Source organism: Triticum urartu, chromosome 5A (assembly GCF_056163025.1).
Source record: "Triticum urartu cultivar PI428250 chromosome 5A, HENAU_Tu73, whole genome shotgun sequence".
In the NCBI taxonomy this organism is placed as follows: Eukaryota; Viridiplantae; Streptophyta; class Magnoliopsida; order Poales; family Poaceae; genus Triticum; species Triticum urartu.
In genome coordinates this window covers 527758020-527830108 of record NC_141877.1, presented here as the reverse complement: position 1 = coordinate 527830108, position 72089 = coordinate 527758020, and the positions used below count along the sequence as shown (strand labels likewise).

Below are 72089 nucleotides of genomic sequence, written 5' to 3'. Positions count from 1 at the left end.
CCTGGCGTCTAGCCTCTGGTCTCCGCAAAACTTCCTTTTGCACTTTCCAAAAGCCTCGTGGGCTTTCCCCTTTGGCCCAGATAAAGTGTTCTCGTGCCCAAATATTTCGGGAAACATCCGGAACCCCTTCCGGTGAATTCCGGAACCCTTCCGGAGATCAAACACTACTATCCCATATATCAAATTTTGTCTACGGACCATTCCGGAGTTCCTCGTCATGTCCGTGATCTCATCCCGGACTCCGAACAACATTCGGTCATCAACATACATAACTCATATAGTACTATATCGTCAACGAATGTTAAGCGTGCGGACCCTACGGGTTCGAGAACTATGTAGACATGACCGAGACATCTCTATGGTCAATAACCAATAGCGGGACCTGGATTCCCATATTGGCTCCTACATATTCTATGAAGATCTTTATCGGTCAGACCGCATAACAACATACGTTGTTCCCTTTGTCATCGGTATGTTACTTACCCGAGATTCGATCGTCGATATCTCAATACCTAGTACAATCTCGTCACCGGCAAGTCTCTTTACTCGTTCCGTAATACATCATCCCGCAACTAACTCATTAGTTGCAATGCTTGCAAGGCTTATAGTGATGTGCATTACCGAGTGGGCCCAGAGATACCTCTCCGACAATCCGAGTGACAAATCCTAATCTCGAAATACGCCAACCCAACAAGTACCTTTGGAGACACCTGTAGAGCACCTTTATAATCACCCAATTACATTGTGACGTTTGGTGGCACACAAAGTGTTCCTCCGGTAAACGGGAGTTGCATAATCTCATAGTCATAGGAACATGTATAAGTCATGAAGAAAGGAATAGCAACAAACTAAACGATCAAGTGCTAAGCTAACGGAATGGGTCAAGTCAATCACATCATTCTCCTAATGATGTTATCCCGTTAATCAAATGACAACTCATGTCTATGGTTCGGAAACATAACCATCTTTGATCAACGAGCTAGTCAAGTAGAGGCATACTAGTGACACTCTGTTTGTCTATGTATTCACACATGTATTATGTTTCCGGTTAATACAATTCTAGCATGAATAAGAAACATTTATCATGATATAAGGAAATAAATAATAACTTTATTATTGCCTCTTGGGCATATTTCCTTCAAATTTCAGCACACTATATAAATTTTTCCTTACCAAATTTCACCTACCAAAGGCGCTTCACTCCCCGGCAACGGCGCCAGAAAAGAGTCTTGATGACCCACAAGTATAGGGGATCTATCTAGTCCTTTCGATAAGTAAGAGTGTCGAACCCAATGAGGAGCAGAAGGAAATGATAAGCGGTTTTCAGCAAGGTATTCTCTGCAAGCACTGAAATTATAGGTAACAGATAGTTTTGTGATAAGATAATTGGTAACGAGCAACAAGTAACAAAAGTAAAAAAAGTGCAGCAAGGTGGCCCAATCCCTTTTGTAGCAAAGGACAAGCCTGGGCAAACTCTTATATAGAGAAAAGCGCTCCCGAGGACACATGGGAATTATCGTCAAGCTAGTTTTCATCACGTTCATATGATTCGCGTTCTGTACTTTGATAATATGGTAAGTGGGTGGACCGGTGCTTGGGTGCTGCCCTTACTTGGACAAGCATCCCACTTATGATTAACCTCTATTGCAAGCATCCGCAACTACAACAAAAGTATTAAGGTAAACCTAACCATAGCATGAAACATATGGATCCAAATCAGCCCCTTATGAAGCAACGCATAAACTAGGGTTTAAACTTCTGTCACTCTAGCAACCCATCATCTACTTATTACTTCCCAATGCCTTCCTCTAGGCCCAAATAATGGTGAAGTGTCATGTAGTCGACGTTCACATAACACCACTAGAGGATAGACAACATACATCTCATCAAAATATCAAACGAATACCAAATTCACATGACTACTAATACCAAGACTTCTCCCATGTCCTCGGCAACAAACGTAACTACTCACAAAGCATATTCATGTTCATAATCAGAGGGGTATTAATATGCATATAGGATCTGAACATATGATCTTCCACCAAATAAACCAACTAGCATCAACTACAAGGAGCAATTAACACTACTAGCAACCCACAGGTACCAATCCCAGACTTAGAGACAAGAATTGGATACAAGAGATGACCTAGGGTTTGAGAGGAGATGGTGCTGGTGAAGATTTTGATGGAGATTGACCCCCTCCCGATGATAGGATCGTTGGTGATGACGATGGCGATGATTTCCCCCTCTCGGAGGGAAGTCTCCCCGGCAGAACAGCTCCGCCGGAGCCCTAAATTGCTTCCGCCAAGGTTCCGCCTCGTGGCGGCGGAGTTTTGCCTCGAAATCTGGCTTATGATTTTTTCCTCATCGAAAGACTCCATATAGCAGAAGATGGGCATCGGAGGGCCACCAGGGGGGCCACGAGGTAGGGGGCGCGCCCCCACCCTCGTGGGCAGGGTTTGCCCCCCTCTGGAACTTCTTGCACTCAGTATTTTTTATATATTCTGAAAATGGCTTCCGTGAAGTTTCAGGACTTTTAGAGCTGTGCAGAATAGGTCTCTAATATTTGCTCCTTTTCCAGCCCTAACTGCCCTACCCAAGGACATCTCTAGAAGAAATCGCCTTTCAATCGACTTGAAGGTGTCCCACTCGACAGACTCGAAGACACTCGACCAAGAAGCAATCACTCGACCAAGACCCAACCACTCGACGGCCAGGAGACCTAAAGGCGCCCCGCACGCTAACGGTCGGTCATTAAGTAGCTTTTATGGTCATCATAGCACTTTATTACTAGCGTTACCAGAAACGCCCTGCCTTAATGTACATTGAACCCTTCGTAACGTGGGCTAGCCGGGGTCCTGGCGCACTCTATATAAGCCACCCCCTCCTCCGAGACAAGGGTTCGCACCTCTGTAACTCATACACGCATAATCCAGTCGACCGCCTCCGGGCTCCGAGACGTAGGGCTTTTACTTCCTCCAAGAAGGGCCTGAACTCGTAAACCCTGCGTCCTTACAACCTCTCCATAGCTAAGACCTCGCCTCTCCATACTTACCCCCTACATTACTGTCAGACTTAGAACCACGACAGTTGGTGCCCACCTTGGGGCAAGTGTTTTAGCGTTTTGTTGGAGGAGTTGCGATCTTTTCCGACCCGAATCATCATGGTTTTCGACGGAGTTTTGGTGGAGGGCCACGAGATCCGTCTCGGCGCACTCACGTTCATCGCCGACGACTCCGCCTGGCTTCAGGAGGCTCCGCTCGACATGGACGCACTCCCTGTCCGTGGGGCGACGCACTTTAGCCCATTCGTCCGCGACGTTCTCCTGCGGCAACCGTCGACCCCCTACCGGTCGGCTTCTGTGTTGTCCTCCCTCCCTGTTTCCCGCCGGCGCAAGCGCTCCGGTTGGTCGAGACTTCAGCGGTGGGTGAGACACGCGGTGGCCCGTCAGTCGGCCATCCCTCAAGTCGCGGCGATCGAGCCCGACGAATCCCTCTACGGCCTGTTCGACTGGCTCCGAAGAGACTGCGTCCGAGTGCGACAGCAGCGATCCGGCGGCAGAGGTTCTGATGGTCGACGGACCGCCCAGTCCCCCCGGTTTTACCCGCACCGACGGAGGCGCGGAAGGAGGCGACCCGTCGCGTCCCCATGAGGAGTATCTTCCCGAGCCTCTGACGTCGCTGCAGAGAGAAGAACTTCGCCGCCGGAATGTGGACGCGCTGGACACTCCTATCGTTGGAGAAACCCCAGAGGCTCGCGCCTTGGAGGACGCGCGCCTGGCAAACTTGGCCAAGCGCACTCGACTGGAGAACCTCCAGCGAGCACTCGACGAGCGGGCGCGACAACGGGTTCCCGAATCTAGTCGACGTCAGCTCTTCCCGCCCCCGCAGGTATATCGGACTCCGATTCAGAATTTAGCAGTTGCGGCCCGTATAGCGAAGTCGATTCAGCCTTCCCAGTCGGAGGCTGGCAGAGGCTTGCTGCAGATCAGAGCGTTACTTCGGGCAGCAGGAGATCAGAATTCCGTTGTTTCTCTGTCGCGGAACAGAATTCACAGCAGATCCGTTGCTGCGGACACAGTCCAGTCGGCTCACAGCCCGAGATCGCCCCCGAGGCGTGAGGGACGTGGAGATCGGCATGACCAGGATGGGAACCATGAGCAATATGATCACCTAGTCGATCATGACGGTCGACGTCGAGTGCCCACGCCTCCCCCGAGGAGCGGGTCGTATGTGCCTCGCCAGCAGGATGACAGGCGCCCTCATAGTGGTGGGCGAAGGATTCCAGTCGACCCCAGAGGGCCAGGCTTTGACGCAAGATCCATCCTCGTCCAAGGTCTGGTCGACAGGAACAAGGCTCACAGAAAAGGCCATGACAGAGACGCGTCAGCCAGCAGCAGAGTACATGTTTCGGGGCCAGAATGCTTTAGTAGAGCCATCAGGGCAGCTATGATTCCTCCCAACTTCAGGTTGGCGACTGGAGTCAGTAAGTTTAGTGGCGAATCCAAGCCTGATACTTGGCTTGAAGATTACCGAGTGGCCGTCCAGATCGGCGGCGGCAATGATGAAGTGGCCATGAAGCACCTGCCTCTCATGTTGGAGGGCTCGGCCAGAGCGTGGCTGAACCAGTTAGCGCCTAGCAGCATTTACACTTGGGAGGATCTCTCCCGAGTGTTCGTCACCACATTTGAAGGTATGTGCAAGCGACCGGTAAGGCTGACGGAACTGCGGTCTTGTGTACAGAAGCCGAATGAAACTTTGAGGGATTACATCCAGAGATGGATCACGTTACATCACTCGGTGGAGAATGTGCCTGACCACCAAGCAGTTTGTGCCTTCAAGGAAGGCGTCAAATACAGAGAACTGAATTTGAAATTCGGTCGAACTAGAGATATGTCCCTGAATCGGATGATGGAGATTGCCACCAAGTACGCTAACGACGAAGATGAGGATCGACTCAGGAGTGGCAAACTCAAGTCAGTCGCCCAAGAAACCAGAGGCAATTCCAGTCGGAAACAGAAGCGGAAAGCCGAGCCAGCGGCTCCCGGGGAAGCCTTAGCTTTGGCCCAAGGAAAGTCTAAAGGGAAACCTAAAGAGCCTTGGAACCCCAAAAAGGTTAAAGACCAGGAGGGAAATAACGTGTTGGACTTACCGTGTCTCGTCCACACGAAGAAAGATGAAGATGGTAATTTTATTTACCCGAAACATACCACTCGGCAGTGTCGACTCTTGATCCAACAGTTCCAGGGCAAGAAGCCCAAGGGTAAGGAAAAGGAGTCAGACAAGGTCGAAGACAAAGAGGACAGTGATGACGGATACCCTCAAGTCAATTCCACCCTGATGATTTTTGCTGATGTTGAGAGCAAAAGTCGACTGAAAGTTATTAACCGAGAGGTGAATATGGTCGCTCCAGCAACACCTAGTTACCTGAAATGGTCTCAGACTGCCATAACATTCGACCAGTCCGACCACCCAACGCACATCGCCACCCCTGGGAGGCAAGCTTTGGTGGTTGACCCAGTCGTTGAAGGCACTCGACTGACCAAAGTCCTGATGGATGGTGGCAGTGGTTTGAACATATTATACGCTGAGACGTTGAAGGGGATGGGCATTCCGATGTCCAGACTCAGTGCCAGCAACATGAGTTTCCATGGAGTCATTCCTGGGAAGAAGGCTGAATCACTCGGCCAGATTGCTCTTGATGTGGTTTTCGGTGATTCCAAGAATTACCGCAAAGAAAAATTGACATTTGAAGTTGTAGACTTCCAGAGTGCCTATCACACTATTTTGGGCAGGCCGGCTTATGCACGCTTCATGGCCCAACCATGTTACGTGTATCTCAAATTGAAGATGCCTGGCCCCAAAGGTGTGATCACCATTGCGGGCAATCGGAAGAAAGCGGAAGAATGTTTTCAGAAGGGTTCGAAGATCGCCGACGCACAGATGGCAGTGGTGGAGTTGCAGGAATACCAGAAGATTGTAGACCCGAGTGATCTGTTGCGAGCCAAGAAGCCCGCTACAGAATCAGCTTTCCAGTCGACTGGCGACACGAAGACAGCTCACATCCACCCGACCGACCCCAGCGCCGCCCCGACTCATATCTCGACAACACTCGACTCCAAATAGGAAGAAGCGCTCATCCAGTTCCTCCGTGAGAACTGGGACATCTTCGCATGGAAACCTTCTGACATGCCAGGTGTTCCCAGGGAGCTGGCTGAGCATCGCCTGAGAGTCGACTCAAAAGTAAAACCTGTCAAGGAACATCTTCGACGGTCCACCGTCCAAAAAAGAAAGGCTATTGGCGAAGAGGTGGCTCGGCTCTTAGCAGCGGAGTTCATCCGAGAGATCTACCACTCCGAGTGGCTCGCCAACGTTGTCATGGTCCCCAAGAAGGACAAGTCACTTCGCATGTGCATTGACTTTAAACATATCAATCGGGCCTGCCCGAAATATCATTTTCCTCTCCCCCGCATCAACCAGATAGTCGATTCGACTGGGGGATGTGAGCGACTGTCTTTCTTAGACGCCTATTCCGGGTACCATCGGATCCGTCTGTATGGACCGGACGAGATCAAGACAGCTTTCATCACTCCATTCGGGTGCTTCTGTTATGTTACCATGCCGTTCGGCCTCAAGAATGCCGGAGCCACATTCATGAGGATGATTCAGAAGTGTTTACTCACTCAAATCAGTCGGAATGTCAAAGCATACATGGATGATATTGTGGTCAAGTCACGGAAGGGTTCTGACCTGCTGACTGACCTTGCTGAAACCTTTGCCAACCTCAGGAGGTATGATATCAAGCTTAATCCATCAAAGTGTACATTCGGAGTCCCTGGCGGAAAGTTACTCGGTTTTCTCGTTTCCGAACGGGGAATCGACGCCAATCCAGAAAAAGTTGGCACTATACTCTGAATGAAAAGCCCTGTGCGAGTGCACGACGTCCAGAAGCTTACTGGTTGTTTGGACGCCCTAAGTCGATTCATATCTCGTCTCGGTGAAAAGGCATTACCTCTTTACCGATTGATGAAGAAGTCCGACAAGTTCGAGTGGACTCCTGAAGCTGATGCAGCGTTTGCAGAGCTCAAAGCTCTGCTCTCCACCCAGCCGGTGCTTGCTGCCCCAATCAGCAAAGAGCCTTTGATGCTTTACATTGCAGCCACAGGACAAGTCGTCAGTACGGTACTTACGATCGAGCGGGAAGAAGAAGGGAAAACCTTCAAAGTTCAGCGCCCAGTATATTCTATTTCTGAAGTCTTGACCCCATCGAAGCAAAGATATCCTCACTATCAGAAGCTTGTATATGGGATTTATATGACCACCAAGAAAGTTGCTCACTACTTCTCTGATCATTCCATTACAGTTGTCAACGACGCTCCATTATCAGAGATCCTGCATAACAGGGATGCAACTGGTCGAGTGGCAAAATGGGCGATTGAACTCCTTCCCCTTGATATCAAGTTTGAGGCAAAGAAAGCTATCAAGTCCCAAGCAATCGCAGATTTCGTCGCCAAGTGGATTGAACAGCAGCTGCCGACTCAGATTCACTCGGAGCATTGGACTATGTTTTTCGACGGCTCCAAGATGGTGAGTGGTTCCGGTGCCGGAGTGGTGTTGGTCTCCCCCAGAGGAGATAAACTCAGATATGTTCTTCAAATCCATTTTGACTCCTCCAATAACGAGGAAGAATATGAAGCACTTTTATATGGGTTGCGCATGGCCATCTCACTCGGCGTCCGTCGCCTTGGTCTATGGCGACTCAGATTTGGTGGTTAATCAGGTGATGAAGGAGTGGGATGTCAGAAGTCCAGCCATGACTGGTTATTGCAATGCAGTGAGAAAGCTGGAGAAGAAATTCGAGGGGTTAGAGCTTCATCACATACCCCAACTGAAAAATCAAGCAGCTGATGATTTGGCAAAAATAGGTTCCAAAAGAGAAGCCATTCCCAGCAACGTGTTTTTGGAACACATCCACACACCATCAGTCCAGGAGGATCCCTTCACAAAAGAGGCCCCGCAGCCAAAAAGCGCCACGGATCCGACTGGAGTTGAAGTTCCAGCTGTGGTCGATCTGATAATGGAAGTGTTGGTTATCACTCCCGTCTGGACAGAACTGTACATCGCGTACATCCTAAGGAAAGAACTCCCAGAAGACGAGGAAGAGGCTCGACAGATCATCCGTCGATCCAAGGCCTTTACAGTCATAAAGGGACAGTTATATAGGGAAAGCGCGACTGGGGTCGGCCAGAAGTGTATCACACCAGAAGAAGGCCAGATGATCCTTAACGATATCCACTCAGGGACCTATGGTCATCATGCGTCCTCTCGGACCATTGTGGCTAAAGCATACCGAACGGGGTTCTACTGGCCAAGGGCCAATGAGATGGCTAAAGAGATAGTCGACAAATGTGAAGGGTGTCAGTATTACTCCAATATGCCGCACAAGCCCGCGTCACCCTTGAAAACCATTCCATTCGTCTGGCCCTTCGCTGTTTGGGGGCTGGACATGGTTGGGCCACTGAGAACAGGCAGGAGCGGCTTCACTCATGTGCTGGTAGCAGTCGACAAGTTCACCAAATGGATTGAAGCCAAGCCTATCAAGAATCTCGATGCTTCCACCGCTATCAGTTTCATCAGAGAGTTGATATTCAGATATGGAGTTCCGCACAGTATCATCACGGACAATGGATCAAACTTCGATTCCGACAAGTTCAGGGCCTTTTGCGCCTCTCAGGGCACTCGGGTCGACTATGCTTCGGTCGCTCACCCCCAGTCGAATGGACAAGCAGAAAGGGCAAATGGCCTAATTCTCAAAGGGCTGAAACCCCGATTGATGCACGATCTCAAGCACGCAGCAGGTGCATGGGTCGACGAGCTCCCATCAGTCCTTTGGGGATTGAGGACAACTCCGAATCGATCGATCGGAAGAACCCCATTCTTTCTGGTCTATGGAGCCGAGGCAGTCTTATCGAGCGACCTGCTTCACAACGCTCCCAGAGTCGAGCTCTACTCAGAAGATGAAGCAGAACAAGCCTGGCAGGACGCAGTCGACCTCCTAGAAGAAGAAAGAGAAATGGCCCTGATCTGATCGACCATCTATCAGCAAGACTTGCGTTGATTCCATGTCAGAAACATGAAGAGCCGAGCCTTCCAAGAAGGAGACTTAGTCCTTCGAGTGGATCAGCAGAAACCACACAAGCTTGCTCCTACTTGGGAAGGCCCCTTCATAGTCACCAGAGTCCTCCACAATGGGGCATACCACCTCTACAATGTCGATCGCCAGATTGATGAGCCACGAGCCTGGAATGCGGAGCTACTCCGCCCCTTTTATACTTGAATTCTCACTCGGACGAGATGTAATAAGAAAAACTCCTGTAGTTTATTTATCAAGGACAAGAGCGTTATAATTTTCCCAGTAATTATTATTGTTTTTGTTTGCGTAAGAAATCCCCCAGCGGGTGGCTTAGCTGCGAATCTGCTTCGCCTAAGTTTGAAAAATCCTACCGAGTGGAGAGCAATCCTCCCACTCGGGGGCTTAGCTGCAGTCCAGTACTCGCCTAAGTTCTCCAACTCAGAGACTTAGCTGCAGTCAGGCACTCGCCTAAGTTTGAAAAATCCTACTGAGTGGAGAGCAATCCTCCCACTCGGGGGCTTAGCTGCAGTCCAGTACTCGCCTAAGTTCTCCCACTCAGAGACTTAGCTGCAGTCAGGCACTCGCCTAAGTTTGAAAAATCCTACCGAGTGGAGAGCAATCCTCCCACTCGGGGGCTTAGCTGCAGTCTAGTACTCGCCTAAGTTCTCCCACTCAGAGACTTAGCTGCAGTCAGGCACTCGCCTAAGTTTGAAAAATCCTACCGAGTGGAGAGCAACCCTCCCACTCGGGGGCTTAGCTGCAGTCCAGTACTCGCCTAAGTTCTCCCACTCAGAGACTTAGCTGCAGTCAGGCACTCGCCTAAGTTCGAAAAATCCTACCGAGTGGAGAGCAACCCTCCCACTCGGGGGCTTAGCTGCAGTCCAGTACTCGCCTAAGTTCTCCCACTCAGAGACTTAGCTGCAGTCAGGCACTCGCCTAAGTTCGAAAAATCCTACCGAGTGGAGAGCAACCCTCCCACTCGGGGGCTTAGCTGCAGTCCAGTACTCGCCTAAGTTCTCCCACTCAGAGACTTAGCTGCAGTCAGGCACTCGCCTAAGTTCGAAAAATCCTATCGAGTGGAGAGCAACCCTCCCACTCGGGGGCTTAGCTGCAGTCCAGTACTCGCCTAAGTTCTCCCACTCAGAGACTTAGCTGCAGTCAGGCACTCGCCTAAGTTCGAAAAAATCCTACCGAGTGGAGAGCAACCCTCCCACTCGGGGGCTTAGCTGCAGTCCAGTACTCGCCTAAGTTCTCCCACTCAGACACTTAGCTGCAGTCAGGCACTCGCCTAAGTTTGAAAAAATCCTACCGAGTGGAGAGCAACCCTCCCACTCAGGGGCTTAGCTGCAGTCCAGTACTCACCTAAGTTCTCCCACTCAGAGACTTAGCTGCAGTCAGGCACTCGCCTAAGTTTGAAAAAATCCTACCGAGTGGAGAGCAACCCTCCCACTCGGGGGCTTAGCTGCAGTCCAGTACTTGCCTAAGTTCTCCCAAACACATCTCAATCCTCAAGGACGACGAGGGGCAGGTCGACTGCCACCTTCTCCTAGAGAGCTTCGCCACAAATACAATGCGCGATTCATCCCGCTCTACAGTAACGAAGTACGAGTCGACTGCCACCTTCTCCTGGAGAGCTTCGCCACAAATACAATGCGTGATTCATCCCACTCTACAGTAACGAAGTACGGGTCGACTGCCCCCCCCTTCTCCTGGAGAGCTTCGCCGCAAATACAATGTGCGCTCCGTCCCACTCTGCAGTAACAGGGTGTGGGTCGACTGCCGCCCGCCCCTGGGGAGCTTCTCCACAAATACAAGGCATGGGTCGACTACTTCCCCCTCCTTCGGAGCTGTGCTGCGAATACAGAAAGTTGTCTCGAATAAAGATTGGGTTCACTCGGTAGGAGATTCATAAAGATATTCAACGGTAAACCAAGTTCAGATAAAATCCTAAAGGTTCTGGATCACGGATCGAGGTACTTGGGCATGCGGCCCGAAAAAGTTTAACGGTTACAAAAACCACTCGGCATTCCGAGGCAAATTTAAGGTGGGACATAAGAGTTTGTTCACTCCGCGGGAGGAGGGCTAGCAGGCTCGACGAACTCATCCAGGTCGACGCTGTCGGCTATCCGAGTGGCTGCAGCGATGAAAGTCTCCATAAAGGTTTGGAAGTCATGCTTCTGGGTGTTGGCGACCTTGATTGCTGCCAGCTTGTCTTGTCGCACCTCCTTGCAGTGGACACGAACCAAGGACAGAGCCACATCAGCGCCACATCAAGCAGAAGACTTCTTCCACTCCTGCACTCGGTCAGGGATTCCGTTAAGTCGAGTCATCAGAGACTCGAGATCGTTTTGGAGCGTAGCCTCTGGCCAAAGTGCCGGGTCGATCCATGACATGGCGGCCTTCAGTCGAGCCAAGTAGTCCACAGCACCGTCAATGCGAGATTCCAGTCGGAGCAAATTCATGGCAGCTTCATCTTTCACGGGAGAGTTGATTGGATCCAAACCTGGTTCGATCCGCCCAGTCTCCTCTTCAAAGTTTTGGCAAAACTATGCATTCACGACCCAAAGATAAGTCAATTTTTGTACACTGAGTCGACACAAAAAAATCAGTCGGAACTAAATGTGCACCTTCAAGCTTGATATACAACTTCTTGGCAAGGCTCCTCGGGTAGCTCTCCAGATCGTCCCTCCTACGAGCGACGCCTTCCATCTTTTCGGTCAGGTTGAGGTTCTCCTTCTTCCAACGTGTGCACTCCCTGTTGGCTTCATTCAGAGCAGTCTTCAGCCTGGTATTCTCTTCTTCCAACTGGCCGACTGAAGCCAGCTTCTGTTCGGCCAGAGCGGTCCTGTCGTCAGCCTCCTTCTGAGCAGCAGACAAATCCTGATCCTTTTTCGCCAAAGCCTCTCTCAGTTTTTCTGCAAAGAAATGATGATTGGTTCAGAAATAGCAGAAGGGTGCTCGGGCCTAAAACTGACCAGTCGACAGACTTGTCTTACCGGCGGCGCCGTCTCTGACCGTCTGCAGTTCTGTCCTGGCCAGCTCCAAGTCAAGTTTCAGTTGAATCTGCTGACTTTCCAAATCAGCGAAGCGAACTCCAAGATCACAAGATTTCTGAAATCAAAGGGGAGAAATTATTCCACAGCAAAAAACGACAAATACTAAGACTATGGTCGACTGCCCGCAGTCCACCATAGTATCGGGAACTACATCCAGTGGGTGCACTTTGCGTGCCCCCACCGGTTCTGATTCCACTCGACCGACCCGCCGGAGTCGAGTTCAAAAAAAAAGAGAGAGACAAAGTAGAACTCAGACCACAGTCGACTGCCCGCAGTCGACCGCGGTCTCGGGGACTACACCCAGTGGGTGCACTTTGTGTGCCCCCACCGGTTCTGATCCCACTCGACCGGATCGAGCGGAAGAAATAAACTACCAGTTTGGTTTTACTCGACAAAATACAAAGACTACGGTCGACTGCCAGCAGTCCACCGTAGCCTCGGGGACTACACCCAGTAGGTGCACTCAGCGTGCCCCCACTAGTCCAAAAAATTCAATCAACACACCCACTGGGTGTACAGGTGAAAAGATTTTCGGAAAGAATCTTCAGATAGCATATCCTAACAGAACAAGCGGCGACCAACTAACCTGAACATTGCTCTGGAGAGCTGAGCTGGCATCATAGGCGGCTTGGCTGGCATCCCGCACCATCTTCATCTTCTCCATCATAATGCCCACCTGGCGTATGGCTTCCCTAGCAGCATTCACCTCGTCCTCCGGGACATGATGGGTTGCAAAAAGTGAAGGCGGGTCGACAGGGGCCTGAGCGGTCGAAGAAGAAGGCAAAGCACTCGACAAGGGCTCCGCGAAGGTAACAGAACCCCGATTGACGTCACCAGTGTCCTGAACGACTGGTTCCGCCCTCGGCGTCGACTGTAGCGCCTCACTTACAGGAGCTCGCCTACTCTTCCTCGTCAAAGACCTCTCGGGCTCTTCATCATCGTCAGGAAGGTCAATAATGTTGGGAGCTGTACAAAGTTCAAATTGCCCAAATCATGTCACCCAGTGGTGCACGATGCAGTTGAATCGACCAAAGAAAGATAGTATGGCAGAAATCATACCCGGATTAGAAGTGACCGCATCCTCCATCACCTCGTCATCATCCCTGTAAGCTGAGGTCCCGGAAGTGGCAGCGCTAACAATTCCAAAGTTCGTCCAGTTAAAACAAGAAGAACAAACAGCGCGGGGCGTCGAGTGAATACAAGGAGAGACACTCACGCGGAGGCGACAGGGATATCAATCTTGATCTTCGGCAGCGCCTTCCGAGTCTTCGGTTCTACAACTTTGGGATGCTTTGGCGCCTTCTCAGTCGTGGTTGGTGAAGAGATCCGAGGACGCTTCAAAGACTGGCCAGCCTGAGCAGTCGCCTTGTCGCGGGCACTCGGCCGATCCTGGTCAAGCTTAGATCGTCTCTCTATGCGAGGAGGCGGCTCGACTTCTTCCTCATCACTCGAGTCGTCGCTTCCTCCATCCCCTTCACCATCGGAAGTCCACTCGCCACTTTCGCCACCACTCGCCTCGCCTTCCAGAGCTTGCTCTTGCTCCCCGTTGGGCATCGAATACATTTCAATAATGGCCTAAAAGAAAGCAGGGAGAACAAAGTCAGTCGACGCAATACAGACAGCTACGCGAGTGAATTCAGATTACAAGCAAAAACTCAGAATCAGACCTGCTCTGGTGCGCGCGACTGGTCGAATGGGGGAACTCTCCTGGCTCCTCTGGGGTTGTCCTTGTTCCCGGTAATGCTCGACAGCCATTTCTCCAGCGTGTCGTCATCGACCTCCTCCGGGTGGATCCGAGTGGAGTCTTCTAGACCTGAATACATCCACATCGGGTGGTCTCGGGCTTGGAGAGGCTGGATGCGCCGCCGAAGGAAGACCTCCAAGAGATCCATACCAGTGACCCCGTCACGAATGAGCTGGACCACTCGGTTGACCAACACCTTCACGTGTGCCTTCTCCTCCGGGAGCACCTTCAAAGGGGAGGGATTTTCCACTCGGTCCATGGTGAAGGGAGGGAGGCCAGTCGATTGCCCTGGCATCGACTGGTCTTTGCAGTAGAACCAGGTCGACTGCCACCCACGAACTGAATCGGGAAGAATCATGGCCGGAAAGGAGCTTTTTCCCCTCGTCTGGATGCCAAGACCCCCACACATCTGGATCACTTGGGTCCTCTCGTCACCCGGGTTAGCCTTTTTCACTGTCTGGGAGCGGCAAGTGAAAATATGCTTGAAAAGACCCTAGTGAGGTCGACAACCCAAGAAGTTCTCACACAAGGAAATGAACGCGGCAAGATAAACGATTGCGTTGGGGTTAAAGTGGTGGAGTTGAGCCCCGAAGAAGTTCAGAAACCCTCGGAAGAAAGGATGAGGAGGCAAGGAAAACCCACGGTCGACGTGGGTGGCAAGAAGAACGCGCTCACCCTCCTGGGGCTGCGGCTCGGATTCCTTCCCCGGAAGACGCGCCGAGTCGTAAGGGATCAGCCCTCCCTCGGCCAGGTCGTCGAGGTCTTCTTGGGAGATCCACGAGTGGATCCAGTCGCCCTGGATCCAACCCCTCGGCAGGCCAGTCCGCGAGGAAGATCCGCCCCGGCTCGTCGCCTTCCCCTTCGATTTCGTCGTCGCCTTCTTCGCCCGCTCCAGAGCCGCTGTCCTCTCCTTCACCATTGTCGCCGACGAGACGCGTGTGGTGCGGTGGCGCTGGGGCGAGAGCGAGCGCAGCAGAGAGGCGTGAGGAGGAGAAGAAGTAATGGGGCGCACTGTTCGGGGGACTCCGGTCCAACGCCTTATATGAGGCCACTTCCGAGTGGCTGACAGGTAGGCCCAGATGGCTCCGTCAGATCCCGCAATGACCGCGCGAGCGATACGTGGCGAAAAAGGTGGCGCGGGGATCGAGGCGGCTCCGCTCTATCCCATCCGATTACTGCGGCATCCCCCATCCCGCACGCTTCCCGAAATTCGGATCCCACTAAATCCGCGGGCAACAAACAAACTTGTCAGACTAAAAGATCTCCTCCGCACCGTCACTCGGAACCTTACAGGTAAAGAAACTCACTCGATGAAGAATTAAGAATGGATCAAGGCGACTGAAAAAGAAGTTGCTATCATCACTCAGGTCCATTGATCTGAAGCAAGATATGCTCACGGCATGAAAAACGAGTCGGAGAGGTCCTCAACTCCTTCCCCACTCAAACCTCGATCCATTCGGGGGCTAATGATGAAGCTATGAACCTAGGGTAGGGTCATAGACCTGCCCTAACTGCCCTACCCAAGGACATCTCTAGAAGAAATCGCCTTTCAATCGACTTGAAGGTGTCCCACTCGACAGACTCGAAGACACTCGACCAAGAAGCAATCACTCGACCAAGACCCAACCACTCGACGGCCAGGAGACCTAAAGGCGCCCCGCACGCTAACGGTCGGTCATTAAGTAGCATTTATGGTCATCATAGCACTTTATTACTAGCGTTACCAGAAATGCCTTGCCTTAATGTACATTGAACCCTTCGTAACGTGGGCTGGCCGGGGTCCTGGCGCACTCTATATAAGCCACCCCCCTCCTCCGAGACAAGGGTTCGCACCTCTGTAACTCATACACACATAATCCAGTCGACCGCCTCCGGGCTCCAAGACGTAGGGCTTTTACTTCCTCCGAGAAGGGCCTGAACTCGTAAACCCTGCATCCTTACAACCTCTCCATAGCTAAGACCTCGCCTCTCCATACTTACCCCCTACATTACTGTCAGACTTAGAACCACGACAGTCAAGTCAATCACATCATTCTCCTAATGATGTTATCCCGTTAATCAAATGACAACTCATGTCTATGGTTAGGAAACATAACCATCTTTGATCAACGAGCTAGTCAAGTAGAGGCATACTAGTGACACTCTGTTTGTCTATGTATTCACACATGTATTATGTTTCCGGTTTATACAATTCTAGCATGAATAATAAACATTTATCATGATATAAGGAAATAAATAATAACATTATTATTGCCTCTAGGGCATATTTCCTTCAAATTTCAGCACACTATATAAATTTTTCCTTACCAAATTTCACCTACCAAAGGTGCTTCACTCCCCGGCAACGGCGCCAGAAAAGAGTCTTGATGACCCACAAGTATAGGGGATCTATCGTAATCCTTTCGATAAGTAAGAGTGTCGAACCCAATGAGGAGCAGAAGGAAATGATAAGCGGTTTTCAGCAAGGTATTCTCTGCAAGCACTGAAATTATAGGTAACAGATAGTTTTGTGATAAGATAATTGGTAACGAGCAACAAGTAACAAAAGTAAATAAAGTGCAGCAAGGTGGCCCAATCCCTTTTGTAGCAAAGGACAAGCCTAGGCAAATTCTTATATAGAGAAAAGCGCTCCCGAGGACACATGGGAATTATCGTCAAGCTAGTTTTCATCACGTTCATATGATTCGCGTTCAGTACTTTGATAATATGGTAAGTGGGTGGACCGGTGCTTGGGTGCTGCCCTTACTTGGACAAGCATCCCACTTATGATTAACCTCTATTGCAAGCATCCGCAACTACAACAAAAGTATTAAGGTAAACCTAACCATAGCATGAAACATATGGATCCAAATCAGCCCCTTACGAAGCAACGCATAAACTAGGGTTTAAACTTCTGTCACTCTAGCAACCCATCATCTACTTATTACTTCCCAATATCTTCCTCTAGGCCCAAATAATGGTGAAGTGTCATGTAGTCGACGTTCACATAACACCACTAGAGGATAGACAACATACATCTCATCAAAATATCAAACGAATACCAAATTCACATGACTACTAATACCAAGACTTCTCCCATGTCCTCGGCAACAAACGTAACTACTCACAAAGCATATTCATGTTCATAATCAGAGGGGTATTAATATGCATATAGGATCTGAACATATGATCTTCCACCAAATAAACCAACTAGCATCAACTACAAGGAGCAATTAACACTACTAGCAACCCACAGGTACCAATCCCAGACTTAGAGACAAGAATTGGATACAAGAGTTGACCTATGGTTTGAGAGAAGATGGTGCTGGTGAAGATTTTGATGGAGATTGACCCCCTCCCGGTGAGAGGATCGTTGGTGATGACGATGGCGATGATTTCCCCCTCTCGGAGGGAAGTTTCCCCGGCAGAACAGCTCCGTCGGAGCCCTAAATTGCTTCCGTCAAGGTTCCGCCTCGTGGCGGCGGAGTTTTGTCTCGAAAGCTGGCTTATGATTTTTTCCTCATCGAAAGACTCCATATAGCAGAAGATGGGCATCGGAGGGCCACCAGGGGGGCCACGAGGTAGGGGGCGCGCCCCCACCCTCGTGGGCAGGGTGTGCCCCCCCTCTGGAACTTCTTACGCTCAGTATTTTTTATATATTCTGAAAATGGCTTCCGTGAAGTTTCAGGACTTTTAGAGCTGTGCAGAATAGGTCTCTAATATTTGTTCCTTTTCCAGCCCAGAATCCCAGCTGCCGGCATTCTCCCTCTTTATGTAAACCTTGTAAAATAAGAGAGAATAGGCATAAGTATTGTGACATAATGTGTAATAACAGCCCATAATGCAATAAATATCGATATAAAAGCATGATGCAAAATGGACGTATCAATGGTCCTACCAGTGACAAAACCCCCTTTTTTGCGGGGTGAACCATACTAGTTTTTGTGAACGAGGTTAATGAACCCCTGCAATCTGCTGGCAAGGAGTTTAGTGAAAAGTTTAAGGCTAGAATTTAGGAGGGAAATGAACATCTAATCATTGGTTGCCCTAAAAAACATCTAATCATTGGTGATTTCTAGGGAGAACCTTAGGGATTTCGGCATTGTAGGTTGATTAAGACCTGATGGAAGTCGTCACAAACAAGTCCCATTTTATCCTGTTTCGGCCCTGCTTTAGGAATAGGCAGTTGAAGCCATCATGCCCAGGATACGATCAATGGGGATATTATGGACACTTTGAAAAAAACATCTCTGGTGAAAAGGCGCAGGTAAAACAGAAAGACTCTCATGGGCCATGGCGATTGAGGTTAAAATGCATCGTATGTTTTTCTAGGAACTTGCTGTGCTTTATTGAGCAAACGAAATGTTCATCGGAATATAACGGTGGAAGGTGTTCCAGGTGACCATTTCACGGTCATACTTTACGGCCTAGAAGATGCCTTCAATATAATCCACACCAAAAATAATATGCACATCCATTTCACGGGCATACTTTACGGCCCAGAAGATGCCTTCGATATAATCCCTTCCTTCTCATTCCATCTACCCCCACCACCCAACTCATTGTACTTATTTTTACTCCTGCTTAATATATATATGTGGCATTGCTGCGAATCAACTCATTGTATCCCCAACCCACCAGGGTTCAAATCCTGGTGATTGCATTATTCCTGAATTTATTTCAGGATTTTCGGCGATGCGCTTTCAGTGGGAGGAGACGTTCCCGTCGACGGCGAGGCGCCTACGGTGACTTCGTAAATCTCAAGATGATATGCCGGCTCAGTCTCTCGGAGGTGCTCATAGGGGTAGGGTGTGCGTGTGTGCGTTCATAGGGGTGAGTGTATGCGCGTGTATATGAGCGCTTGTGTCTGTACTGATGCTCAAAAAAAAATATGTGGCATTGCTGCCCTTCCCTCGAAAAATAATCCACACCAAAAATAAAAAATAGTCCACACCATGGCCCATGAGAGTCTCTCTGTTTATTTTATTTGATATAGGCAATAAATATCGTCCAAATGCCATCTTCGGAAACACCTTCAAATGTGCATATTATTTTTAAGGGAAAATGGCAATAATTATGCACGAATTTGCATTAAGAGATCACAAATGACTGTATACCTTCTTCTTCTTCTTCTTCTTCTTCTTCTTCTTCTTCTTCTTCTTCTTCTTCTTCTTCTTCTTCTTCTTCTTCAGTTTATCATTTATGCCACTATTTGTGTCCCACTATTCAGTTTTGCCACTAGAAATTTCAAATGCTAAAAAATGCCATCGCTTCGTTAGGTGCATGCTCAAAAATTCCACCATACACCATTACTGCTAGCTCAAATCTCGTTTACCCTATTATAATGACATAAATATCTATGGACCAACATGTCAGCTTTCCCTTTATCTCACTACAATAAAGTATGGGTCTCACTTGATCCCAACAACGTTTTTATTTTCCTGTAAAATTGCTCGCTTGCTTACTCTTACAAATGGGGCCCATACATATGATTGTGAGATAGAAAGAACAGAAATGTGGGTCTATGGATATTTTTGTCATATAACATGGCCAACGGGTTTGACCTGACAATAACAATGTCCAATGGCATTTTTGAGCAAACATCTAACGGAACGGTGATTTTTTTAGATATCTAATGCATTTTCGAGCAAGCATCTCACGGTACAATGACATTTTTAAGCAGTTGTAACTTTTAGTGGCAAAATTGAGCAGTGGGACACAACTAGTGGCATAAGTGATAAAAACCCTAGAATATAAACATATATGAAAAAAGCTATTTTTTTATTCACATCACAGGCATGCACACCGCCACTTGTTTATCTTTTTGAAGAACCAGCAGTTTCAGAGAATACAAGCATTGGCAATGCATGAAAATACATGATTTTATTTATCCCGGCTTAAGAGATTATTATGTATGTACACATAGACAATGGCTGAATTATTACATCTTGGTACCAGTTACCAGAAGTACCTCCCTAAAAAGAATGCATCCCAAAACTATCTCTAAAAGGAATGAGCCCCAAACTATCAAAAAAGGAAAGAAAAATGGCAAAAAAACTGAGAAAGGGGCTAAAGGTGTGTATTTGTGTGCTGTGGAGAACAGTGGTCTACCTAGGCATGACTGACTGTAATGTGTTGAGACATGATTTTTGTGTATATGCACTGTCTATATGCACAAGGAATGTAATATGCAAAAAAGGGAAAAGAAAGAAAAAGGATCGATCTGATCTAATCAATCGTGAATTTATGCTGCATCTGGGTGTAGTATGTGTTGGTGTTCATTGGTAGCCTTGGCGAATCTGCCCTTGACTCGCTTTCGTGTGTCCGCCCTTGCTTTTCGGGACGCGTACATGATCTGCTTGCAGAACCTGCAAAATTGTTTCAAATTCGAATTCAAACTCGCATCAATTGCCTTTTTTGTCTGTAAGAAGAGTTGTCAAATGAAAAATTAATTCAGACTTACTTCCTGTTCTTCTTCTTCTCGTTGTAACTTTGCTTGGCCCTGTCCCGTTCCTCTCTCTTCTTACTAACGGTGCTCGGATCTTGCTGATGATGAGCCACCGCTCCTTGCTCATCCGCGGCCAGCATCTGTGATAGCTGGATGGCATCATGACAGTCAGTGCCATTCTCCGGTGGTGGTGGCGGCGATATTAGGGGCAAGGCAGGGCAGAAAGTAGGGAAGCCATCAAGGAGCAGCGATGGATGATGATCGTTGCTCATGGATTGCAGAACCATGGCCGGCTGGCACGACAATGTCGATGGGTTATAAGATGAGTATGATGATGAGATGTGGCAGATTGACGGTGGCAGCTGCTGCTGTTGCTGCCAAGAAATTAAACCAAGCAATGTAATTTGTCATTGCCAAATAACTGGGATGCAAATTAGTTGTGTTAATTAGCAGTGTGAGTGAGCGAATGAGTGGTGTGTATGTATGTACCTCAAAAGTGAGTGAAGGCCCAGCTAAGTGATGACCAACAAGTACTCCATTGGTATTCTCAAGCACAGAACATTGTGGAGCACAGGTAGTTGAGCAGCCATTGTTCCAATCATCACAGACGAAGCTACTGCTGCTGGGGCCTCTTTGATCTCCTACTATTGTTGTCGTGCCACTCGCATCACAGATCTGAGATCCATCCTCCATGAATGTAGTGAGAGCACCACAAATTAACACAATGAGTACTCATGCGCCATCCTAGTTAAGAGGTAAGAGAGATATTCAATCGTAATTAGCCGTCGATTCATCGAGGCGGCGGAAGCCATCTTGGCACTTGTAGCTAGCATTGTTGGCTTTGTGTGCTAAAAATGAAGTTTTTTAGACGATTCATTTATAATTACCTCTGTACAATTCGCTCGACTAGAGAAAGACATCCTTTCTTTTACCATATACTCCATTACTAAATGAAAGTTATTTTTCAGATTTTTAACTTGGAAGATCGATACTTAGCCTCGATCCATATTTAGCAGTCCCCTGTTTTCCTTGAAAAAGCAAGATTGCAATTGCACATTTTTCATACTCAAGTTAGTACATTTTGTTAAGAAAAAACCCCTTCAGGTGTGCCTTTTGTTTCTTGAGGCTTCACTCGTTCTGTAGTATCTGTGTAATTTTTCTAGAACTCATTTTTGCTTTTTATGTGATGTATACAGTCAAACTAACTAACATGCGTTCAATAGTGATTAGAAGGTACTGTCAGTCAGTTAGTCAGTTAGTTGGATAAAGATCAAGCTTGGCACCACAAAAATTGAGAGGAGAACAGAACATTCATGGTAACCTTCATTAATCATTCATATGATCCCATATCCTTCATTATCCATTCATATGATCCATAGATCATCGATCCACCATTAAATGTATCAGGGAAGAAATCCACCTTTTTTACATCACAGATAGCACACTCCCCACTTCCTTTTGTTACAGTATATACAATGTAGGTAGTAGCACCAAGCCTATATCATTCCCTTGATCATTAATCACTCACACTCTCTCACTCACTTTGTATTGTCATCAGTCTCTCTTCTATATACCGTTCCGTTGATCGATACATAGCAGCACTACCCACTGAATTTAGTCGCTGGATCACACACAATGTATCACACAATCAAACTGTCCAAGGAAGATATGGCACACAAGAAACAAGACGATCAAGAAGAGTCTCTCTCAATTGCACATAGTGGCGCAAAAAAGAAGTGAAATTTGGAAATAAACCCAGTAGATGTGTACCTGAACATCCTGTAGGATTTGGGGGAGGTTGTCGGCGAGCCAGGCGTCGAAGTCCTCCTGCGACGACGACGACGACGGCGCGTCGACGGAGAGGGTGCGGAGGACCTCGGCGGGCGCGGGGCAGCCGGTGTAAACCTCCACGAGGGAGGCGCCGCCGCGGCCGTCGGCGCAGCCGGTGCAGAGCGTGGCCCGGTGGGCGCCGAATTGGTAGCGGAGCGCGGCGGGCGCGGCGCAGCAGCCGTCGCAGAGCGGGGCGCGCGAGTGGAGGCCCGCGAGCTCGCTGGCGCCGTGCACGGCGCCGTCGCACTCGAGGCAGAGCCTGGCGCCGTCGGCGATGCAGAAGATGACGGCGCGCTCGGTGACGCAGTTGCTGCACCTGCACGTCAACGTCGGGAGCAGCTGCTGGTGGTCCGCCATTATGATGGCGCGCGTGCAGAGTGATGGCACTCCTCATTCATCTACCAGCGCATCCGCAATGCACGTGACAAAGGCCGCGATGGCGGGTGGACGACGGACGGATGGGGCGGCGGCGCCGGCGAGGTGGGGGCCTACGGGTGAAGAAATAGGCGGCGGGGGCTGGGGGAGGAGAGGCCGGGAGGGGTCTTGGCGGTTGGTTTGCGGTTGACGGGCGCGCCAAGTCCCCACGTAATGCGGGCCACGGCGGTTAGTTTGCGGGCCCCGGCTCGCGTGGGGGTCCTCGGCTGGCGGCGGATCTGGCGAGGCCCTCTGCTGGTTGGCGTCAGCGCGGTCTCTGGCAGCGGCGTGAGGCCACGGCTGTGCCCCTCCCATTTCTGCACGCATATTGGACTCGAGCATGCGGCAAGGCGGCTGTCCACGGCGACCGTCGGCTGGGGCTAGCATGTAACGGGGCTTTGAAGGTGGTCATGGCCGGTACTGTGGAGGGAGGTTGTGTGCGGCTGGAGTTAATGGTGCCTCTCTCAAAAAAAATAAGATCACCCATGACTAACCCTTTAAGGTACTCCTTCCGTTCCGAATTACTTGTCGCTTATATGGATGTATCTAGATGTATTTTAGTTTTAGATACATCCATTTCTATGACGAGTAATTTGGAACGGAGAAAGTATCTGCATGGCAGTAGATATTTGTTCATCCATGCATGTATTATAGTGCAGCAAACGGCTGGATTACCATCGTGCAGCTATCGTGGACAGTCGTCGTCCGCACAACAGTTCCATATTTTTATAGAAGAAACTCTAAACACCACGGGTCACTCAAGTCTCGAACCTGGATGAGCTAGCATGCTCCTTGCGGGCCTAGCCAACAGGGTGACATCATGTTTTCGTGCCTTCGTTGAGAGCTCGAGGACCAGATCTGACGGGGCGCTAGATGTTGCTCCATAGGAGTGGGTGCAGGGTGGGGCGTTGCACCTCTGACAGTGGCGGACTCTCCCCGTATGTCGCCCAATATGTATTCTTTGGACAGTCGTGGCAGTTCTGTCTTGGTCGATGGAGCTGTCCGGCTAATCGCTATGGCCTTTCTAAGTCCATGCCTCGTGGTGGTCACAGTGGCGGGGCAGTTAATTTTCCTTCAGTGGGTGGCGTATGTGAGAGGTTCAAAGATCAATGTCGGAGTGGCTACCTCAGTTGACACTTCGATGGGCCTCGTGGTTGCGGTTGTGGCTACGCTTCTTCCTGATGTGTAGTGGTGGGTGACCCAGGCTTATCCTTTGTTGGAGGCAGTGGCGGCACCCAAATATAGTTATGGAGATCTCTACTTGGCGTGGTGAGCCTTTTTTGGGTTGGGCATGCTGACCTACATACCTCGCCGTGGCGTGGGTGTCTACCGAGTGAAAACTCTACTCTTTGGTGTCTCCCGCAGTGTTGTTTTTCTCTTGAGGACGCCTACGCAATCCTCTCCATGTCAGGGCTCGAGATGAATACCCGTTCCTTCAGACTCGATGGAAGCGATGCTATGCATCGTTATCCTCTTAAAGGGCGCTATCGTGGAGCTCAGATGCCTTAGGTCATATGGAGTGGCACTGACTTCAGGCCCTTATGTATGCTCGGCTGCTTAGTCATATTATTTTGTGCACTTAAGCGTTGTTTTTGGGTTATATTTATTGTCTATTTATTCATTGATCTGCTCTGTAAAGGGACGGTGGGGCAAAAACATGTTTATAGTTTTTAGAATCTATAAAGTAGAAAAAGTGAAGTTAAAGTAGAAAACAAGTTGGATACTTTGCAGGGTAAATATATTTCTTAGTTGGTAGATTAGTTTTATTAAGGTCCAGCTTAAGCAACATCCATAATATATGATTTCTTTGTTTGTTATATGATTTCTTTGTTTGTGATTTCTAAAGAACCTTTTAATGCTAAAATACATTGAACAAGGCTAACACTCATAGATATCATCTTGCTAATTGGCTGCCAGCCCATATACAATGGTGGCCTGGGGTCTATAGATTTGGAGGTCACTTATTTATGCTTGCTCAGTACCAGATGGATGGGTATGGAAAATTGAAAATTAAGATGGTTTGTGCAAAGGATGATAGTATTAGATCTGCGGGCCTATGTTGTTCCATCCTATTTTGGTGGTGATGGGGGTGGGGGTGGGGGGAGGGGGAACGAAGAACTGTGCATTTATCTTTTGAATTGAGAAGGATACCTGGTTCGTGGCTTATTCAGACCAAGAGGGAGGCAATCTATGTAAAGGGGAAACTACCCACCGCCAGACAAAAAGATTAGTAAGATTAAGTGTTTTTCATAAAAGACGTTGATGGAAAGGAGGCATGACTTTTGAAACTTGACTCTGAGAACAGTGGGTTGACCATAGTAGGATTCTGGAATGTCTTTGAGGAAAAATAATGGCCAGGGGGCAAGCTTTCAACATGAGCAGACTATCATCAATGTACCAGATCATGGGGAATTCAATGTTTGGGATTGTGAAAGGGAGCTTGAGCAAGTTCCATTGATAGGCCTTATTAGCGATGGGTTGGAGGTCAGTCGGTGACAAAGAGGGGATGTGAGAGGGTTTTACCTTGTATGATCGCACGATGACAATGAAATTTCTTTTCAAGGACACTATTAAGAAGCGGAAAAGATGTATACCCATGGAAAGGATGGAGTTATGCCCACCAAAGCCCAGATGTTCCAAAACCCCGACGATAGTGTTATGCTCAATGTGTCACGAGGCCTTTCCGAAATTAAGTTTAAGCACGATAGTTTCCTTTTTTTGCTGGATACAAACGAGGGATGGTCCTGCCGTCAGTCAGCAAGGAGTGTAGTGACCAGCTTAAGGCTGGAATTATCGGAAAAAGACTTTTGCCCCGCTTTATATATAAAGCAAACCACCGAGCACAAGGTCCAACAAGGTTCCAATAAGCAAACACACATACCGCGCCACCGCGCACATAGTCTCATAACACAACAAAACACCATCACAGGGAGGGGTTCTGCTGAGGGCACACCACAACAAGCCCAAAGGACATAATAAAAACACACAAACACAGGCGGCGGCAGCGAGGACAGAGAAGATCTAGTCCGGCTCCGGTGGTGCAGTGTTATCATTGGTGACTTCTGGGGAGAGAACACTAGGGATTTCGTGATATGGCCAATTTTTTATAGCAAAAGATAAACCCATAATGTTCGGGTTTTACCCATGGCAAATCGAATGTTTTCGATGGCAATTTTAGTTGACGCAAGGATAACAAGTTTAGCTGGCTTGCATGACAATTTTCTGGAAAAGCCAGCTAAACTTGTCATCCTCGCGTCAACTAAAATTGCCTTAAAAAGCGTTCGATTTGCCATGGGCAAAATCTGAACGTTTGGGACTTATCGCGCTCCCTTTTTATTTGGTATATGCCATAAATATCGTCCAAATGTCATCTTCAGAAACACCTTTAAATATTCATATTATTTTGAGGGAAAAAGGGGAATAATTATGCATGAATTTGCTTTTTTTTAACAGATCACAAATGAGCGTATCTTGTCTCTATTTTTCTTCTTATTTAGAGCTCTTACATGTTTACAATATAAACATTTGGGAGGGGGGAGGGGGGGGGGGGCAGTTGTTTTGTTGACATCGTAGGCACACACACCGTCGCTTGTTTATATTTTTGAAGAACCAGTAGTATCAGAGAATACAAGCATTGGTAATACATGAAAATCCATGATTTTATTTATCCGGGCCAAAAAATATTATTACATCTTGGTACCAGCTACCATAAGTACCTCCCTAAATACAATGTGTCCCAAAACTATCTCTCTAAAAAGAGTGAGCCACAAACTATCAAAAAGGTTAAGAAAAAATAACAGAAAAATGAGAAAAGGATTAAGAGGTATGTATTTGTGTGCTGTATACAAGAGTGTTCTACCTAGGCATGACCCACTGTAATGTGTTGAGGCATTATTTACAGCGAAAAAATGATGATGTAACTAAAAAATGTTTGATTTTTGTCTATATGCACTGTCTATATGCAAAAGGAATATATATAAAAAAGAGAAAAAATAAGAAAAGGATCAATCTGATCTATTCAATCGTGAATTTATGCTGCATCTGAGTGTAGTATGTGTTGGTGTTCATTGGTAGCCTTGGCGAATCTGCCCTTAATTCGCTTTCGCGTGTCCGCACTCGCTTTTCGGGATGCGTACATGATCTGCTTGCAGAACCTGCAACATTGTTTCAAATTCAAATTCAAACTCGCATACTTTTATGTCTGTATAATAATCGTTGCCCATGGATTGTAGAAGAGTAGTCGATGTCATGACCGGCTGGCACGACGATGTGGATGGGTTATAAGATGAGTATGAATGTATGATGATGATAAGATGTGGAAGATCGATGGTGGCAGCTGCTGTTGCCGCCAAGCAATGTTACTGTCTTTGTCAAATAACTGGGATGCAAATTAATTGTGTTAATTAGCAGTGCGAGTGAGCGGTATGTACTCCCTCCGTTTCGAATTACTTGTCGCAGGTATGGATGTATCTAGATGTATTTTAGTTCTAGATACATCCATCTGCGACGAGTAATTTGGAACGGAGGAAGTAAGTATGTATGTACCTCAAAAGTAAGTGAAGGCCCAGCTGAGTGATGACCAACAAATACTCCATTATAGTATTCTCAAGCCCAGAACATTGTGGAGCACAGGTAGTTGAGCAGGCATTGTTCCAACCATCACAGCTGAAGTTGCTGGTGCTGGTGCCTCTTTGATCTCCTACTATTGTTGTTGTCCCATTCGCAACGCAGATTTGAGATCCATCCTCCATGAATGTATTGAGAGCACCACAAATCAACTGAATGAGTACTCATGCGCCATCCTAGTTAAGAGGTAAGAGAGATATTCAATCGTAATTGCCTGTCGATTCATCGAGGCAGTGAAACCTATCTTGGCACTTATAAGCTAGCATTGTTGGCTTTGTGTGCCAGAAAAGAAGGAAGGTTTTTAGTTGGTTCAGTTATATATTACTAAATGAAAGTTATTTTCAATTTTTTTACTTGGAAGTCGATAATTAGCCTCCGATCCATATTGAGTATGTAGCAGTCCCCTATTTTCATTGAAAAAGCAAGATTGCAACTGCACATTTTTCATACTCAAATAGTCAAAATACTACATTTTGTTAAGGAAAAATCCTTCAGGTGTGCCTTTTGTGTCTTGAGGGTTCACTGGTTCTGTAGGAGTATCTGTCTAATTTTCTTTTTGCTTTTTGTGTGGTGTATACAGTCAAACTAACTAACATATGCATTCAATAGTGATTAGAAGGTACTGTGAATCAGTTAATCAGTTAGTTGGATAAAGATCAAGCTTGGCACCACAAAAATTGAGAGGAGAACTGAATATGCATGCTATCCTTCATTAATCATTCATATGATCCTTAGATCATCGATCCACCATTACATGTATCATGAAAGAAATCTTCCTTTTTTACATCAAAGATAGCACACTCCCCACTTCCTTGTTTGTCACAATGTACTCCTCATATCCCTTCATTAATCACTCACACTCTCTCTGACTCACTTTATTGTCATCATTCTCTCTTCTCTATATCATTCCCCTTGATCGATACATAGCCGGAGCAGCACTACCCACTGAATTCAGCCACTGGATCACACACAATGTATCACCGTCAATGTAAGATTTGGCACACAAGATCATCAAGAAGAGTCTCCGTCAATTGCATAATATACTGGCGCAAAAAGGAAGTGAAATTTAGAAATTAACCAAGTAGATGTGGTACCTGAATCTCCTGTAGGAATTGTGGGAGGACGTCGGCGAGCCAGGCGTCGAAGTCATCCTGCGACGACGGCGCCTCGACGGAGAGGACGCGGAGGATCTCGGCGGGCGTGGGGCAGCCGGTGTACTCTTCCACGAGGGAGGCGCCGCCGTCCGGCGGGGCGAGGTGGTCGGCGCAGTCGGCGCAGAGCGCGGCCAGGTGGGCGCCGACTTGGCAGCGGAGCGCGGCAGGCGCGGCATCGCAGGCGTCGCAGAGCGGGGCGCGCCGGTGGAGGCTCGCGAGCGGGCTGGCGCCGTGCAGGGCGGCGTCGCAGTGGAGGCAGAGCCTGGCGCCGTCGGCGAAGCAGAAGACGATGGCGCGCTCGGTGACGCAGTTGCTGCACGCGAACGGCGGGGGCAGCTGGTGGTGGTCCGCCATTATGATGGCGTGCGCAGAGTGATGGCACACTGCATTCATCAACCAGCGCATCCACACTGCACGTGCCAAGGGCGGCGATGACGGGTGGACGACGGATGGATGGGGCGGCTGCGCCGGCGACGCGGGGGCCTAGGGGTGAAGAAATAGGTCGCGGGGGCTGCGGGAGGAGAGGCCGGGAGGGGTGAAGAAATAGGTCGCGGTTGGTTGGCGGTTAGACGGGCGCGCCGAGTCCCAAGGCAATGCGGGCGACGGCGAGCGTGCTGCTCGCGCGGTTGGTTTGCGCTGTGGGCCACGACCTCGCGTGCGGGTCCTCGGCGGGCGGCGAATCTGGCGAGGCCCTCTGCTGGTTGGCGTCAGCGCGGTTTCGTGGCAGCGGCGTGAGGCCCTCTGCTCCAGGGTGCCTTCCTCCTTGACGGCGCGGACGCGGACGCGCGCTTCAGCATGTCAAAGTTCAGGGTGACGTGAGCGCTCCGCTCTGTCGCAGTGAGGATCGTATTTAAAAAAAAAAGAGAGGCAAAAGATTTGCCACATCGATTAATTAAGCGAAGAGAATCTACACTACTATTAAACAAGAGAACTTGGCGGACGAAAACTCTGCCGGACCCACGCTCGCGCAAGATCGGAACGGTTCCACAAATTCTGTTCGCGTCCCAACAACAAATGGCTAAACTAAAGAAAATTAGCCACAATTAACGGCAATTAAACACGTCCGCCTAACAACAAGTAGCTAAACTTACAGGAATCAGATGGATCTTCCTACCCTTGCCCACCCGGACGTACGTCGCAGCCGCAGAGCCTGTCCTGCGCCATCGCAGCCATGTGGCGCGGACGACGACCGCGCCGAAGAGCTTCTCGCGAAAGCAGGTGCAGAGTATCCTCTTGTGCGCAATATGTGGCCGGTTCCATCCCAGTTAATCTCAGTGTCTTTCTTCGATGTCGCTGTTCAGACGGACACTGCAGTGAGACGTCGGCGCCGCAAGCCACTGTTGCGCCGTCGCCGCCCAGCCAGTTTTGGCCATCGCCCCCTTTCGCGGCCGACGACGTAGGCGCCGACGAACTCCTCAGGCAACGCACCTGCCTGCACCAAAGGAACATGGGTATGATTTTACAGGATATTCAATTGGGTTAACTTATGGGGCCGACCAGTTCCTGATTTTACACAAAATTCTATTTAACATATATGTGCGTTCTTCATTTGCTTCCCTAATCCATGTCAAATTTGCATCCTTATAACAATGTTCTTCACTCTCAAATTTGCATATTTACAACAATGTGCTGATCAATGCATCATTTTTGTGCAAACCGTAATATATCTACCTCCTGTAACTTCAACATGAATTTTAACAGTGCATCAAACTGGAGCCCTCCATCATATTGGTTTAACAGTATAGTATTCGAATCTATATGACTGAATGAATAAAACCCAGTCAGTATGATGTATTTGTAACCTGATCCAAGAGAGTGCGGAAGAAAACCCAGTCCAAGAATATGCATTTTTTTCTGTACATAAATGAGGTCGTCTTCTATTATCAAATTTGCATATTAGATGGCTGCGGGATAAGTATTGCATGATAAACAAAAATATTAAACCAAACATATAGGCTCGGAAACAGTTTGGATTTTACAAGAGAAAATCTACTAAAGTAAATTCAGGTAGAATCAATGGCAGAGCTAGGATTTGGAAACAGGATAGTCCTCCTCTAAAATTATGTCGTTTCAGTTACAGAGAAGCTTTGATGTATCACAGTAGTCTAACTGATGCATTCAACAAATAACTGGAATATTCAGAAATTATGTGAGTAAGTACCTGATCATTTTGGCCAAAACAAAAGCCAAGACTATCATGAAGTAAACCTGTCAATAACTTCTTCTGTACAACACTGAAAAGCTTCGGGATGAGTATTGAAAACATGTCAATGTGTATGGCAGGCAGGTATGCATCCCCATTCCCATCTTTGTGTTTATTCCAGAGTCCCAAAAATTTAGGATGGAACGAATTCCATGACTCTTAGATAGTTAGATGGTCTTCAAAATCCATTTCTTGTAAGCCTGCAAAAGCACTTCTGTTTTAACAGGGGGGCCGGGACAACAAGAAATATATCTAAAAGGTTGTGCTATATCATGAATAACACTTGTGCAGCTGCCGTAAGTAGTACTGAAGATGCCAGAGATGTTTATGGACTTCTAATAAGGCAAGTTATTCCAAGAAAGGAAATTTTTGAGGTGATAAACTCTTTGAGCCAACCACCGTCCTCTATATATGAGAACCATACCATCATCATTCTTCAAACTGTATTATCCTACAGTCATGCATGCTTATCGTACTATGCTTCTCTTGATCCTCTTTGATTTGCTATAAACCTCACATTTGGAAACTTAACCCTGCACATCTAAGAACATGTGTTCATTTTTCAAAATAGAAGTAAATTTCTTTGGCAGGATCAAGCCAAATCAACCTCATCTGTCTTGGTCCCTATCGCCCCTAGCCACCCAGAATTCTAATCCACCAATCAATCAGCTTTATCGCAGTATGGTTGCCTGAAGAATATTAACTAACTGGAATCCCCACTCATAACAGTTGCCCCAACCAAGTTAAGAACGTCTAATCGAACAGCTTACTCCAAGATTAGGCAGACCAAAATAGGATCACCCCAACTTCTAATTTTTCTCCCCGATTCTAAAATGACTCTCATGCTTAAACCTAGACTACTGAGCTACATATGTACTATACAGGAATGGATAGCAATTAGGGATTAGAAGAAGTGGGTAATGGGGAGTAACTCACATCAGATACAAGCAGATATGAAAGCTGAAGTGGGGAATAGATCGTCTAATGGCGCCGGCTTGCACTTGCAGGGACCAGCCACCGCGGCACTGCTGCCGGACCTAGGCAGGGCAGGGTGCGGCGCAGTCGCACGCACATGGTGGTGGGAGCCACCGACGAGCGAGATGGAGATGGAGGCACCGGGCGCGGAGGTTGCGATGCACGATTGCCACTGCCCCCAATCTGATGGAGACGAGTCCCGCGCCCAGCGACCATGCCGAGCTCGAGCGGATCCTTGGGCACTTCGGCGACAGACTCGACGAGGAGGGGCCGGGAAGATTGGGGGGAGTGCGAGCCTGCGAGACCTCGCTCCGGTGATGGGGACGAAGAGGATGGGCGGCCTGAGGAGGTAGAGAGAGATAGTGTGTGTGTGTGTGTGTGTGTGTGTGTGTTGTGGGCTTGTGGCCACCATGGAATAGGGAGCAGTGGGGAGACAGTGAAGGGATAAGGTTAGGGGCAGGTTGGTGAGAGAGGTGAGGAGAACCGAGAGGGAGAGACAAGTGTGCTTTTTTTAAGCTCTTTTTTCTTTTTTGAGGGGTCATTTCTTTTCTTTTCTGAGTTGGTATTTTAGCCCTTTTGGTCTAAGTCAGATCAGATATAGCGTCCGATGTTGTCCAATTCATTTTTTTTATCCCTAGCGCATTTGGTCATTTGGTTTGTATTCAGCATTGGACTTTGTCCAATTCTTTTTTATCAGGTGTGTCCAGTTTGACTATGTGGATGTGCGATCGTTTTATACGGTCACAAGGGGTACAAAAAGTATTCATTCACAATCATTTTGAAAGTTTTATAAAACTATTAAGATTTTTATCGGTATTTGTTATTGAACCTATCAAAATTTCATAATCATGCAAGTTGTGGTCTCTGAATGTTAAATTTCATGGAGTACCTACGGGCGGTATTTTGTCCGACACTCATATTTTGCTGTATAGGATGATTCATTGCCAGCCATATAAAGGTTTTGATTTTGAAATATGTCAAGTTTAGTTTAAATTTATTTATACTTACATTTTCTTTGGCATTATTTTTATGTTAATTTTTAAATTTACGCCATGAATTTGTTTTTTCAGTTTTACAAGTATTTGTTAAGACAACTGAACACTTTTATGTTTCGCAGTGAGTGTTTTTGGAAGTGTTAAAGGTCATCAAGAATATTTTATTATATTAACACTTGAATAGGATTATATGACACTAAGGTGTATGTAACATTTTCACTCTTTATGATAGCCAGGTGGCAATAAAAATAAGGAGAGAAACAATGAAATCCTTGACGAGGACCTCTAATTCCTAAAAGGATGACCTTCGTATTTTCTTGATTTTACCACCTGCTTGCAAGTTGGAAACTGTGTTCAAATATATTTGTTGTAGGTTGTAACCTAGATGTGTAGAGAATCTTGCCTTGTGCAAGAAAACGTGCGTTGTAGGTTGTAAAAGAGTAAAATTTATGCGTTAATGAAGACGTGCGTTGCACGTGCATGTTTACTAGTTGTGAGTTAATAAACGAAAAATCAAACGAAAGCCGATACAAACCAATAACATGCGGACCACTCAGAGAGCATGCAACTTCAAAAGCGCACAATTAGCCCTACAAACACACCCAACACGAAACGACCATCAACCTCCAAACTACTATATAGCAAAGAAACCCCTAATGAGAGCACCTCCACCGAAGTCCACGAACACCGCCAAATCCATAGAGACAAGCCCAAGACAGGCCATATGAACCGTCCAATAGACCGAAGATCATCCATCAAGCAGTTACAGACGCCTTTCCTATGACGCCACTATTCTTAGTTTTGCCCCTGAAAGCCTTTTAAGACCTGTTGATAGTAAATTAAATATAAAAGGCTCCTAACTATTATGAGATTCTTTTATTATTATAATTAAAATCTCCGAAAACATTTTCCATATATATGTGTGTGTGTGTGTCTGATGACCCCAAAACGCTTCCAGTTTCTTTCGAAACTATTTTGAATATCAGTGAAACTATTTACAAATATTTTCTCATTAGTCATGTCCTACTAACATGTTGGGGAACGTTGCAGAAAACAAAAATTTTCCTACTCGTTTCACCAAGATCCATCTAGGAGTTCATCTAGCAACGAGTCATCGGATGCATCTACATACCTTTGTAGATCGCGTGCGGAAGCGTTCAAAGAACGGTGATGATGTAGTCAAACACGACGTGATCCAAATCACCGATGACCAAGCACCGAACGGACGGCACCTCCGCGTTCAACACACGTACGGGACGGGAGACGTCTCCTCCTTCTTGATCCAACAAGGGAAAAGGAGAGGTTGATGAAGATCCAGCAGCACGACGGCGTGGTGGTGGATGCAGGGCGTCACAGTAGCAGGGCTTCGCCTATACTACGAGAGAGAGACGTAACGGGGAAAGAGGGAGGCGCCAGGGGCTGGTGTATGAAGTCCCTCCTCTCCCCCACTATATATAGGGGTGCTAGGGGGGCGGCGGCCAAGGGTGGGGGGCTTGCCCCCCAAGCAAGGGGGCGCCCCCTTTAGGGTTTCCCCTCAACCCTAGCCGCATGAGCCCTAGGGGAGTGGCGCCCCAGCCCACTTTGGGATGGGTTCCCTCCCACTTCAGCCCATGGGGCCCCCCGGGATAGGTGGCCCCACCCGGTGGACCCCCGGGACCCTTCCGGTGGTCCCGGTACAATACCGGTGACCCCGAAACTTGTCCCGATGGCCGAAACAGCACTTCCTATATATAATTCTTTACCTCCGGACCATTCCGGAACTCCTCGTGACGTCCGGGATCTCATCCGGGACTCCGAACAACATTCGGGTTACTGCATATACATATCTTCACAACCCTAGCGTCACCGAACCTTAAGTGTGTAGACCCTACGGGTTCGGGAGACAAGCAGACATGACCGAGACGACTCTCCGGTCAATAACCAACAGCGGGATCTGGATACCCATGTTGGCTCCCACATGCTCCACGATGATCTCATCGGATGAACCACGATGTCGAGGATTCAATCAACCCCGTATGCAATTCCCTTTGTCAATCGATATGTTACTTGCCCGAGATTCGATCGTCGGTATCCCAATACCTCATTCAATCTCGTTACCGGCAAGTCACTTTACTCGTACCGTAATGCATGATCCCGTGACCAGACACTTGGTCACTTTGAGCTCATTATGATGATGCATTACCGAGTGGGCCCAGTGATACCTCTCCGTCATACGGAGTGACAAATCCCAGTCTTGATCCATGTCAACCCAACATACACTTTCGGAGATACCCGTAGTCTACCTTTATAGTCACCCAGTTACGTTGTGACGTTTGGTATACCCAAAGCACTCCTACGGTATCCAGGAGTTACACGATCTCATGGTCTAAGGAAAAGATACTTGACATTGGAAAAACTCTAGCAAACGAACTATACGATCTTGTGCTATGTTTAGGATTGGGTCTTGTCCATCACATCATTCTCCTAATGATGTGATCTCGTTATCAATGACATCCAATGTCCATAGTCAGGAAACCATGACTATCTGTTGATCAACGAGCTAGTCAACTAGAGGCTTACTAGGGACATCTTGGTGTCTGTTATTCACACATGTATTACGATTTCCGGATAACATAATTATAGCATGAATAAAGACAATTATCATGAATAAGGAAATATAATAATAATGCTTTTATTATTGCCTCTAGGGCATATTTCCAACAGTCTCCCACTTGCACTAGAGTCAATAATCTAGTTACATCGTGATGAATCGAACACCCATGGAATTCTGGTGTTGATCATGTTTTGCTCTAGGGAGAGGTTTGGTCAACGGATCTGCTACATTCAGGTCCGTATGTACTTTACAAATATCTATGTCTCCATCTTGAACATTTTCACGAATGGAGTTGAAGCGACGCTTGATGTGCCTTGTCTTCTTGTGAAACCTGGGCTCCTTGGCAAGTGCAATAGCTCCAGTGTTGTCACAGAAAAGTTTGATTGGCTCCGACGCATTGGGTATGACTCCTAGGTCGGTGATGAAGTCCTTCACCCATATTGCTTCATGTGCTGCCTCCGAGGCTGCCATGTACTCCGCTTCACATGTAGATCCCGCCACGACGCTTTGCTTGCAACTGCACCAGCTTACTGCCCCACCATTCAAAATATACACATATCCGGTTTGTGACTTAGAGTCATCCAGATCTGTGTCGAAGCTAGCGTCGACGTAACCCTTTACGACGAGCTCTTCGTCACCTCCATAAACGAGAAACATTTCCTTAGTCCTTTTCAGGTACTTCAGGATATTCTTGACCGTTGTCCAGTGTTCCTTGCCGGGATTACTTTGGTACCTTCCTACCAAACTTACGGCAAGGTTTACATCAGGTCTGGTACACAGCATGGCATACATAATAGAACCTATGGCTGGTGCATAGGGGATGACGCTCATCTCTTCTATATCTTCTGCCGTGGTCGGACATTGAGCTGAGCTCAATTTCATACCTTGTAACACAGGCAAGAACCCCTTCTTAGATTGATCCATATTGAACTTCTTCAATATCTTATCAAGGTATGTGCTTTGTGAAAGACCTATGAGGCGTCTCGATCTATCTCTATAGATTTTGATGCCGAATATATAAGCAGCTTCTCCAAGGTCCTTCATTGAAAAACTCTTATTCAAGTAGGCCTTGATGCTGTCCAAGAGTTCTATATCATTTCCCATCAAAAGTATGTCATCTACATATAGTATGAGAAATGCTACAGAGCTCCCACTCACTTTCTTGTAAACGCAGGCTTCTCCATAAGTCTGCGTAAACCCAAACGCTTTGATCATCTCATCAAAGCGAATGTTCCAACTCCGAGATGCTTGCACCAGCCCATAAATCGAGCGTTGGAGCTTGCACACCTTGTCAGCATTCTTAGGATCGACAAAACCTTCCGGCTGCATCATATACAATTCTTCCTTAAGGAAACCATTAAGGAATGCCGTTTTGACGTCCATTTGCCATATCTCATAATCGTAGAATGCGGCAATTGCTAACATGATTCGGACGGACTTTAGCTTCGCTACCGGTGAGAAAGTCTCATCGTAGTCAACCCCTTGAACTTGTCGATAACCCTTAGCGACAAGTCGAGCTTTATAGATGGTCACATTACCATCCGCGTCTGTCTTCTTCTTAAAGATCCATTTATTTTCTATGGCTCGCCGTTCAACGGGAAAGTCAATCAAAGTCCATACTTCATTTTCATACATGGATCCTATCTCGGATTTCATGGCTTCTAGCCATTTGTCGGAATCCGGGCCCGCCATCGCTTCTTCATAGTTCGAAGGTTCATCGTTGTCTAACAGCATGATTTCCAAGACAGGGTTGCCGTACCACTCTGGTGCGGAACGTGTCCTTGTGGACCTTCAAATTTCAGTAGGAGCTTGATCAGAAGTATCTTGATCATTATCATTAACTTCCTCTCTAGTCGGTGCAGGCACCTCAGGAACATTTTCTTGAGTTGCGCCATTTTCCGGTTCAAGAGGTAATACTTCATCAAGCTCTACTTTCCTCCCACTTACTTCTTTCGAGAGAAACTCTTTCTCTAGAAAGGACCCATTCTTGGCAACAAAGATCTTGCCTTTGGATCTGAGGTAGAAGGTGTACCCAATAGTTTCTTTTGGGTATCCTATGAAGACGCATTTTTCCGACTTGGGTTCGAGCTTTTCAGGTTGAAGTTTCTTGACATAAGCATCGCATCCCCAAACTTTTAGAAACGACAGCTTAGGTTTCTTCCCAAACCATAATTCATACGGTGTCGTCTCAACGGATTTCGACGGAGCCCTATTTAAAGTGAATGCGGCAGTCTCTAAAGCATAGCCCCAAAAAGATAGCGGTAAATCGGTAAGAGACATCATAGATCGCACCATATCTAATAGAGTGCGATTACGACGTTCGGACACACCGTTACGCTGAGGTGTTCCAGGCGGCGTGAGTTGTGAAACTATTCCACATTTTCTTAAGTGTGTGCCAAATTCGTGACTCAAGTATTCCCCTCCACGATCTGATCGTAGAAACTTGATTTTCCTGTCACATTGATTTTCAACCTCACTCTGAAATTTCTTGAACTTTTCAAAGGTTTCAGACTTGTGTTTCATTAAGTAGATATACCCATATCTACTTAAATCATCAGTGAGCGTGAGAACATAACGATAGCCACCGCGAGCCTCAACACTCATTGGACCGCACACATCAGTATGTATGATTTCCAATAAGTCGGTTGCTCGCTCCATTGTTCCTGAGAATGGAGTCTTGGTCATCTTACCCATGAGGCATGGTTCGCACGTGTCAAATGATTCATAATCAAGAGACTCTAAAAGTCCATCTGCATGGAGCTTCTTCATGCGTTTGACACCTATGTGACCAAGGCGGCAGTGCCACAAGTATGTGGGACTATCATTATCAACCTCACATCTTTTGGTACTCACATTATGAACATGTGTAGTATTACGTTCGAGATTCATAAAGAATAAACCATTCACCATAGGAGCATGACCATAAAACATATCTCTCATATAAATAGAACAACCATTATTCTCGGATTTAAATGAGTAGCCATCTCGAATTAAACGAGATCCCGATACAATGTTCATGCTCAAAGCTGGCACTAAATAACAATTATTAAGGTTTAAAACTAATCCCGAAGGTAGATATAGAGGTAGCGTGCCGACGGCGATCACATTGACCTTGGAACCATTCCCGACGCGCATCGTCACCTCGTCCTTTGCCAGTTTCCGCTTATTCCGCAGCCCCTGCTTTGAGTTACAAATGTGAGCAACTGCACCGGTATCAAATACCCAGGAGCTACTACGGACACTAGTAAGGTACACATCAATTACATGTATATCACATATACCTTTTGTTTTGCCGGCCTTCTTGTCTGCTAAGTATTTAGGGCAGTTCCGCTTCCAGTGACCGCTTCCCTTGCAATAAAAGCACTCAGTCTCGGGCTTGGGTCCATTCTTCGGCTTCTTCCCGGCAGCTTGCTTGCCGGGCGCGGCAACCTCCTTGCCGTCCTTCTTGAAGTTCTTTTTACCCTTGCCTTTCTTGAACTTAGTGGCTTTATTGACCATCAACACTTGATGTTCCTTCTTGACTTCTACCTCCGCTGATTTTAGCATTGAGAACAACTCAGGAATGGTCTTTTGCATCCCCTGCATGTTGAAGTTCATCACAAAGCTCTTGTAGCTTGGTGGAAGCGACTGGAGGATTCTGTCAATGACCGCATCATCCGGGAGATTAACTCCCAGCTGAGACAAGCGGTTATGTAACCCAGACATAGTGAGTATGTGCTCACTGACAGAACTATTTTCCTCCATCTTACAGCTGAAGAACTTATCGGAGACTTCATATCTCTCGATCCGGGCATGAGCTTGAAAAACCATTTTCAGCTCTTCGAACATCTCATATGCTCCATGTCTCTCAAAACGCTTTTGGAGCCCCGGCTCTAAGCTGTAAGGCATGCCGCACTGAACGAGGGAGTAGTCGTCAACACGTGTCTGCCAAGCGTTCATAACGTCTTGGTTCTGTGGGACGGGAGCTTCACCTAGCGGTGCATGTAGGACATAATCTTTCTTGGCAGCTATGAGGATGATCCTCAGGTTCCGGACCCAGTCCGTATAGTTGCTGCCATCGTCTTTCAGCTTGGTTTTATCTAGGAACGCGTTGAAGTTGAGGACTACGTGGGCCATTTGATCTACAAGACATATTGTAAAATATTTTAGACTAAGTTCATGATAATTAAGTTCATCTAATCAAATTATTAATGAACTCCCACTTAGATTAGACATCCCTCTAGTCATCTAAGTATTACATGATCCGAGTTAACTAGGCCGTGTCCGATCATCACGTGAGACGGACTAGTCAACATCGGTGAACATCTTCATGTTGATCGTATCTTCTATACGACTCATGCTCGACCTTTCGGTCTTCTGTGTTCCGAGGCCATGTCTGTACATGCTAGGCTCGTCAAGTCAACCTAAGTGTTTGCATGTGTAAATCTGTCTTACACCCGTTGTATGTGAACGTCTGAATAAAACACCCGATCATCACGTGGTGTTTTGAAACAGCGAACTGTCGCAACGGTGCACAGTTAGGGGGAAAACTTCTTGAAATTATTATGAGGGATCATCTTATTTACTACCGTCGTTCTAAGTAAACAAGATGCAAAACATGATAAACATCACATGCGATCAAATAATAAACGTGACATGATATGGCCAATATCACATAGCTCCTTTGATCTCCATCTTGGGGCTCCATGATCATCTTGTCACCGGCTTGACACCATGATCTCCATCATCATGATCTCCATCATCGTGTCTCCATGAAGTTGCTCGCCAACTATTACTTCTACTACTATGGCTAACGCATTTAGCAATAAAGTAAAGTAATTTACATGGCGTTTCTCAATGACACGCAGGTCATATAAAATAATAAAGACAACTCCTATGGCTCCTGCCGGTTGTCATACTCATCGACATGCAAGTCGTGATTTCTATTACAACAGCATGAACATCTCATACATCACATATAGATCCTTCATCATTCATCACAACTTTGGCCATATCATATCACAAACCACTTGCTGCAAAAAACAAGTTAGACGTCCTCTAATTGATGTTGCATGTTTTACGTGACTGAATTTAGGGTTCTAGCAAGAACGACTTCTTACCTACGTTAAAGCCACAACGTGATTTGTCAACTTCTATTTACCCTTCATAAGGACCCTGTTCATCGAATCCGCTCCAACTAAAGTGGGAGAGACAGACACCCGCCAGCCACCTTATGCAACTAGTGCATGTTAGTCGGTGGAACCGGTCTCACGTAAGCGTACGTGTAAGGTTGGTCCGGGCCGCTTCATCCCACAATGCCGCTGAAGCAAGAAAAGACTAGTAGCGGCAAGAAAGTTGACAAATCTACGCCCACAACAAATTGTGTTCTACTCGCGCAAGAAGAACTACGCATAGACCTAGCTCATGATGCCACTGTTGGGGAACGTTGCAGAAAACAAAAATTTTCCTACTCGTTTCACCAAGATCCATCTAGGAGTTCATCTAGCAACGAGTCATCGGATGCATCTACATACCTTTGTAGATCGCGTGCGGAAGCGTTCAAAGAACGGTGATGATGTAGTCGAACACGACGTGATCCAAGTCACCGATGACCAAGCACCGAACGGACGGCACCTCCGCGTTCAACACACGTACGGGACGGGAGACGTCTCCTCCTTCTTGATCCAGCAAGGGGAAAGGAGAGGTTGATGAAGATCCAGCAGCACGACGGCGTGGTGGTGGATGCAGGGCGTCACAGTAGCAGGGCTTCGCCTATACTACGAGAGAGAGACGTAACGGGGAGAGAGGGAGGCGCCAGGGGCTGGTGTATGAAGTCCCTCCTCTCCCCCACTATATATAGGGGTGCTAGGGGGCGCCGGCCCTAGGAGATGGAATCTCCTAGGGGGGCGGCGGCCAAGGGTGGGGGGCTTGCCCCCCAAGCAAGGGGGCGCCCCCTTTAGGGTTTCCCCTCAACCCTAGCCGCATGAGCCCTAGGGGAGTGGCGCCCCAGCCCACTTTCGGCTGGGTTCCCTCCCACTTCAGCCCATGGGGCCCCCCGGGATAGGTGGCCCCACCCGGTGGACCCCCGGGACCCTTCCGGTGGTCCTGGTACAATACCGGTGACCCCGAAACTTGTCCCGATGGCCGAAACAGCACTTCCTATATATAATTATTTACCTCCGGACCATTGCGGAACTCCTCGTGACGTCTGGGATCTCATCCGGGACTCCGAACAACATTCGGGTTACTGCATATACATATCTTCACAACCCTAGCGTCAGCGAACCTTAAGTGTGTAGACCCTACGGGTTCGGGAGACAAGCAGACATGACCGAGACGACTCTCCGGTCAATAACCAACAGCGGGATCTGGATACCCATGTTGGCTCCCACATGCTCCACGATGATCTCATCGGATGAACCACGATGTCGAGGATTCAATCAACCCCGTATGCAATTCCCTTTGTCAATCGATATGTTACTTGCCCGAGATTCGATCGTCGGTATCCCAATACCTCGTTCAATCTCGTTACCGGCAAGTCACTTTACTCGTACTGTAATGCATGATCCCGTGACCAGACACTTGGTCACTTTGAGCTCATTATGATGATGCATTACCGAGTGGGCCCAGTGATACCTCTCCGTCATACAGAGTGACAAATCCCAGTCTTGATCCATGTCAACCCAACAGACACTTTCGGAGATACCCGTAGTCTACCTTTATAGTCACCCAGTTACGTTGTGACGTTTGGTATACCCAAAGCACTCCTACGGTATCCAGGAGTTACACGATCTCATGGTCTAAGGAAAAGATACTTGACATTGGAAAAACTCTAGCAAACGAACTATACGATCTTGTGCTATGTTTAGGATTGGGTCTTGTCCATCACATCATTCTCCTAATGATGTGATCTCGTTATCAATGACATCCAATGTCCATAGTCAGGAAACCATGACTATCTGTTGATCAACGAGCTAGTCAACTAGAGGCTTACTAGGGACATGTTGGTGTCTGTTATTCACACATGTATTACGATTTCCGGATAACACAATTATAGCATGAATAAATACAATTATCATGAATAAGGAAATATAATAATAATGCTTTTATTATTGCCTCTAGGGCATATTTCCAACATAACACTCAACACATCGTAATTTCCTTAAACTTGTGACTCTGTAGGTTCGGTAAAACATAGACATGAACAGAACCCCTTTCGTTCAATGACCGATAGCGGAACTGTGGACATCCGTATCGATCCCTATGAGTACACGAATGATATTCGAGTGAGCCTTTGGTTATCATGTACTATTCACTTTGCATCGTGATATTATGCAAAACCCAAGGTGAGATAAATCGGTATCCTCTTGAGAACACATGCTCACTATACCGGTCCCCTCGTTACCGATTTTGTTCTTCTTCCTTGTTGACATGTTCTGCCATCCCCGTGACAAAGTCACCTATGTCTGGCCGAATGATGACGGATGTCATCACACTGAGAGGGTCCTATGAATATCTCTCCATCGTCGGAGGAGTAAATCCCCCTCTCGAGCTATCTAGTCCCTTGTCAAACTTTCCGATGAAGCTGTAACTTGTCGTTATGATCACCGTTTTACAGATGACGTTTGAGCAACCCTAAAGTGTATCGTACGGTAAGAAGAGACTACGATACTCTCATGGTCTAAGGAACTAAATCACACGTTAACTCCCCATGTTATAATATTTGACTTCTGATGTTTATATCTCAAAGTATAACAAACAAGTTTGGGTCGATTCAATACAATCGTTCTTCCAATGTTATATTCTCAATGTTGTTTTAGGACTATCCTTACACTTAACGATATCCTAATATCCGGAAAAACATGATCATCAACAACACTTAAGCTAGTCTTAGAGGCGAGACTATGAATCTTATTTTACCGTTTATCATTCAACACGTACATATGAGCTTTCCACTGAATCACATATTCCATGATCATAGCAGTTATAGCATAGAATATATACTCTTAATTATGAACACAGAAATATAATAATATAATATTATTGCCTCTAGGGCACATTTTCAACACGACAGAGGCTAGGCGGTGAGAATCTTATTCCATCTTTAGGGAGCCGCCCTGTCTCGTCTTCCTGAGAAGAACAAAACCTAACAAAACTCAAAAGAACATATAAAAATAGAGCCTTTCCACCGGCAAGGGCCAAGATCCACCGCGCTGCCATGGCCCTAAGATCACTAGAGAGGAGGTGGACCAGCGGCGGCGCTGGCGGGGGGTAGAGGAACTCCAACATTTTCTTAGACATCATCTTGTTGATTGGTTAATTGGCTGCCAACTTATATACCAAGGTGGTCTGGGGCTATAGATCGGAAGGTCACTGAATTATGCTTGCTTAATAAACAGGTATAGAAAATTGAAAATTAAGATGGTTTGTGGGAAAGCATGGTATCAGATAGATATTGTAAGAGAGAAAACATAGTTAATGCTAAAACTAGACCTAACCAGTCACATTTTTCTTGCATATTGTTCCTCTACAAGTTTTCGTAGAGAAAAGATTGGAAATTGTCATAGTATAACCTTACATTTTAGAAAGTGAATTGCGAAAAATCACCACATTTGAAATTCCCATCCGGAATTGCCACCACATTTCTTACGCGCCTAAAAAACCTATCTTTTTCTTACCAATTTTCTCAATAAACACTAATGACCGATTTGAACCATTCTAATCCGAGTCCTGACATGTCGGGTCCACCTATAAGCACTGATGTGGCACAAAAACATCAAAACTTTTTGTTTACTCTTAAGTTGGACAAGGGGTCCACCCGTCAGCAGCCTTGTCTCTCCCAAATATTCTTCCTCTCTTTGGAGGCATTCCATCGAACAGGTGCAGCGTGGTCATGGGCGAGCGGGTCGCAGGGAAGCGACTGCTGGGCTCGTGGCGAGGCTCATCGGAGGGTGTACTGTCGGGCGTGGGCGACCTCACTAGAGGAGAAAAAGGCATGGGTTGTACTGTCGGGCGAGGCCGCGCCCGGGAGGAGTCATGTGGAGCCGCCGACCGTGGCCTCCAGGACGTAGCAGGAGCAGCAGCAGGCCACGCCTGGGAAGTGTCGTGTGGAGCCACCGGCCGAGCCATCCGGCATGCAGCGGGATCAGCAGCAGGACACGCCTGGACGGAGTCGGCTGCCAAGCCAGAGGGCACTGCCATGACGCGCGTGATGCGTCAGATGGCCTCGATGGTGCAGGCCACGTCTCACGCTGAGGCGGTGGAGGCATGAGCTTGTGGCCAGAGGCCATGGCAGGAGGCCACAATGATCCTCGACGCCGGCGAGACCCGTTCAACCCCAGCGACTCCGACCCCACAAACCACCTCACCTCCATCCTAGGCCACAACACAGTCCGCCGACGAGAACCAACACGAGCTCCAAGAACCGCTGCCGTTCTCTGCACAAGTTGTTCGATGAAATGGCAGAAAGATAAATATGGTGACAAGCTTTGACAGGTGGGTCCCATGTCCAACTTAACGGTCAATGCCGTTTGTGTGGCCGTTTTGTGCCACGTCAGTGAGTACAGGTGGACCCGACATGTCAGAAATCGGATTAAAAACAATTCAAAACGGTCATCAGTGTTTATTGAGAAAATTAGTAAGAAAACCGGTAGATTTTTGGGGCGCGCAAGAAATGTGGTGGCAATTCCGGACGAGAACTTCAAATATGGTGGGTTTTTCGCAATTCACTACATTTCAAAAGTGACATTGTAGTTTCAATATTTTTTGAGAAAGATTGGTGCAGTATTTGATTTAGGATAATACTTTGGGGTGAAAGTGATTATATGTGCCAGCAGTTCCAGGAATTGTGTAGTCAGTTCATTTCGACAGAGGAGCCTGATTAAGTGGCTGTCAGTGATTGTTTATAAGTTTGGTGTTTTTTTCTAGACAGTCATGTGTACCTTGACTTTAGATTGCTAAAATCATTCATGGACGATTAGTGGAGACATATCCAACTCACAAAACCATCCACAATTCCACGTACATCAGCGTTGTGTTTTGTTGTGCGCTGCAATACATAATGTGCATCATATTTTTCTTGATCGACTTTCTGAATGACAAACAATATCCAGTGCATATAGCACAGCACAGCAGAGGCGAACAGAGCAGACTGATTAAACCAACCTGACAAATCTAGTAGTGCTGACGAGTGTACTCACTCACTAATCCCCCTTTGTCTAAGCTAATTGTATGTACACATGAGAGCAGACGAAATAGGAACTAGCTTGAAAAATCCTCTGCTCGATCGCCTGCTAGTGTTGGTTACCACCCCAAGCTTCGTTGAGGTCGAACAGCAGGTGGCCCTTCTCGTCCCGGTAATCCTCCTTGGTCTTCTGCTCCTGCACAGCATCAGTCAAAACGGTTTTTAGCTCCATGATGAAGCAACAACATTGCAAAACTCAACTGGTCCAAGATGCACGCAACGGGGAGTTTAATTAAAAAGAAAAGGCACTGCTGGTTCAAATATAGGATGACAGGAAACAAGACGGAATTCATGTGTGTGACAATACAGACAGTTAAAAAAATTTGAACCAAAGGACCGGCAGCCATGGTGGGCCCGGCGGCACGATACCGCCACCCGCGGCCCACGAGCCCTTGCCGGCCAGCAGGCATTCGATGAGCCTACAACAACCCCTACCGCAAGCAGAGCCAGGAAAAGGTACTTGTCTTGCAAAGCAAGTCAGAACGAAACAAAAAAATTATCTACCAAGAGTACATGTCGACGTGCAATTCCAAAAGAAGAACACCACGTCGCACGTGAGAAAGAATCATCGATGGGAAAAAGGCAGCGAAACCATTTTTTTTCAGGTAAACATGCAGCGAAATCATTTTTCCACTAGTTTCGTGGGCAAAAGTGAGCGGCACACGCGAGATGGATAACCGACGGAGGAAGCATTCACGCGAAAAGCAAACCGTCAAAGGATCGGAGAGAGAGTCCAGAAGCGATATGGAGACGCCGCGAGGAATTGGAAACAAGAACGGAATAAGAAAGCTCACCTTCACTTTTGCCGCGGTCGCCGTAGCTTCGCCGGCGGCGAGGTCCGTCCGCGAGCGCTTCGCCGGCGAGTCGTGCCCCTCGTGGCTACCCGACGGCATTCCGTCTGACCCCAGCTCCGCCGTCGGCCGCGCGGCTTCGTCGCCGCTCGAGGACGCTCCCGATCCGGCGGCGTTGGCGAAGTCGAAAGGCGTCTCCGGGCTCGACTCCGCCCTGCCGGCAGTCGCCTTCTCGCTCACGCGCGCCCGTCGCCGCGACCGCGCCCGGTCGGCGCCGCTGGTGGAAGGGCCGGATCCGGCTGCCGAGGCCGAGCCGTACTGCGGCCGCACCTCCGGCCTCCGCCCGGTCAAAGACGCGGGCTTCGCCTTCGGGGCAGACCACGCCCTCTCCTCCTCCTCGCCGGAGCACGCGCCGGATCCGCCGAGAACGGGGCGCCCCGGCCGCGCCAAGGGGCTCTTCTGCGACAGCAGCGACGCGGTTCCTTCCGCCCGCGCACGGAGCCGCGACCGCGACCGCGACCGCGGCCGCTTCGGCCATCCCTCCGGGATCGGCGGCAGCTCGGCCTCCCCCTCCTCCTCCTGTGGCCGCTGGAGACCGTCGGACGGCCGGGCGATCCACTCCGGCCACCGCACGAGCGTCCTGCTCCGGAGGCTGAGCAGAATCTTGGCGGCCGCGACGGCCAGGTCCTCCTCTCCGTGCTCCGCCATGGGGAAAGGAAATAAGGCGCAAGAAACGAAGTCCCGCACGCCGCCGTTCCGCGGAAATAAAGAGGGAGGCCACGGGAGGGAGGTGCTGGCCGTTTTATACGTGACGAATTCGGCGTGGAGAAGGAGACGGACTGCGGTGGCCTAGACCCTACAAACCTGCACGCCTGGTTAAAGGGTGATTTTCCTTTGGGAAAAAATATATAAAAAATGTTTATTCTTTGAACAAATTAGGATGCGTTTCCGGGGAGTACTCCCTCCGTTATCATTTGGCTTGCAGGTGCTAATTATTCCCTCCGTCTCACAATGTAAAAGTATTTTTTACACTAGCATAATGTTAAAAGTGATTTAGGAGTACATTTTAGGAACCAAGTGCACGTTGGCAAACGACGACTCAGGCGAGAAACGCGTTCCTCTTGTTCCTGGCGGCTTCAACCCTAGCCGCCGCCAGGGACCGCCAATTTTCTAGCGTTGTCCTCCGGCGGCTCCCCTCCGCCGGCGACCTCGGTCGTTGGTGGTGAGGGGGTCACCGGATCTACGCGTGTGGATCGTTTTTACATCTTCGTAGCTTAGGTTTTTACATAATTTATCGTCTTGGTTTCGACGGCGACGATGACGGTGTTAAATAAAGATTCTTCGGATCCTCCCTGACAAGGCCATCGGTATTATGGTTGGAGATGAATTTGGAAATCAGTCTGTTCAAGCAAGGATGATGTGGCAGCGGCGGCATCCTTGTGGTGGACTTGTTGTTGGGGAACGTAGCAGAAATTCAAAATTTTCCTACATGTCACCAAGATCAATCTATGGAGTCATCTAGCAACGAGGGAGGAGTTGATCTACATACCCTTGTAGATCGCACGCGGAAGCGTTCAAGAGAACGGGGTTGATGGAGTCGTACTCGTCGTGATTCAAATCACCGATGATCAAGTGCAGAACGGACGGCACCTCCGCGTTCAACACACGTACGGAACGGAGACGTCTCCCATGCCTTGATCCAGCAAGGAGGAGGGAGAGGTTGATGGAGATCCAACAGCACGACGGCGTGGTGGAAGTAGCGGGATTCCAACAGGGCTTCGCTAAGCGCTGCGGGAGGAAGAAGATGTGTCACGGGAGGGAGAGGGAGGCGCCAGGCCTTAGATTGGTTTGCTCCTCCTTTTCCCCCACTATATATAGGACCAAGGGAGAGGGGGAGGCGCAGCCCTTGCCTCTTCCTCCAAGGAAGGGTGCGGCCAAGGGTGGGGAGGAGTCCATCCTCCCCAAGGCACCTCGGAGGTGCCTTCCCCTTGTAGGACTCTCCTCTTTTTCCCATCTCTTGGCGCATGGGCCTCTTGGGGCTGGTGCCCTTGGCCCATATAGGCCAAGGCACACCCCCTACAGCCCATGTGGCCCCCCGGGGCAGGTGGCCCCACCCGGTGGACCCCCGGGACCCTTTCGGTGGTCCCGGTACAATACCGATGACCCCGAAACTTGTCCCGATGGCCGAAATAGCACTTCCTATATATAATTCTTTACCTCCGGACCATTCCGGAACTCCTCGTGACGTCCGGGATCTCATCCGGGACTCCGAACAACTTTCGGGTTACCGCATACTAATATCTCTATAACCCTAGCGTCACCGAACCTTAAGTGTGTAGACCCTACGGGTTCGGGAAGCATGCAGACATGACCGAGACGACTCTCCGGTCAATAACCAACAGCGGGATCTGGATACCCATGATGGCTCCCACATGTTCCACGATGATCTCATCGGATGAACCACGATGTCAAGGACTTAATCAATCCCGTATACAATTCCCTTTGTCTAGCGGTATGTTACTTGCCCGAGATTCGATCGTCGGTATCCATATACCTTGTTCAATCTCGTTACCGGCAAGTCTCTTTACTCGTTCCGTAACACATCATCCCGTGATCAACTCTTTGGTCACATTGCGCATATGATGATGTCCTACCGAGTGGACCCAGAGATACCTCTCCGTTTACACGGAGTGACAAATCCCAGTCTCGATTCGTGCCAACCCAACAGACACTTTCAGAGATACCTGTAATGCACCTTTATAGCCACCCAGTTACGTTGTGACGTTTGATACACCCAAAGCATTCCTACGGTATCCGGGAGTTGCACAATCTCATGGTCTAAGGAAATGATACTTGACATTAGAAAAGCTTTAGCATACGAACTACACGATCTTTGTGCTAGGCTTAGGATTGGGTCTTGTCCATCACATCATTCTCCTAATGATGTGATCCCGTTATCAATGACATTCAATGTCCATGGTCAGGAAACCGTAACCATCTATTGATCAACGAGCTAGTCAACTAGAGGCTCACTAGGGACATGGTGTTGTCTATGTATCCACACATGTATCTGAGTTTCCTATCAATACAATTATAGCATGGATAATAAACGATTATCATGAACAAGGAAATATAATAATAATCAATTTATTATTGCCTCTAGGGCATATTTCCAACAGTCTCCCACTTGCACTAGAGTCAATAATCTAGTTCACATCGCCATGTGATTAACACTCACAGGTCACATCGCCATGTGACTAACACCCCAGAGTTTACTAGAGTCAGTAGTCTAGTTCACATCACTATGTGATTAACACTCAATGAGTTTTAGGTTTGATCATGTTGCTTGTGAGAGAGGTTTTAGTCAACGGGTCCGAACCTTTCAGATCCGTGTGTGCTTTACAAATCTCTATGTCATCTCCTAGATGTAGCTACCACGCTCTATTTGGAGCTATTCCAAATAACTGTTCTACTTGGAGCTATTCTAAATTGTTGCTCCATTATATGCATCCGGTATCTCTACTCAGAGCTATCCGGATAGGTGTTAAGCTTGCATCGACGTAACCCTTTACGACGAACTCTTTTACCACCTCCATAATCGAGAAAATTCCTTAGTCCAGTAGTTACTAAGGATAACTTTAACCGCTGTCCCGTGATCCATTCTTGGATCACTCTTGTACCCCTTGACTGACTCATGGCAAGGCACACTTCAGGTGCGGTACACAGCATAGCATACTGTAGAGCCCATGTCTTAAGCATAGGGGACGACCTTCGTCCTTTCTCTCTATTCTGCCGTGGTCGAGCTTTAAGTCTTAACTTCATACCTTATAACTCAGGCAAGAACTCCTTCTTTGACTGATCCATCTTGAACACCTTCAAGATCATGTCAAGGTATGTGCTCATTTGAAAGTTCCATTAAGCGTTTTGATCTTATCCTTATAGATCTTGATGCTCAATGCTCAAGTAGCTTAATCCAGGCTTTCCATTGAAAAACACTTTCCAAATAACCCTATATGCTTTCCAGAAATTCTACGTCATTTCTGATCAACAATGTGTCAACAACATATACTCATCAGAAATTCTATAGTGCTCCCACTCACTTCTTTGGAAATACAAGTTTCTCATAAACTTTGTATACACCCAAAATCTTTGATCATCTCATCAAAGCATACATTCCAACTCCGAGATGCTTACTCCAGTCCTTAGAAGGATAGCTGGAGCTTTGCATACTCATTAGCATCTTTCAGGATTGACAAAACCTTCTGGTTGTATCACATACAACCTTTCCTCAAGAAAATCGTCGAGGAAACAATGTTTTGACATCCTATCTGCAAGATTTCATAAATAATGCAGTAATCGCTAATATAATTCCAACAGACTCTTAGCATCGCTACGAGTGAGAAAGTCTCACCGTAGTCAACTCCTTGAACTTGTCGGGAAACTTCTTAACGACAAGTCGAGCTTTCTTAATGGTGACATTTACCATCATTGTCCGTCTTCCTTTTAAAATCCATCTGTACCTAACAGCCTTACGACCATCAAGTAGTATTACCAAAGTCTACACTTTGTTTTCATACATGGATCCTCTCTCGGATTTTATGGTCTTGAGCCATTTATCGGAATCCGGGCCCACCATCGCTTCTCCATAGCTCGTAGGTTCATTGTTGTCTAGCAACATGACTTCCAAGACAGGATTACGTACCACTCTGAAGTAGTACGCATCCTTGTCATCCCACGAGGTTTGTTAGTGGCTTGATCTGAAGTTTCATGATCACTATCATAAGCTTCCACTTCAATTGGTGTAGGTGCCATAGGAACAACTTCCTGTGCCCTGCCACACACTAGTTGAAGAGATGGTTCAATAACCTCATCAAGTCTCCACCATCCTCCCACTCAATTCTTTCGAGAGAAACTTTTCCTCGAGAAAGGACCCGATTCTAGAAACAATCCCTTATTGCTTTCGAATCTGAGACAGGAGGTATACCCAGCTGTTTTGGGTGTCCTATGAAGATGCATTTATCCGCTTTGGGTTCGAGCTTATCAGCCTGAAACTTTTTCACATAAGCGTCGCAGTCCCAAACTTTTAAGAAATGACAGCTTAGGTTTCTCTAAACCATAGTTCATACGGTGTCGTCTCAACGGAATTACGTGGTGCCCTAATTAAAGTGAATGTGGGTGTCTCTAATGCCTAACCCATAAACTATCGTGGTAATTTGATAAGAAACATCATGGTATGCATCATATCCAATAGGGTGCAGTTATGATGTTCGGACACACCATCACACTATGGTGTTCCAGGCTGTATTTAGTTGTGAAACAATTTCCACAATGTCTTAATTCCATGCCAAACTCGCAATTCAGATATTCATCTCTATGATCATATCATAGATCTTTTATCCTCTTGTCACGACGATCTTTCAACTTCACCCTGAACTTACTTGAACCTTTCAATAATTCAGACTCGTGATTCATCAAGTAAATATACTCAACATCTACTCAAATCATCTGTGAAGTAAGAACATAACGATATCCACTACATGCCTCAGCACTCATTGGACTGCACACATCAAAAAGTATTACTTCCAACAAGTTGCTTTCTAGTTCCATTTTACTGAAACCGAGGCTTTCAGTCATCTTGCCCATGTGGTATGATTTGCATGTCTCAAGTGATTCAAAATCAAGTGAGTCAAAACGGTCCATTTGCATGGAGTTTCTTCATGCATATACACCAATAGACATGGTTCGCATGTCTCAAACTTTTCAAAAACGAGTGAGTCCAAAGATCCATCTACATGGAGCTTCTTCATGCGTTTTATACCGATATGACTTAAGTGGTTGTGCCACAAATAGGTGGTACTATCATTACTATCTTTTGGCATGAACATGTGTATCACTACGATCGAGATTCAATAAACCATTCATTTTAGGTGTAAGACCATTGAAGGTATTATTCAAATAAACAGAGTAACCGTTATTCTCCTTAAATGAATAACCTTACTACGATAGACATAATCCAATCATGTCTATTCTCAACGCAAACACCAATCTCGATGGTAGAGGGAGCATGTGATGCTTGATCATATCAACATTGGAAACACTTCCAACACATATCGTCAGCTCACCTTTAGCTAGTCCCCGTTTACTCCGTAGCTTTTATTTCGAGTTACTAACACTTAGCAACCGAGCCGGTATCTAATACCCTGGTGCTACTAGGAGTACTAGTAAAGTACACATTAACATAATGTATATTCAATATACTTCTATCGACCTTGCCAGCCTTCTAATCTACCAAGTATCTAGGGTAATTCTGCTCCAGTGGCTGTTCCCCTTATTACAGAAGCACTTAGTCTCGGGTTTGGGTTCAACCTTGGGTTTCTTCACTAGAGCTGCAGCTGAATTGCCGTTTCATGAAGTATCCCTTCTTGCCCTTGCCCTTCTTGAAACTAGTGGTTTCACCAACCATCAACAATTGATGCTCCTTCTTGATTTCTACTTTCGCGGTGTCAAACATCGCGAATATCTCAAGGATCATCATACATGTCCCCGATGTATTATAGTTCATCACGAAGCTCTAGCAGCTTGGTGGTAATGGCTTCGGAGAAACATCACTATCTTATCTGGAAGATCAACTCCCACTTGATTCAAATGATTGTTGTACTCAGACAATCCGAGCACAAGCTCAACAATTGAGCTTTTCTCCTTAGTTTGCAGGTTAAGAAAATCGTCGGAGGTCTTATACCTCTTGACGTGGGCACGAGCCTGAAATCCCAATTTCAACCCTCAAAACATCTTATATGTTTCGCGACGTTTCAAAAAACGTCTTTGGTGCCTCAACTTTAAACCGTTTAACTGAACTATCATGTAGTTATCAAAACGTGTATGTCAGATGTTCGCAACATCCACAGACAACGTTCGAGGTTCAGCACACTGAGCAGTGCATTAAGGACATAAGCCTTCTAAGAAGCATTGAGGACAATCCTCAGTTTACGGACCTTGTCCGCATAATTGCTACTATCAACTTTCAACTAAATTTTCTCTAGGAACATATCTAAACAGTAGAACTGAAGCGCGAGCTACGACATAATTTGCAAAATCCTTTTGACTATGTTCAGGATAATTAAGTTCATCTTATGAACTCCCACTTAGATAGACATCCCTCTAGTCATCTAAGCGATCACATGATCCGAGTCAACTAGGTCGTGTCCGATCATCACGTGAGACGAACTAGTCAACGTCGGTGAACATCTTCATGTTGATCGTATCTTCTATACGACTCATGCTCGACCTTTCGGTCTTCTGTGTTCCGAGGCCATGTCTATACACATGCTAGGCTCGTCAAGTTAACCCTAAGTGTTTTGCTGTGTAAAACTGTCTTACACCCGTTGTATGTGAACGTAAGGATCCATCACACCCGATCATCACGGCGTGCTTAGAAACGACGAACTGTAGCAACGGTGCACAGTTAGGGGAGAACACTTCTTGAAATTTTAAAGAGGGATCATCTTATTTACTACCGTCGTTCTAAGCAAATAAGATGTATAAACATGATAAACATCACATGCAATCAAATAGTGACATGATATGGCCATCATCACTTTGCTCCTTTTGATCTCCATCTTCGGGGCTCCATGATCATCATCGTCACCGGCATGACACCATGATCTCCATCATCATGATCTCCATCATCGTGTCTTCTTGAAGTTGTCACGTCATCTATTACTTCTACTACTACAGCTAACGGTTAGCAATAAAGTAAAGTAATTACATGACGTTTATGTTGACTCGCAGGTCATAAATAAATTAAGACAACTCCTATGGCTCCTGCCGGTTGTCATACTCATCGACATGCAAGTCGTGATTCCTATTACAAGAACATGATCAATCTCATACATCACATATATCATTCATCACATCCTTTGGCCATATCACATCACATAGCATACCCTGCAAAAACAAGTTAGACGTCCTCTAATTGTTGTTTGCATGTTTTACGTGGCTGCTATGGGTTTCTAGCAAGAACGTTTCTTACCTACGCAAAACCACAACGTGATATGCCAATTGCTATTTACCCTTCATAAGGACCCTTTTCATCGAATCCGATCCGACTAAAGTAGGAGAGACAGACACCCGCTAGCCACCTTATGCAACTAGTGCATGTCAGTCGGTGGAACCTGTCTCACGTAAGAGTACGTGTAAGGTCGGTCCGAGCCGCTTCATCCCACGATGCCGCCGAATCAAGATAAGACTAGTAACGGCAAGCATATTGAACAAAATCAACGCCCACAACTTCTTTGTGTTCTACTCGTGCATAGAATCTACGCAATAGATCTAGCTCATGATGCCACTGTTGGGGAACGTAGCAGAAATTCAAAATTTTCCTACGTGTCACCAAGATCAATCTATGGAGTCATCTAGCAACGAGGGAGGAGTTGATCTACATACCCTTGTAGATCGCGCGCGGAAGCGTTCAAGAGAACGGGGTTGATGGAGTCGTACTCGTCGTGATTCAAGTCACCGATGATCAAGTGCAGAACGGACGGCACCTCCGCGTTCAACACACGTACGGAACGGAGACGTCTCCCATGCCTTGATCCAGCAAGGAGGAGGGAGAGGCTGATGGAGATCCAACAGCACGACGACGTGGTGGAAGTAGCCGGATTCCAACAGGGCTTCGCTAAGCGCTGCGGGAGGAAGAAGATGTGTCACGGGAGGGAGAGGGAGGCGCCAGGCCTTAGATTGGTTTGCTCCTCCTTTTTCCCCACTATATATAGGACCAAGGGAGATGGGGAGGCACAGCCCTTGCCCCTTCCTCCAAGGAAGGGTGCGGCCAAGGGTGGGGAGGAGTCCATCCTCCCCAAGGCACCTCGAAGGTGCCTTCCCCTTGTAGGACTCTCCTCTTTTTCCCATCTCTTGGCGCATGGGCCTCTTGGGGCTGGTGCCCTTGGCCCATATAGGCCAAGGCACACCCCCTACAGCCCATGTGGCCCCCCGGGGCAGGTGGCCCCACCCGGTGGACCCCCGGGACCCTTCCGGTGGTCCCGGTACAATACCGATGACCCCGAAACTTGTCCCGATGGCCAAAATAGCACTTCCTATATATAATTCTTTACCTCCGGACCATTCGGAACTCCTCGTGACGTCCGGGATCTCATCCGGGACTCCGAACAACTTTCGAGTTACCGCATACTAATATCTCTATAACCCTAGCGTCACCGAACCTTAAGTGTGTAGACCCTACGGGTTCGGGAAGCATGCAGACATGACCGAGACGACTCTCCGGTCAATAACCAACAGCGGGATCTGGATACCCATGATGGCTCCCACATGTTCCACGATGATCTCATCGGATGAACCACGATGTCAAGGACTTAATCAATCCCGTATACAATTCCCTTTGTCTAGCGGTATGTTACTTGTCCGAGATTCGATCGTCGATATCCATATACCTTGTTCAATCTCGTTACCGGCAAGTCTCTTTACTCGTTCCGTAACACATCATCCCGTGATCAACTCTTTGGTCACATTGCGCATATGATGATGTCCTACCGAGTGGGCCCAGAGATACCTCTCCGTTTACACGGAGTGACAAATCCCAGTCTCGATTCGTGCCAACCCAACAGACACTTTCAGAGATACCTGTAATGCACCTTTATAGCCACCCAGTTACGTTGTGACGTTTGATACACCCAAAGCATTCCTACGGTATCCGGGAGTTGCACAATCTCATGGTCTAAGGAAATGATACTTGACATTAGAAAAGCTTTAGCATACGAACTACACGATCTTTGTGCTAGGCTTAGGATTGGGTCTTGTCCATCACATCATTCTCCTAATGATGTGATCCCGTTATCAATGACATTCAATGTCCATGGTCAGGAAACCGTAACCATCTATTGATCAACGAGCTAGTCAACTAGAGGCTCACTAGGGACATGGTGTTGTCTATGTATCCACACATGTATCTGAGTTTCCTATCAATACAATTATAGCATGGATAATAAACGATTATCATGAACAAGGAAATATAATAATAATCAATTTATTATTGCCTCTAGGGCATATTTCCAACACTTGTGTCCTCGGGCTCCGCCGTTGCGACGGCGTTTGCTCCAGCATCGGCGTGGAGCTTGGGAGGTAGTCTAGGAACGGATGCAGATTGTGGTCTGCATCGACAACATCTGAAAGACGGAACGTGTGCTGAGTTCGTGGTTCGTGGATGACAGGTATGGTTTCCTCCTTCGGCGTCTTAGTCATGGTGGGGTGCTAGATCCGGAGTTCGATGGCGTGTCCGGGGTGTTGCCCCGGTTTGATTCGTTCAACGGCAACGGCTTCACTTTTGGTGAGCCACCTTGGAGGTCCGCAAAGCTGCATATCAGCGATGGAGCCGCATTGAGCTCGGGTGAGGAGGTGATCTGTCATTCTTTTCTTCGATGGCTGCTGTGGTGGTGCCGGAGGCAGGTGACGGGCGTTGGTGTCAAGCTCAGAGATGTTCTGTTATCTTTTCAGTTTTGTCATGTCGGTCATTACGTGACTTATACTTTGATCTTTATGGTATGAATGTGACACGTATTATCATGCAAAAAAAGTATATTTTAGAATGAAAGGAGTACTTGCCAAATTTACCGTTGTTGCTGAGATATGCTATCACATACATATGGGGTAATAGACAGGCAATTTTTTTTACTGGAGTAATAGACTGGTAACTTTTTTTTTGACTGGAGTAATAGACCGGTAGCTATGTACTAGTAAACTCTAATGAAAAAATCTGCATATATAAGTTAGTGGACTGTAAGCATTTCATTAGTGAGTTCATATGTTAGAAGATTGTATATTTGTCTATCGCTTGTCTGCCTAACTTTTGTAGCAAGAATTGACGGGAAAATTCAGACAAGTGTACGAACAAAAGACTTAAACACGCCTTTCTCTTATTTGTATTTCTCTCATTATTGCTTTCTCTGTGTGGCAGACATGTGCAACACATCTGCAGGTTTCTTCCTTTAAGTTCTTTTTATCAACAATAATAATGGGCACTTTAGGGTTTCCTTGTGTATTGTGGGACAAAAATCAATCAGTGTCTGCACCATGTGTGGAGTCTTTGGTGTTTCCTCCCCTATTTCTTGGCTAGGGCAAACTCTCTCCTCAAGACTTTGTTATTGAGCCCGTAGATCCTCCTCTCCTCTGCCTACCGCTCCAATAGCTGGTTGATGGGAAGGGAATCCCGGTGCCTTCGTTCCAGCTACTAGTTTAGGTTAGGGTTTTTTAGCTCTCGCAGGTGTGGCGTTTCGGGAGATAGTGGCGCTTATTCTTTGAGTTTGTCTTCCGTGCTTTGGTTCTCCTTGAGTTTGTTCATCTGGGCATAGTAGATGGAGCTCCAATGTAGATTCCTGTTGTTTTCTTAGGGCGGCGAGGTCAGAGTTTCTCGTCGTGTGGCGAGATTTAATATTATCAGGTGGTTCAGATATTATATTCAAGGGTTTAACGCTGACGACCGTGGCTACATAGCCTTGGTCCTCATGGGCACGTGCATGAAGACTTCCCGGTTATCATCACAAGGTCAAGTCGGCTCCAGCAGGGTAGTGAGGACAGTGGAGCGCCGGCAGTTTGTTTTGACGGCGGTAGTGGTCGTTCAATGGTCTAAAAGTTTAAAAATATTTTTCATTATGTTGGAGGTGCTTCGTACTTCCGGTGAACTTTTATAATAAATCTGAACCTTTCTCGCTTCGGAACATAGGCTTCTGCCAGCAATAAAATTGTTGCAGGTCTCGCTCCAAGGGTTTGAAAATTATGTGAATTTATAGGTCAGGAATTAGATCAAATGGAGCCTCACGGGGTCCACAAGTATGGGTGGCGCGACCACCCCCCGGTCGTGCCACCTACCCTTGTGGGGCCCTGAGCATCCTCTCGATGACTTCCGAAGCTTTCTATGTTTCTTTTGGTCCAACAAAAATTGTCAAAAATTGTCAAAAATTGGCATCGTGTTTGGACCTCCGTAGGTATTGATTTTCTGTAAACCAAAAAACAAACAGAAAACATCAACTGACACTGAACACTAACTTAATATGTTTGTCCAGAAAAATAATATGAAATGATCTAAAATGGTAACAAAAGTATATGGCAATAATAATATAATAGCATGAACAAGAAAAAAATTATAGATACGTCAGAGACGTATCACGCACCGGCCGAGAGCGCCGCCGCGCCGCATCCCGGTCTTTCGCGTCTGATCAATGTCGGAGTGACGTGACTGGATGGGGTGGATATATACCGCAATCAAATGGGTTGCCCGTTCATCCTCCTGCCGTCATTAAACAGGTACACCGACCGAGAAACCTACTCCAGCACCCGCAACGACACATCACGCTGCTTGGTCTGGCCAACATATGCATGGAGGAGGAGGTTCAATAATTTTTTATAAAGTTTGACCAAGTTTATAAAAAAATATATAAACATTTAACATAACAAATTTATACGACATGAAAGTACATTTAATAATGAATCTAATGGTATTGATTCATTATTGTATATGTTCATATTTTTGTTTATAAAATTTGTTAAAGTTTATAAAATTTGACTTTGACCAAAGTTAATGCGTGGACTAAATAAAAACAAAGAGGTTCATCTTCACAAAGAGGATCCGTGCAAAATAATGCCTACATGGCGGTGGTCAAAGCATCAGGCTAGCCGGTCAACACAGGTCAGAGGCCGATAGCAATGGACCACTTACAAAGATTTAAGACTGCGATTGCATTTTTCATAGATTTGGGACTGAGTAATTAGGACCGCGCATGCATTTTACTCTCTTTTGTTCTGGGTCCTCTTTGCAAGATGGAATGACTGGTTTGTAATTTCTTTCCTTTTTTCCTTCGAGACCCTTTCCCGTTAAGAAAAACGTGTGCGGAGTGATCCATCCTCGTGGGCGGAACCCAGATCCCACAGATCCGGGTGGCCATGGGGGACGGCCGCCGCCGCCGCCGCCGCCGCAAGAATTCCCGGCGGGTACCCGCGCGGGAGGGAGATATTGACGACGTTCCGGGCGAGGTTCTCGAGCTGGTGTTCCTGCGCCTCCCCTCGCCTGCCCACCTCATCCGTGCCGCGTGCACCTGCAAGCGATGGCGCAACGTAATCGCGGGCGACGGCGGCGGCTTCCTCCGCCGCTTCGGCTCTCTCCACGGCGCGTCGCCCGACCACGTTGTCGGCCACTACCGCGTCAACGAGCGCCACGGCCACCCGCGTCCGCCTGGCCTGAACCCCGTATTCGTCCCGTCCTCCCCCTCTTCCTCGCCGTGGGCGGACGCCGTCGCCGCTCGGAACCTCGCGCTCGACTTCCTCCCGCGGGGGCAGTTTGGCGATTGCGGCTGGGAGCTCGCCGACATCCGGGGCGGCCTGCTGCTCCTCTTCCACTCGGAGCTGGCGCCAGGCCTCCTCATCTGCGATCCCCTGAGGCGACGCTACAGGGAAATCCCTCGCTCGGCGTGGTTCCACGGCTGCCACATGCTGGGCGCTTTCCTCCTCGACGGCGAGGACGAGGACGCGGCCGCGGGCATCAGCCTGGCAAACTTCAGGGTGACGTGCGCGCTCTTTCGCTTTGGGGACCGCAACGCCAGGGCCTGCGCCTTCTCGTCTGCCGGCGGCGGCTGGACCTCCGGGGCCGCACGTAGCAGCACACCAGTCTGCCGCGACAGGGAGTTCGCCCCCATCTATTTCGCAGGGAGCACCAAACGGGCCGCCTACTGGACGGTCGGAGACAACGTTGTTCTTGCTCTGCACAAGGACAACGCCGAGCTCTTCTCTGGTGTCGTGCTGGGCGACGCACAGTACGCCCTGCTCCGGGACAAGCGCCATGACACGGAGTACGCGTACCAGCTGCCATGGCCACCTACGATCGAAGCTTGCGTAACCTAGCTGCATTGGTGGGCTGTGGACAGGCCATGGCGTCGTCGTCCCAGGTGCTCAATTCCTCAAGTTGCCGTTTATCGTGATGATCCTAGCTAGAGGACCATGTGTGCCTGCCCATAGGCATCAAGTGGCAAACAATTTCAGATGTTTACAAGTTCAGTTCGTTGGATTGTTTCTTGTTGCTGTTTTGAACATTTATCTGTTCTTCAGATTACTTTCATAAACTTGAAACTGTTTGTATCTGTTTTGAACATTAGTCTGGTCTTCAGGATACTTTCATAAAATTGAAATTGCTTGTTTTGGAGAAGCTCAGTTTGACTATGAAGCATATACTTGCGCTGAGGTGGGTTTACTGATAAAGTTTTGTGTAGGGGAGAATAAAAAACAACTGTATGATCTTCTCTCCGTTGAAATATGTTTCTTTTAGAGAAAGGCTAATGCGCAAGATGGCAAAAACCATCTCATAGATATCATGTGCTTAGTTGGCCGTCTGTTGACCCACGGGGTTATAGATGGTCGCAGAATGTATGCTTGCTAAGCAAAATTGGATTTGGAAAATGTAGAAATGAAGATGGTTTGCGCTAAATAAGGATATTAGATAAATACTGCAGGAAGCAAACTACAGCTAATGTTAAAGTTAGGCCTGATCCATCACATTTTATGCATGTAGCATTTTAAAAGCTACAGGTTAATCTTAAGTATTGTAGGAAAAGACCAGATTCTCGGAAGGTTTGTTGGTCGTGTTTGTAGAAAATTTCATGGTCCTTATAATGACCTGACTCTCAGTAGTGACATTTACTAGTAGGTTTTAACAGTTTTCGATGTAGGTTTGGGGCAGAGCATTAGATATAGGCGAACAGTTTGAGGTGAAACCGTGAAAGTGATGATATGTGGCAGCAGGTCCAGTCTCGACTCTCTGTGTAGCGAGGTCACTTGGCCAGAGCCCAGAGGAGAATGGTAAATGTCAATAGTGGCTAGGCAAGTCTTGTGTGTGTAAGTTTTTCTGTATATTGATGCATGGTACTCTGAGAGCTGCAGCACAGGTTAGATGCTGCTGAAAATTTTGTGCAAAGAATATTGGGTGTGGATTGCATACCTTAGAATTAAGCTTAGCTTTGTCCCCTAATACAATGGCACCGAGTGAATGTCCCGCCTCTGCATAACATGATGCACACAGTGAACACGTTCCACACAACCAAAAGAGAAATATTATTTTAGAGTAATTACTTCTACAAAGGATGTTGGAGTACCAGCCTCCTTGGTGCCTCCACGCACGAGGAGGGCCTCTGCACCGTTCGTTAGGCGTTGGCAGCGCGCGGGGGGGGGCTTCCCTGGGGCTCTATGCGTTGTTTGATTTGCCCGGACGGCTCGCATCCGGGCGTGTTGTATCGGCGGCCCATGACGGGTGGACCGCGGGCACGGCCGGGGCCACCCTCGTGTGGTGATTTCGGTCATCGCAGCCGCGAGCGCCCTCTCTCAAGTGCACTTGCGTGACGGGGAGGCCATGGCCGCCTGCCAGCGTCTGCCAGCCTTGGGCGGGAGCAGGTGTGATGGTGCTGGCGTCGAGGCCAAAACGAGTTGGTTGCCCTATGCGTCCATCTGCGCAACCATCTCCGGCGCCATGTCCATCTGTGCCCACAAGGGGCCGGGCGATCTGCTTGCTGCTCCTCCTGATCGATGCCAAAAACGAAGGCGAGGGGGTGCTCATCCTGGTGAGCTAGGGACAAGGTATTTGTGCTAGATTGGATATGGGAAATATGGAGTAGTCGAAAATAGGTTAGGGTGAGAGAAGGGGTGATCTCTATCTTATAGGCCACAGTCGGCGAGCTCGCCATTAAAGAAAGGAGGTTGGATAGGTGGCAGGAGGGAGGCCGGAGGGTGGTCAAAGACTGACGTGGCCTGCTCTTACGCCTCCAGGCTGCAAAGAGTAGCACGACGAGCGACGGAGGGTGATCAAAGGCACGTATTCCCGTGAGAAACTCTGGTGCGTGTGCATCAATGCATTTTTGGAATCGACGTCGGCAGCAAAGTCCGAGACAGTGGTAGAACGGTGTGCACGGTGATCATGAGCACGAGCAGAGGGCGACATGATCGTCGCCGTAGCTCAGCTCCCAAGATGAGAGGCGATAGAGCATGCAATCGAGGGCAAAAAACTGGGGGGAATGGGGAGGAGCTCGCTGGGAGGCGGTTGGTGTATTAGTACAAACTTGACAGTGACCGACGATGCCTCATTTGATGAAGGTTTGCCGGTGACAGAAGATGAAGACGAGGAAGATTATAAGGCGAACGTGTGGTCCTAGCTCGTGGGCGTCGACAGCGAGGAAGCAAGGCACGAGGAAATCTCCTGGACAAGCTTGCGCGGACAGAGGAGGGTGCTTACTACAAAGGCGCCATGGGCGTGCTCCAGGTGCGCTCAGCAACTCTCTTGGGTGATGGGTGATGGCTGACGGTGTCTCGACTAGTGGGCCTCTCGCCAGAGACCTCCTATGTGACGCTCTCTGCGTCAAATTGCTGCCGTTTCGCACAGGCGGGGCTTCGACTGTGCCGGCCCATGAAGACAGCAAACCGAAATCGAACGCGCACTGAGGCTAAAAAAGTATATATGTGGTAGCGGGGATTCGAACACATGACGCACCGCTATACTGATTAGAGCTAAAGAACCATACATGCTGCGCAGCTCTGAATCAGTTTAGGAATTTCGGAAGCAATAGTTTTTTCGAAAAACGGAATGTTCTGTGAAACGCAAGCACTTTCTAAATTTGTGAACAAAATTTTAAAACTATAACATTTAAAAAAACAAGAACATTTTTTGAAAATCTTGATTTTTTTTAAACGAGATTTTTTTTTCAAATTTAAAAAAAAATAGAAACGTGAACATATTTTTAAATTCCTGAAATTTTTTTGCAAACATGATTTTATAAAAATCGTGAACAATTTTTTAAAACTGGAATATTTTGTGAAACTACTGAAAAATGAAAACAAGAACATTTTTTAAAACGGGAACATTTTTCAGAAATTGTAGAAAAGCTGAACAAAAACATTCCAAACAATATTTGTAAAACAAGAACATTTTCCGAAATGCCAGGACAATTTTTGAAAAATGGGAACATTATTTAATTTATGAACAATTTTTTAAAACATGAACATTTTTTGGAAGTTTGAATGTTTTAACACGAACAAATTTTGAACTTCCCGACCAACTTTCAAAAGAAACGAAAAAATAGATAGAAAACAGAAAAAAGGGAAAGAAAGAAAAATAGGAACAAAAACACAAGTAGAAAAGGGAACTACAAAAAAAATAGAAAACGGGAAAAAGAAAGAGAAATACGAAAAAAGAAAAAAATGTAACAGAAAAAAGAAAAAGGAAGATAAGAAAAAGAGAAAAACAGGTTAATAAAAAACTATAAATAAAAAAGTGAAAACCAATAAAAACCAGTTCAGGAACCTTCTAGAAGCTTCCCAAAACCGATCAGGAAACTTCTAGGAGGTTCCCAAAACTGGAAACTGTAGTGCATTTTATCTCGTAACTGGGACGACCCACCTGATTCGTTGGTGGCTAGCTCTCTGTGCGAATCCTCGGTAGTTTGACGCAACGCGCGTCCTATACGGTTTTCCCTCTCGCCATACCGACTCCCGACATGGTGAGCCCGGCTGAGGACCCTCATGTGTGTTCCGTCCTGGGCCACTTCTTGGTGGCCCATGATGATCCCAAGGAAGGTCAGGAAGACGTGACGTATTCTCCTAGATTTTGGACTTATGGAGAATTTTGTCTCCTCATACGTAGCCGACTAGGATCCTGTAACTCTAGGAACCCCTGGTACCAATATAAACCGAGGGGTCGGGCCCGTAGTAGACACATTACAATCTCATGGTAGATCACCGTACCTGTACTTTGTACACCCCAACGCAATAATACAATAAGTAGGACGTAGGGTATTATCTCCTCAAGGAGCCCGAATGTGGGTAAAACATTGTGTCCTTGTTGCCATTATTCCAAGACGCCTAGCTTAAGATCCCCTATCCCGAGATCCGCTGGATTTAGTTCCGTTAGTGGTGGCCCATACGGGTCCTGCTAGGCGATCGTCGTGAATCGATGGGAGTCAAGATCAACACTCAGATCAAACCCGGCGCACTCTTCATGTCGGGCCAATTGTTCATCTTCGACGACCTTACCCTCATGGCCAACTCGGCTGGCCACCTCAGCCAGGCTGAATTCTTTGCTCGAGGTCAAACCGTTAGGTTCGGCAGCATGGATACACCACGGGTTAACGTCGAGAGCTGATTTTCATGAACTTGGTGTCACGCCGAGTCAATGAACAACATGAGCCATTGGTCCCAGGTCTGGTTTTAAACGAGACCCGGGGTCAGCATGAGCACCATCTTGACGGTGTCCTGGACCAGGGGGTACTTACCTTGTCAGATCCCATCCAGGAAGGACAGGGTGAGGAACCCTTTGTCGGTTCCGTCCTGGGTCACTTCTGGTAGCCCATGATGCATACAAGGAAGATTCGACAAGACTTGACATACAAGACAAGGAATCCTCTCCACCGACGTAGCCGACTAGGACTCCTGTTGTTCTAGGCATCAAGTACATTATATAAACCGAGGCTAGGCTACACTATAAAAAAATATGTTCAATTGTGACCTTCTGGTAGTGACCGTGGAAGAAATCTTCATAAATCTATGACCATTTTGATCCAATTGGTCGTGGCCTGTTTAGGAGAGTCGAAACCATAAACATTAGTTACTATTTTGGTCAAAAAGGTCATAATTGCCTTACTCAAAATGGTCATAAACAGACAACAATGGTCGACAACCTTATTTGTAGCTGATTACGACCAATCCAGATGGTCATGGTGTTGTAACATGGATGACTGGACGTCCACATTATCAATTTTACCTATGTGTTGTGTCATTTTGGCCTATGTGTCGGTTGTAGCGTCAGTCCGCCCATAGATTGACTTGTTGACTAAACTGGGTCTACATTTACAGACGGGGCCAACTAACACAGTACAAATGACATGTCGGACCCGTCCCACAAAGGTGAATGAAGCAAAAAAGGCGAAAATTCACTTTGGCTCACCCATTGTCTAAATACATATTTTAAAAAGTTAAAAAAAATTCGAGAAAAGATCCCCCGTGTAAATCCGGACACTATATGTGTGTGCACCAAGTTTCGATGAAAAATGACATTTTTGTGGCTTGTGTAAAAAAGACAATTTTCAATGCTTGATTACAGCTATTCACAAGCCATTTTAAATCTTTTTTACAGATGCAACAAAAATGCCCTTGTTCACCGAAATTTTGTGTGCGAACATAGGATGTCCAGATGTACACACAGGATTTTTTCTATACATATTTCATAATAGGTGTATCTATATCTAAGATCCAAAACGTCACTCTCAAAGAAAAAAAAGAACCCATTCCACAAAGGTGAATAAAGCAAAAAAGAAACCACACCACTGAAGGAAATATGCCCTAGAGGCAATAATAAAGTTATTATTTATTTCCTTATAATCATGATAAATGTTTATTATTCATGCTAGAATTGTATTAACCGGAAACATAATACATGTGTGAATACATAGACAAACAAAGTGTCACTAGTATGCCTCTACTTGACTAGCTCGTTAATCAAAGATGGTTATGTTTCCTAACCATAAACAATGAGTTGTTATTTGATTAACGAGGTCACATCATTAGTTGAATGATCTGATTGACATGACCCATTCCATTAGCTTAGCACCCGATCGTTTAGTATGTTGCTATTGCTTTCTTCATGACTTATACATGTTCCTATAACTATGAGATTATGCAACTCCCGTTTACCGGAGGAACACTTTGGGTACTACCAAACGTCACAACGTAACTGGGTGATTATAAAGGAGTACTACAGGTGTCTCCAAAGGTACATGTTGGGTTGGCGTATTTTGAGATTAGGTTTTGTCACTCCGATTGTCGGAGAGGTATCTCTGGGCCCTCTCGGTAATGCACATCACATAAGCCTTGCAAGCATTGCAACTAATGAGTTAGTTGCGGGATGATGTATTACAGAACGAGTAAAGAGACTTGCCGGTAACGAGATTGAACTAGGTATTGGATACTGACGATCGAATCTCGGGCAAGTAACATACCGATGACAAAGGGAACAACGTATGTTGTTATGCGGTCTGACCAATAAAGATCTTCGTAGAATATGTAGGAGCCAATATGGGCATCCAGGTCCCGCTATTGGTTATTGACCGGAGACGTGTCTCGGTCATGTCTACATTGTTCTCGAACCCGTAGGGTCCGCACGCTTAAGGTTACGATGACAGTTGTATTATGAGTTTATGCATTTTGATGTACCGAAGGTTTTCGGAGTCCCGGATGTGATCACGGACATGACGAGGAGTCTCGAAATGGTCGAGACATAAAGATTGATATATTGGAAGCCTATATTTGGACATCGGAAGTGTTCCGGGTGAAATCAGGATTTTACCGGAGTACCGGGAGGTTACCGGAACCCCCCGGGAGCCATATGGGCCTTAATGGGCTTTAGTGGAAAGGAGAAAGGGGCAGCCCAAGGCGGTCGCGCGCCTCCCCCCTCCCCTAGTCCTATTAGGACTAGGAGAGGTGGCCGGCCCCCCTCTCTCTATTTCCCCCTCGGGGAATCCTAGTCCAACTAGGATTGGGGGGGGGAGTCCTACTCCCGGGAGGAGTAGGACTCCTCCTGCGCCCTCCTCCTGGCCGGCGGCCCCCTCCCCCTTGGCTCCTTTATATAATGAGGCAGAGGCACCCCAGAAACACATAAGTTGATCCACGTGATCTATTCCTTAGCCGTGTGCGGTGCCCCCAGCCACCATATTCCTCGATAATACTGTAGCGGAGTTTAGGCGAAGCCCTGCTGCTGTAGTGCATCAAGATCGTCACCACGCCGTCGTGCTGACGGAACTCTTCCCCGACACTTTGCTGGATCGGAGTCCGGGGATCGTCATCGAGCTGAACGTGTGCTCGAACTCGGAGGTGGCGTAGTTTCGGTGCTTGATCGGTTGGATCGTGAAGACGTACGACTACTTCCTCTACGTTGTGTCAACGCTTCCGCAGTCGGTCTGCATGGGTACGTAGACAACACTCTCCCCTCTCGTTGCTATGCATCACCATGATCTTGCGTGTGCGTAGGAATTTTTTTTGAAATTACTACGAAACCCAACAGTGGTATCAGAGCCTAGGTTATTTATGTTGATGTTATATGCATGAGTAGAACACAAGTGAGTTGTGGGCGATATAAGTCATACTGCCTACCAGCATGTCATACTTTGGTTCGGCGGCATTGTTGGACGAGACGACCCGGACCAACCTTACGCGTACGCTTACGCGAGACCGGTTTCCCCGACGTGCTTTGCACATAGGTGGCTTGCGGGCAACTGTCTCTCCAACTTTAGTGTAACCGAGTATGGCTACGCCCGGTCCTTGCGAAGGTTAAAACGGAGTCTATTTGACAAACTATCGTTGTGGTTTTGATGCGTAGGTGAGATTGGTTCTTGCTTAAGCCCGTAGCAGCCACGTAAAACTTGCAACAACAAAGTAGAGGACGTCTAACTTGTTTTTGCAGGGCATGTTGTGATGTGATATGGTCAAGACATGATGCTGAATTTTATTGTATGAGATGATCATGTTTTGTAACCGAGTTATCGGCAACTGGCAGGAGCCTTATGGTTGTCATTTTATTGTATGCAATGAAATCGCGATGTAATGCTTTACTTTATTACTAAGCGGTAGTGATAGTCGTGGAAGCATAAGTTTGGCGAGACGACAACGATGCTACGATGGAGATCAAGGTGTCACGCCGGTGATGATGGTGATCACGACGGTGCTTCGGAGATGGAGATCACAAGCACAAGATGATGATGGCCATATCATATCACTTATATTGATTGCATGTGATGTTTATCCTTTTATGCATCTTATCTTGCTTTGATTGATGGTAGCATTATAAGATGATCTCTCACTAAATTATCAAGAAGTGTTCTCCCTGAGTATGCACCGTTGCGAAAGTTCTTCGTGCTGAGACACCACGTGATGATCGGGTGTGATAGGTTCTACGTTCAAATACAACGGGTGCAAAACAGTTGCACACGCGGAATACTCAGGTTATACTTGACGAGCCAAGCATATACAGATATGGCCTCGGAACACGGAGACCGAAAGGTCGAGCGTGAATCATATAGTAGATATGATCAACATAACGATGTTCACCATTGAAAACTACTCCATCTCACGTGATGATCGGTTATGGTTTAGTTGATTTGGATCACGTAATCACTTAGAGGATTAGAGGGATGTCTATCTAAGTGGGAGTTCTTTAATTAATTTGATTAACTGAACTTAAATTTATCATGAAACTTAGTACCTGATTAGTATCTTGCTTGTTTATGTTTGATTGTAGATAGATGGCTCGTGCTGTTGTTCCGTTGAATTCTAATGCGTCCCTTGAGAAAGCAAAGTTGAAAGATGATGGTAGCAATTACACGGACTGGGTCCGTAACTTGAGGATTATCCTCATTGCTGCACAGAAGAATTACGTCCTGGAAGCACCGCTGGGTGCCAGGCCTGCTGCAGGAGCAACGCCGGATGTTATGAACGTCTGGCAGAGCAAAGCTGATGACTACTTGATAGTTCAGTGTGCCATGCTTTACTGCTTAGAATCGGGACTTCAACGATGTTTTGAACGTCATGGAGCATATGAGATGTTTCAGGAGTTGAAGTTAATATTTCAAGCAAATGCCCGGATTGAGAGATATGAAGTCTCCAATAAGTTCTATAGCTGCAAGATGGAGGAGAACAGTTCTGTCAGTGAGCATATACTCAAAATGTCTGGGTATAATAATCACTTGATTCAATTGGGAGTTAATCTTCCAGATGATAGCATCATTGACAGAATTCTTCAATCACTACCACCAAGCTACAAGAGCTTCGTGATGAACTATAATATGCAAGGGATGAACAAGACTATTCCCGAGCTCTTCGCGATGCTGAAAGCTGTGGAGGTAGAAATCAAGAAGGAGCATCAAGTGTTGATGGTCAACAAGACCACTAGTTTCAAGAAAAAGGGCAAAGGGAAGAAGAAGGGGAACTTCAAAAAGAACGGCAAGCAAGTTGCTGCTCAAGAGAAGAAACCCAAACCTGGACCTAAGCCTGAAACTGAGTGCTTCTATTGCAAGCAGACTGGTCACTGGAAGCGGAACTGCCCCAAGTATTTGGCGGATAAGAAGGATGGCAAGGTGAACAAAGGTATATGTGATATACATGTTATTGATGTGTACCTTACTAATGCTCACAGTAGCACCTGGGTATTTGATACTGGTTCTGTTGCTAATATTTGCAACTCGAAACAGGGACTACGGAATAAGCGGGCACTGGCGAAGGACGAGGTGACGATGCCCGTGGGAAACGGTTCCAAAGTCGATGTGATCGCAGTCGGCACGCTACCTCTACATCTACCTTTGGGATTAGTATTAGACCTAAATAATTGTTATTTGGTGCCAGCGTTAAGCATGAACATTATATCTGGATCTTGTTTGATGCGAGGCGGTTATTCATTTAAATCAGAGAATAATGGTTGTTCTATTTATATGAGTAATATCTTTTATGGTCATGCACCCTTGAAGAGTGGTCTATTCTTGTTGGATCTCGATAGTAGTAACACACATATTCATAATGTTGAAGCCAAAAGATGCAAAGTTGATAATGAAAGTGCAACTTATTTGTGGCACTGCCGTTTAGGTCATATCGGTGTAAAGCGCATGAAGAAACTCCATTTTGATGGACTTTTGGAACCACTTGATTATGAATCACTTGGTACTTGCGAACCGTGCCTCTTGGGCAAGATGACCAAAACACCGTTCTCCGGAACTATGGAGAGAGCAACAGATTTGTTGGAAATCATACATACAGATGTATGTGGTCCGATGAATGTTGAGGCTCGTGGCGGATATCGTTATTTTCTCACCTTCACAGATGATTTAAGCAGATATGGGTATATCTACTTAATGAAACATATGTCTGAAACATTTGAAAAGTTCAAGGAATTTCAGAGTGAAGTTGAAAATCATCGTAACAAGAAAATAAAGTTTCTACGATCTGATCGTGGAGGAGAATATTTGAGTTACGAGTTTGGTGTACATTTGAAAAATTGTGGAATAGTTTCACAACTCACCCCACCCGGAACACCACAGTGTAATGGTGTGTCCGAACGTCGTAATCATACTTTACTAGATATGGTGCGATCTATGATGTCTCTTACTAATTTACCGCTATCGTTTTGGGGATACGCTCTAGAGACGGCCGCATTCACGTTAAATAGGGCACCATCAAAATCCGTTGAGACGACGCCTTATGAACTGTGGTTTGGCAAGAAACCAAAATTGTCGTTTCTGAAAGTTTGGGGCTGCGATGCTTATGTGAAAAAACTTCAACCTGATAAGTTCGAACCCAAATCGGAGAAATGTGTCTTCATAGGATATCCAAAGGAAACTATTGGATACACCTTCTATCACAGATCCGAAGGCAAGATTTTTGTTGCTAAATTCGGAAACTTTCTGGAGGAGTTTCTCTCGAAAGAAGTGAGTGGGAGGAAAGTAGAACTTGACGAGGTAACTGTACCTACTCCCTTATTGGAAAGTAGTACATCACAGAAAACTGTTTCTATGACACCTACACCAGTTAGTGAGGAAACTAATGATGATGATCATGAAGCTTCAGAACAAGATACTACTGAACCTCGTAGATCAACCAGAGTAAGATCCGCACCAGAGTGGTACGGTAATCCCGTTCTGGAAGTCATGCTACTAGATCATGATAAACCTATGAACTATGAAGAAGCAATGGTGAGTCCAGATTCCGCAAAGTGGCTTGAAGCCATGAAATCTGAGATGGGATCCATGTATGAGAACAAAGTGTGGACTTTGGTTGACTTGCCCGATGATCGGCAAGCAATTGAGAATAAATGGATCTTCAAGAAGAAGACTGACGCTGACGGTAATATTACTGTCTACAAAGCTCGACTTGTCGCAAAAGGTTTTCGGCAAGTTCAAGGGATTGACTACGATGAGACCTTCTCACCCGTAGCGATGCTTAAGTCTGTCCGAATCATGTTAGCAATTGCCGCATTTTATGATTATGAAATTTGGCAGATGGATGTCAAAACTGCATTCCTGAATGGATTTCTGGAAGAAGAGTTGTATATGATGCAACCAGAAGGTTTTTGTCGATCCAAAGGGAGCTAACAAAGTGTGCAAGCTCCAGCGATCCATTTATGGACTGGTGCAAGCCTCTCGGAGTTGGAATAAACGCTTTGATAGTGTGATCAAAGCATTTGGTTTTATACAGACTTTCGGAGAAGTCTGTATTTACAAGAAAGTGAGTGGCAGCTCTGTAGCATTTCTGATATTATATGTGGATGACATATTACTAATTGGAAATGATATAGAATTTCTGGATAGCATAAAGGGATACTTGAATAAGAGTTTTTCAATGAAAGACCTCGGTGAAGCTGCTTACATATTAGGCATTAAGATCTATAGAGATAGATCAAGATGCTTAATTGGACTTTCACAAACAACATACCTTGACAAAATTTTGAAGAAGTTCAAAATGGATCAAGCAAAGAAAGGATTCTTGCCTGTGTTACAAGGTGTGAAATTGAGTAAGACTCAATGCCCGACCACTGCAGAAGATAGAGAGAATATGAAAGATGTTCCCTATGCATCAGCGATAGGATCTATCATGTATGCAATGCTGTGTACCAGACCTGATGTGTGCCTTGCTATAAGTCTAGCAGGGAGGTACCAAAGTAATCCAGGAGTGGATCACTGGACAGCGGTCAAGAACATCCTGAAATACCTGAAAAGGACTAAGGATATGCTTCTCATATATGGAGGTGACAAAGAGCTCGTCGTAAAAGGTTACGTTGATGCAAGCTTTGACACTGATCCGGACGATTCTAAATCGCAAACCGGATACGTGTTTACATTAAACGGTGGAGCTGTCA

At 46.9% G+C, this 72089-nt stretch overlaps 4 protein-coding genes across 4 annotated transcripts; 1 reads left to right on the top strand and 3 right to left on the bottom strand.

Moving 5' to 3' along the window:
- Nucleotides 1–19726: 19726 nt before the first annotated feature.
- LOC125556515 (putative zinc finger protein CONSTANS-LIKE 11) lies at nt 19727–22572 on the bottom strand. Its single transcript, XM_087523087.1, has 4 exons — nt 22130–22572; nt 20849–21046; nt 20375–20733; nt 19727–20279 (listed from the first exon to the last, which is right to left on the bottom strand). Exons 1-4 carry the CDS (start codon nt 22544–22546, stop codon nt 20156–20158), a joined length of 1098 nt encoding a protein of 365 aa, XP_087379213.1. The 5' UTR covers nt 22547–22572; the 3' UTR covers nt 19727–20155.
- Nucleotides 22573–27820: 5248 nt separating this feature from the next.
- On the bottom strand, nt 27821–32030 carry LOC125510256 (uncharacterized). The gene is made up of 4 exons (XM_048675377.2): nt 31523–32030; nt 30545–30786; nt 28324–29815; nt 27821–28187 (listed from the first exon to the last, which is right to left on the bottom strand). The coding sequence occupies exons 3-4, from the start codon at nt 28786–28788 to the stop codon at nt 28128–28130; spliced, it is 525 nt and encodes a 174-aa protein (XP_048531334.1). The 5' UTR covers nt 28789–29815; nt 30545–30786; nt 31523–32030; the 3' UTR covers nt 27821–28127.
- A 13045-nt stretch (nt 32031–45075) lies between these two features.
- LOC125556514 (uncharacterized) lies at nt 45076–47151 on the bottom strand. Its single transcript, XM_048719232.2, has 2 exons — nt 46166–47151; nt 45076–45507 (listed from the first exon to the last, which is right to left on the bottom strand). The coding sequence occupies exons 1-2, from the start codon at nt 46868–46870 to the stop codon at nt 45421–45423; spliced, it is 792 nt and encodes a 263-aa protein (XP_048575189.1). The 5' UTR covers nt 46871–47151; the 3' UTR covers nt 45076–45420.
- An 11807-nt stretch (nt 47152–58958) lies between these two features.
- Nucleotides 58959–60365, top strand: LOC125556512 (uncharacterized). The gene has a single exon (XM_048719231.2). It carries the CDS (start codon nt 59111–59113, stop codon nt 60062–60064), a length of 954 nt encoding a protein of 317 aa, XP_048575188.1. The 5' UTR covers nt 58959–59110; the 3' UTR covers nt 60065–60365.
- Nucleotides 60366–72089: the final 11724 nt, after the last annotated feature.

Coding starts and splice junctions, on each gene's coding strand:
- LOC125556515 (XM_087523087.1), bottom strand. CDS start 22,546: ATGGCGGACCACCAGCAGCTGCTCCCGACGTTGACGTGCAGGTGCAGC. Junction 21,047..22,129: donor AAATCCTACAGGATGTTCAG/GTACACATCTAC, acceptor ACATTCATGGAG/GATGGATCTCAGATCTGTGA. Junction 20,280..20,374: donor GAGAAGAAGAAGAACAGGAA/GTAAGTCTGAAT, acceptor ACAATTTTGCAG/GTTCTGCAAGCAGATCATGT.
- LOC125510256 (XM_048675377.2), bottom strand. CDS start 28,788: ATGCGCTGGTTGATGAATGCAGTGTGCCATCACTCTGCGCACGCCATC. Junction 28,188..28,323: donor AATTCCTACAGGAGATTCAG/GTACCACATCTA, acceptor TGTGTGATCCAG/TGGCTGAATTCAGTGGGTAG.
- LOC125556514 (XM_048719232.2), bottom strand. CDS start 46,870: ATGGCGGAGCACGGAGAGGAGGACCTGGCCGTCGCGGCCGCCAAGATT. Junction 45,508..46,165: donor CGACCGCGGCAAAAGTGAAG/GTGAGCTTTCTT, acceptor GATGCTGTGCAG/GAGCAGAAGACCAAGGAGGA.
- LOC125556512 (XM_048719231.2), top strand. CDS start 59,111: ATGGGGGACGGCCGCCGCCGCCGCCGCCGCCGCAAGAATTCCCGGCGG.